Consider the following 71,929-nt stretch of genomic DNA (forward strand, 5'->3'; position numbering starts at 1 on the left):
AACTATAAGACACTGATGAAAGAAATTGAAGATGAAACAGACAGATGGAAAGATACACCATATTCATGGATTGGAATGATTAATATTGTTAAAACGTCCATACTACCCAAGGCAATCTACAGATTCAATGCAATCCCTATCAAAAAACCAGGGCAATTTTCACAAAACTAAAAAAAATAATTTAAAAATTTGTATGGAGGGGCTTCCCTGGTGGCACAGTGGTTGAGATTCCGCCTGCCGATGCAGGGGACATGGGTTCGTGTCCCAGTTCAGGAAGATCCCACATGCCATGGAGCGGCTAGGCCTGTGAGCCATGGCCACTGAGCCTGTGCCTCTGGAGCCTATGCTCCACAATGGGAGAGGCCACAACACTGAGAGTCCCGCGAACCACAAAAAAAAAAAAAAAAAAAAAAAAAAAATTGTATGGAAACACAAAAGACCCTGAATACTCCAAACAATCTTGGGAAAGAACAGAGCTGGAGGTATCATGCTCCCTGGCTTCAGACTATACTACAAAGCTACAGTGATCAAAACAGTATGATCAGGCACAAAAACAGACACATGCCAAATGGAACAGAATAGAGAGCTCAGAAAGAAACCCACACATGTATGGTCAATTAATCTATGACATAGGACCCAAGAATATACAATGGAGAAAAGACAATCTCTTCAATAAGTGATGCTGAGAAAACTGGACAGCTACATGTAAAAGAATGAAATTAGAACATTTTTCACACCATTTACAAAAATAAACTTAAAATGGATTAAAGACCTAAATGTAAGGCCTGAAATCATGAATCTCCTAGAAGAAAGCAAAGGTGGAACACACTTTGGCATAAATAGTAGTAATACTTTTTTGGCTTTGTCTCCTAAGGTGAAGTAAACAAAAGCAAAAATAAACAAATGGGACCTTATGAAATCTAAAAACTTTTGCACAGCAAAGTATATCATCAACAAAATGAAAAGGTAACATACTGAATGGGAGAAAATATTCCAAATAATATGACTAGTAAGGGGTTAATATCCATCATATATAAACAGCTCATACAATTCAACATCAAAAAACCCAGCCTTATTAGAAAAAGGGGAGAAGACCTGAAGAGATATTTTTCCAAAGAAGACATGTAGATGGCCAACAGGCACATGAAGAGATGCTCAATGTTGCTAATCATCAGAGAACTGCAAATGAAAACCACAATGAGAGTTCACCTCACATCTGTCAGAAGGACTGTCATCAAAAAGACCACAAATAACAAATGTTGGTGAGGATATGGAGAAAAGGGAACACTTGTACACTGTTGGTGAGAGTGTAATTGGTGCAGCCACTATGGAAAACAGTATGGAAGTTCTTTTAAAAGCTAAAAATAGGACTACCATATGATCCAGTAATTCCACTTCTGTGTATATATCCAAAGAAAACAAAAACACTAATTTGAAGGGATACATGCACTCCAATGTTCATAGCAGAATTATTTACAATAGCCAAGGTATGGAAGCAAACTAAGTGTCCATCAACAGATGAATGGATAAAGAAGATATGAGATATATATATATATATAGATAGATAGATAGATAGATAGATAGATAGATAGATAGATATACACACACATACACACAATGGAATACTATTCAACCATGAGAAGCAACAACTGTTATTGTTATTATTATTGTTGTTATTTGCAACAACATGGATGGAGCTGGGGGTTATTATGGTAAGTGCGATAAGTCAGACAGAGACACACAAATACTGTATGTCATCACTTATATGTGGAATCTACAACATAAAGTAAAATAATGAATACCTTTTTTTAACTTTAAAAAAAATCTTTTCAATAGAACCCCTTTTATTATTATTTTTAACATCTTTATTGAGTATAATTGCTTTACAATGGTGTGTTAGTTTCTGCTTTATAACTCAGTGAATCAGCTATACATATGCATATATCCCCATTACTACTCCCACTTGCATCTCCCTCTGGACCTCCCTATCCCACCCCTCCAGGTGGTCACAGAGCACAGAGCTGATCTCCCTGTGCTATGCGGCTGCTTCCCACTAGCTATCTACTTTACATTTGGTAGTATATATAAGTCCATGCCACTCTCTCACTTCGTCCTAACTTACACTTTCCCCTCCCTGTGTCCTCAAGTCCACTCTCTACGTCTGTGTCTTTATTTCTGTGCTGCCCCTAGGTACTTCATAACCACTTTTTTTTTTTTTTTTTTTAGTTTCCATATATATGTGTTAGCATATGTTATTTGTTTTTCTCTTTCTGACTTATTTCATTCTGTATGACAGATTCTAGGTCCATCCACCTGGCCACAAATAACTCAATTTCGTTTCTTTTTATGGCTGAGTAATATTCCATTGTATATATGTGCCACATCTTCTTTATCCATTCATCCGATGATGGACACTTAGGTTGCTTCCATGTCCTGGCTATTGTAAATAGAGCTGCAATGAACATTTTTGTACATGACTCTTTAAATTATGGTTTTCTCAGGATATGTGCCCAGTAGTGGGATTGTTGGGTTGTATGGTAGGTCTATTTTTAGTTTTTTAAGGAACCTCCATACTGTTCTCCATAGTGGCTGTATGAATTTACATTCCCACCAACAGTGCAAGAGGGTTCCTTTTTTCTCCACACCCTCTCCAGAATTTATTGTTTGTAGATTTTTTGATGATGGCAATTCTGACTGGTGTGAGGGGATACCTCACTGTAGTTTTGATTTTCATTTCTCTAATGATTAGTGATGTTGAGCATCCTTTCATGTGTCTGTTGGTAATCTGTATATCTTCTTTGGAAAAGAGTTGATTTAGGTCTTCAGCCCATTTTTAGATTGGATTGTTTTTTTGATATAGAGCTGCATGAGATGCTCATAAATTTTGGAGATTAATCCTTTGTCAGTTGCTTCATTTGCAAATATTTTCTCCCATTCTGAGGGTTGTCTTTTCATCTTGTTTATGTTTTCCTTTGCTGTGCAAAAGCTTTTAAGTTTCATTTGGTCCCATTTGTTTATTTTTGTTTTTATTTCCATTTCTCCAAGAGGTGGGTCAAAAAGGATCTTGCTGTGATTTATGTCATAGAGTGTTCTGCCTATGTTTTCTTCTAAGGTTTTGATAGTGTCTGGTCTTACACTTAGGTCTTTAATCCATTTTGAGTTTATTTTTGTGTAAGGTGTTAGGGAGTGTTCTAATTTCATCCTTTTACATGTAGCTGTCCAGTTTTCCCAGCACTACTTAATGAAGAGGCTGACTTTTCTCCATTATATATCCTTGCCTCCTTTATCAAAAATAAGGAGACCATATATACATGGGTTTATCTCTGGGATTTCTATCCTGTTCCATTCATCTATATTCCTGTTTTTGTGTCAGTACCATACTGTCTTGATTATTGTAGCTTTGTAGTATACTCTGAATTCCAGGAGCCTGATTCCTCCAGCTCCATTTTTCTTTCTCAAGATTGCTTTGGCTATTCAAGGTCTTTTGTGTTTCCATACAAATTGTGAATTTTTTTGTTCTAGCTCTGTGAAAAATGCCATTGGTAGTTTGATAGGGATTGCATTGCATCTGTAGATTGCTTTGGGGAGTATAGTAATTTTCACAATGTTGATTCTTCTAATCCAAGAACGTGGAATACCTCTCAATCTCTTTGTATCATCTTTAATTTCCTTCATCATTGTCATGGTTTTCTGCATACAAGTATTTTGTCTCCTTAGGTAGGTTTATTCCTAGGTATTTTATCCTTTTTGTTGCAATGGTAAATGGGAGTGTTTCCTTAATTTCTCTTTCAGATGTTTCATCATTAGTGTATAGGAATGCAAGAGACTTCTGTGCATTAATTTTGTATCCTGCTACTTTACCAAATTCATTGATTAGCACTAGCAGTTTTCTGGTACCATATTTAGGATTTTCTGTGTGTAGTGTCATGTCATCTGCAAACAGTGACAACTTTAATTCTTCATATCCGATTTGGATTCCTTTTATTTCTTTTTCTTCTCTGATTGCTGTGGTTAAAACTTCCAAAACCATGTTGAATAATAGTGGTGAGAATGGACAACATTTTCTTGTTCCTGATCTTATAGGAAAGGGTTTCAGTTTTTCACCATTGAGAACTATGTTGGCTGTGGGTTTTTCATATATGGCCTTTATTATGTTGAAGTAAGGTCCCTCTATACCTACTTTCTGGAATTTTTTTTTTTATCATAAATGGTGTTGAATTTTGTTGAAAGCTTTTTCTGCATCTATTGAGATGATCACATGGATTTTATCCTTAAGTTTGTTACTATGGTGTATCACATTGATTGATTTGTGTATATTAAAGAATCCTCACATCCCTGGGATAAATCCCACTTGGTCATGGCGTATGATCCTTTTAATGTGTTGTTGGATTCTGTTTGCTAGTATTTTGTTGAGGATTTTTGCATGTATATTCATTGGTGATATTGGTCTGTAATTTTCTTTTTTTGTAGTATCTTTTTCTGGTGTGGCTTTCAGGGTGATGGTGGCCTCATAGAATGTGTTTGGGAGTGTTCCTTCCTTTGCAATTTTTTGAAAGAGTTTGAGGAGGAGGGGTGTTAGCTCTTCTCTAAATGTTTGGTAGAATTCACCTGTGAAGCCATCTGGTCCTGGACTTTTGGTTGGAGCATTTAATCCATTCACATTTAAGGTTATTATTGATATGTATGTTCCTATGACTATTTTCTTAATTGTTTTGGGTTTGTTTTTGTAGGTCCTTTTCTTCTCTTCTGTTTCCCACTTAGAGAAGTTCCTTTAGCATTTGTTGTAGAGCTGGTTTGGTGGTGCTGAATTCTCTTAGCTTTTGCTTGTCTGTAAAGCTTTTGATTTCTCCATCAAATCTGAATGAGGTCCTTGCTGGGTAGAGTAATCTTGGTTGTAGGTTCTTCCCTTTCTTCACTTTAAATATGTCATGCCATTCCCTTCTGGCTTGTAGAGTTTGTGCTGAGAAATCAGCTGTTAACCTTATGGGAGTTCCCTTGTATGTCGTTTGTCGTTTTTCCCTTGCTGCTTTCAATAATTTTTCGCTGTCTTTAACTTTTGCCTGTTTGATTACTATGTGTCTCAGTGTGTTTCTCCTTGGGTTTATCCTGTATGGGACTCGCTGCACTTCCTGGACTTGTGTGGCTATTTCCTTTCCCATGTTAGGGAAGTTTTTGACTATAATCTCTTCAAATATTTTCTCTGGTCCTTTCTCTCTCTCTTCTCCTTCTGGGACCCCTATAATGTGAATGTTTTTGCATTTAATGTTGTCCCAGAGGTCTCTTAGGCTGTCTTCATTTCTTTTCATTGTTTTTTCTTTAATCTGTTCCATAGCAGTGAATTTCACCATTCTGTCTTCCAGGTCACTTATCCATTTTTCTACCTCAGTTATTCTGCTATTGATTCCTTCTAGTGTAGTTTTCATTTCAGTTATTGTATTGTTCATCTCTCTTTGTTTGTTCTTTAATCCTTCTAGGTCTTTGTTAAACATTTCTTGCAACTTCTCGATCTTTGCCTCCATTCTTTTTCCGAGGTCCTGGATCATCTTCACTATCATTATTCTGAATTCCTTTTCTGGAAGGTTGCCTATCTCCACTTCATTTAGTTGTTTTTCTGTAGTTTTATCTTGTTCCTTCATCTGGTATATAGCCCTCTGCCTTTTCATCTTGTCTATCTTTATGTGAATGTGGTTTTTTTCCACAGGCTTCAGGATTGTAGTTCTTCTTGCTTCTGCTCTATCCTGTATTCTTTTCATTCTTTTTTCTTTATTCTGCTCTGTGGTAGTTATTTCCACTATTTTATCTTCCAGGTGACTTATCTGTTCTTATACATCAGTTATTCTGCTTTTGATTCCTTCTAGAGAATTTTTTATTTCATTTATTGTGTTGTTCATCATTGTTTGTTTGCTCTTTAGTTCTTCTAGGTCCTTGTTATACGTTTCTTTTATTTTCTCCCTTCTTTTTCCAAGATTGTGGATCATCTTTACTATCACTACTCTGAATTATTTTTCAGGTTGACTGACTATTTCCTCTTCATTTGTTTGGTTTGATGGGATTTTACCTTGCTTCTTCATCTTCTGTGTGTTTCTCTGTCTCCTATTTTGCTTAACTTACTGTGTTTGGGGTTTCCTTTTCACAGGCTGCATGTTTGTAGTTCCCGTTGTTTTTGGTGTCTGCCTCCACTGGCTAAGGTTTGTTCAGTAGGTTGGGTAAGCTTCTGATGGAGTGGACTGGTGCCTGTGTTCTGGTGGATGAGGCTGGATCTTGTCTTTCTGATGGGCAGGACCATGTCCAGTGATGTGTTTTGGGGTGTCTGTGACCTTATTATGATTTTAGGCAGACTCTCTGCTAATGGGTGGTGTTGTGTTCCTGCCTTGCGAGTTGTTTGGCACTCTAGCTTGCTGGTCGTTGAGTGGAGCTGGGTCTTAGCATTGAGATGGAGATCTCTGGGATGTCTTTTGCCATTTGATATTACATGGAGTAGGAGGTCTCTGGTGGACCAATGTCCCGAACTTGGCTCTCCCACCGCAGAAGCAGAGGCCTGACACCTAGACAGAGCACCAAGAACCTGTGAGCCATATGGCTCAGAAGAAAAGGGAGAGAAAAAGAAAAGAAAGAAAGAAAGAAAGAAAGAAAGAAAGAAAGAAAGAAAGAAAGAAAGAAAGAAAGAAAGAAAGAAAGAAAGAAAGAAAGAAAAGAAAGAAAAAGAAAGAAAGAAAAAGAAAGAAGGAAAGAAAGAAGGAAAGAAAAGAAAGTTATAACATAAAGAAAAAAACTATTAAAAATAAAAATATTAAAAAGTCATTTAAAATAATAAAGAAAGAAGAGAGCAACAAAATAAAAAATAAAACAAATCCACCAATAACAAGTGCTAAAAAGTATACCAAAAAAACACAACAAATAAAAGGACAGGTAGAACCCTAAGACAAATGGTAAAAGGAAAGTTATATGGACAACATCACACAAAGAAGCATGCACATACACACTCCCAAAAAGAGAAAGAGGAAATATATATATATATATTTATATATTAAAAAAATAAAGGAAGAGAGCAACTAAATCAATAAACAATTCTACCGGTGATAATAACCTCTAAATAATAAACTAAGATAAATATCAAACCAGAAACAAACTAGATGCAAAAAGCAAACCCCAAGTCTACAGTTGCTGCCAAAGTCCACCACCTCGATATTGGGATGATTCATTTTCTATTCAGGTTTTCCACAGATGCAGGGTACATCAGGTTGACTCTGGAGATTTAATTTGCTGTTCCTGAGGCTGCTGGGAGAAATTTCCCTTTCTGTTCTTTGTTCGCACAGCTCCTGGGGTTCAGCTTTGAATTTGGCCCTGCCTATGTGTTTAGGTTGCCTGATGGCGTCTTTTTCCTGCCCAGACAGGACGGGGTTAAAGTAGTGGCTGATTAGGGGGCTCTGGCTCACTCAGGCAGAGGGAAGGGAGGGGTATGGAATGCGGGGCAAGCCTGCGGTGGCAGAAGCTAGCATGACATTGCAACAGTCTGAGGCATGCCATGTGTTCTCCCAGGGAAGTTGTTCCTGGACCACAGGACCCTGGCAGTGGCAGGCAGCACAGGCTCCCAGGAGGGGAGGTATGGATAGTGACCTGTGCTTGCACATAGGCTTCTTGGTGGCTGCAGCAGCAGCTTTAGTGTTTCAGGCCCTTCTCTGGTGTCTGCGCTGATAGCCGTGGCTCATGCCCATCTCTGCAGCTCATTTAGGCAGTGCTCTGAATCCCCTCTCCTCGTGCACCCGGAAACAATGTTCTCTTGCTTCTTAGGCAGGTCCTTACTTTTTCCCAGACTCCCTCCCAGCTAGCAGTGGTGCACTAGTCCCCTTCAGTCTGTGTTGACGCAGCCAACCTCAGTCGTCTCCCTGAGATCTGACCTCCGAAGCCTGAGCCTCAGCTCCCAGCCCCCACCCGCCCCGGCAGGTGAGCAGACAAGCCTCTCAGGCTGGTGAGTGCCGGTCGGCACCGATCCTCTGTGCGGGAATCTCTCCACTTTGCCCTCTGCACCCCTGTTGCTGCGCTCTCCTCCATGGCTCCAAAGCTTCCCACCCTCCCCCGCGCCCACCCACCCCCTGGCTCTGCCAGTGAAGGGGCTTCCTAGTGTGTGGAAACCTTTCCTCCTTCACAGCTCCCTCCCAGAGGTGCAGGTCCTGTCCCTATTCTTTTGTCTCTGGTTTTTCTTTTTTCTTTTCCCTACCCAGGTACGTAGGGAGTTTCTTGCCTTTTGGGAAGTCTGAGGTCTTCTGCTAGCGTTCAGTAGGTGTTCTGTAAGAGTTGTTCCACATGTTGATGTATTTCTGACGTATTCTGGGGGAGGAAGTTGATCTCTGTGTCTTACTCCTCCGCCATCTTGAAGGTCCCGTTTTAATGCTAATGGACATTCACTTGTTCCAGTTTGGGGACTATTATGGGTAACATTGCTTTCAATGTTCTTGTATCAATACATGTTTTTGGAACACAACTGTATTCATTGCTGCTAAGTAGATATCAAGGAGTAGAAATTATTAGGTCACAGAGATGTCTATGCCCAGCTTCAGTAAATACTATCAGTTCTCCAAAGTGAATGTATCAATTTACCCTTTTATTAAAAGTGCATTAAAGCTTTCCAGTTATTTCACATCATTAGCACTATTCTCCATCTTTATAGTTTTAGCCATCAGGTGGGTATGTCATTATGATTTTAATTTTCATTTCCTTTTGACTACTGACGTTGAGCACTTTTTATGTTTACTGGTCATTTGGATGTTCTTTTTTCTGTGGTGCGCATTCAAGTCTTTTACCAATTTTTAAAATTAGGTTGTTTTTCCTTATTGATCTGTAAGAGAGCTTTATATCTTCTAGATCAGCACTATCCAATGGAAATACGATTTGAACAAATGTGCTTAATTTTAAACTTTCCAATAGCTACATTAAAAAGAGTAAAAAGTGGCATATGAAGTTAATTTTACTGTATGTTTTATTTAACCAATTATATCTAAATATCATCGGTTCAACATGTAACCAATATAACATTATTAAAGACATAATTTGTACACTTTGTTTTCATTCTAAGTTTTTTAAATCTAGTGTGCATTTTTCACTTATATACATCCCAATTTGGACTAACCACATTTCAAGTGCTCAATAGCTACATATGGGTAGTGGATACTTTATTGCATATTGCAGGTTCAGATGCTTTTTTGCTTATATCTTCTCCCATATCTTGGCTTTGTTGTTCACTCTCATAATGATACCTGATACATATATTTTTTTAATTATTATTTTGAAAGTTTCAAATTTAAAGAAAAGCTACAAAAACAGTACAAAGAATCTCCTTATCCCCCTCACCCAAATTCCTCAACTGTTAAATGTTACTTCTCTCTCTCTCTCTCTTTCCATATATACATATTTTTTCTGAAATGATTCCCCCTTCTTCCTAAAAACTCTACTGTTACTCTCCCAGAGATTCTCTCATAAATTATGATCATACAACCGTACCAATCTGAAAATCAACACTGATAAACACTATCATTAAATCCACAGACCCTATTCAGATTTGCCAACTGTCCCAACTACATATTTTTCCTATCTCATTCAGGATCCTATCCAGGAATAAATGTTGCATTACATTATGTTCATCAGTATCCCTCAGTCTGAAGTAATTCCTCAACCTTTCTATGTCCCTCATACTCTTGGTACGCATACATTAACTTTGTTTCTGTTAGTTTTCATATGGGATATATATTCCATCCTTTTACTGTTATTTCTTTAGCACTTAAAAATACAATTCCATTGTCTCCTGGCTTCTCTTTTTTTCTATTGAAGAGTTACCCTCCAGGCTTCTTGTTTCTTCTTTAAAAGTAACCTGCCTTTTTTATCTGGCCAATTTCAAATCTTTCTTTTTAGGTTTTCATCAGTTTTACTATATGACCAAATGAAGTTTTCCTTATATTTGTCTTGCTTAAGATTGTAGCATTTGTTAATCTCTGGTTCAATGTTTTTCATCAGTTCAGAAATATTCTTAACCATTATCTCTTCAACTCTTGCATCTGCCACATTCTTTTTCTCTCCATTCCTTGTGGAACTCCAAATACATCTGTGTTAGAACTTTTCATTGTTTCTCATCTGCCTCTGTATATTCTGTCTTTGTCTCTCCAAGCTTCAGTCTGAGTACATTCTTTTGATTTATTTTCCATTTCATTAATTTTTTTCACCTTTTATAATCTTCTGTTCTTCATGCATTCAGTTATTACTTTTGGTGACAGCACTTTTAATTTCTACAGTTTTTATTTGCTTCTTTTTTTACTTCTAAAATTCTCCATCTTTTCATTTAGTCTCTTAAATACAATTATCAGCTTTTACTATTTGCTGTATATTGACATATTACCGTTAAATCCAATATATTTTTATTTTATTTTATTATTTTTTTAACATCTTTATTGGAGTATAATTGCTTTACAATGGTGTGTTAGTTTCTGCTTTATAACAAAGTGAATCAGTTATACATATACATATGTTCCCATATCTCTTCCCTCTTGCGGCTCCCTCCTTCCCACCCTCCCTATCCCACACCTCTAGATGGTCACAAAGCACCGAGTTGATCTCCCTGTGCTATGTGGCTTCTTCCCACTAGCTATCTATTTTACATTTGGTAGTGTACATATGTCCATGCCACTCTCTCACTTTGTCACAGCTTGCCCTTCCCCCTCCCCATATCCTCAAGTCCCTACTCTAGTAGGTCTGTGTCTTTATTCCTGTCTTACCCCTAGGTTCTTCATGACATTTTTTTTTCTTAGATTCCATATATATGTGTTAGCATACGGTATTTGTCTTTCTCTTTCTGACTTACTTCACTCTGTATGACAGACTCTATGTCCATCCACCTCACTACAAATAACTCAATTTCGTTTCTTTTTATGGCTGAGTAATATTCCATTGTATATATGTGAAATGAGACAAAAATCTATTTCAAACATTATACAAAATGTTGAGTCTACTTATCCCCATTCAATTAGACCACTAAAACAGAGGAAGTGGTTCCCTAGAATCATAATTCTTACAATGGCCTCATACATAGTCAAATGAGGAAAGCAGATAATTATCTCATAAATCTGTAACAGATAGTCTCCATAAATATCAGGCATCCTCTTTATGCTATCACTATGGTTAGAAATGTACATGACAAGAACTGCTGAATTCTTTAAGGTCTTCATCAAAAGTGGCTACATATAAAACTTTGTCTAACTATTCTTCTGTTCTAAGTGGTCATCTGCAAAGTTTCCTTTGCACATTATCATCATTCAAAATAATCCATCATTTAAAGATTCTATGATTCTTGACAATCCTTGGAGCTACCTGAAATTCTGCTTAGCTTCTGAATTTTACCATTCCACAAAGAGTAATACAGGAGACATAACATATAGACAGTCTATCTTTGACTGCACTATGTCTGGATTGGCTTTAATGAAAAGTTGATACATTTGCATCAGTCTGGATGAAGGTGGGCTCTGTTGTGTGTTATATGAGTAACATAAACATAAAGACTGATGGGGAAATTTTATCTTTCCCTGAGTACACTGGGATCTCTATTGGTTTTGTTTTTAGGGTCTAATCTATCTTTTTCTTTTAGCTTCTTACCTCAGAAACAAAGAATTTGCTTCATGATCACAAATTTCCTTGCTTTCTTTTGCTTCCTATGTTCATGTTGCAATCTTCAGCCTTCTTCTAAAATCTGAAGCCAAGTACGGGTATTTTAAAGTCCGCACTTGATTTTAATGTCCACACTAATCTCTGGATTTCCTTTGGGTTTATTTCTACTTTTTTCTTTTTTCTCTTTTTTCTTTTTTGTAGGAGTGGTTGTTTTATATTGAATGCCAAACATTTTGCATAAAAAAATTATAAAAATTATTTGAGGCTCGGATGATGTTATGCTAATAGATGAATTACTTTTGTTTCTGGTATGCAGTAAGGGTAGAAATAGATCATCTTAATGCAACTGGGGACTGAGTTGATACAAAGCTGAATTTCAGAATTTTTTGAGAGTTGCTCTAGTTCTTACTTACTTTTATTCCTGAGGTGTATTTCTTTAGAGCTCTAACTAAAAGTCCAAGGTGTTTTCCAGTCTCCTCTCCTCCATGGTCAGCCTAATTTTTGCTCCCCATCTTTCAGAGACCGTCTGCTCGAGTTTCTGCTCAAATCCTCTGCTTCTCCACCAGGTTTTTAAAAAATTATTATATTTTTATTTATTTTATTTATTTTTTTAATTTATATTTTTATACAACAGGTTCTTATTAATTATCTATTTTATACATATTAGTGTATATATGTCAATCCCAATCTCCCAATTCATCATACCACACCCCCCACCCCACTGCATTTCCCCCTTGGTGTCCATATATTTGTTCTCTGCATCTGTGTCTCTATTTCTGCCCTGAAAACTGGTTCATCTGTACCATTTTTCTAGATTCCACATATATGTGTTAATATACGATATTTGCTTTTCTCTTTCTGACTTACCTCACTCTGTATGACAGTCTCTAAACCCATCCACATCTCTACAAATGACCCAATTTCGTTCCTTTTTATGTCAGTCAACTTTTAATTAGTGAATGTTCAAAGGGAACAGGAGCATCAACTGTTGGGCTCACCACTTTGGGCTACCCCTTTCTCCGGGATCTTGGTCCTGCAGGTTCTTTCTTCTTCAGTATATCTCTGATGTCTTGAAATATATATGCTTTATTGAGTCTGTTTTTTCTATCTCTTCTCACCTGGAGGATTATCTTGAAGCAAACCAATCTACCAATGAGGGAATATGTTGCCATAATTTCAAAATACTTTGTGAGACATGTTTCATGTCACTAATAATGTAAACACTAATTTTCAAAAAACACTGTATTAAAAATGTTAATATTCCTTAAAATATTAAAGAAAGTGAAAATTATCAAATTAATACTACATCTCTTTACATTTTGTTTACCATAATTTTTACTGTAATTATATTTTGAGTGGAAAGGAGGCTTGAAGCAAATTGTGCAATAATGTTGAGACCATATTTTTATTCCAATTAAGCTTTGTTTCTCATAAGACCTTCTCCTATATTACTGGGCTTTCTGCATTATTTGGTTTAAAAAAAAAAAGACCTTCTTCAATGTTGCTATATATGTCAGATACAATCAGTTATTTTTGTAGAGGCCAGGAAGACATTTGAATGTTATATACGACTTGACACAATTCACTGTGTAACTGGGCAATGAGCTACAGGTATCCAGCCTCCCTGGCCCATTGACCAGGAGCATTACCTCAGTAATTTTTAACAAGCAAAACACTTCTACAAGTTTCCAAAATATCCTCTAGGACTCAGTATTACCTCTTTTGGAACCCCTATATTAGAGCTATAAAATCATCCCTGTAGACTGTGCTAGCCTTGGGTATGTGTGGATCCCAAGATCATCCTTAGAAGCCAAAGGTAGAATGTACCAATCACACTGCATCCTGTTGCCTCTCACACCTGACAACTCCTAAAGTTATCCTAAAATCAAGTGATAACAAGTTAGTGTTAATATCTAGGACAAAAGTAAAGAAGTCATCATACACTCTGATATTTCTTCTTGGGTTAGGATGGGAGTGCTCCTAAGCTAGCTAGATACTATTTCAGTAATAATAGCCTCTTGCATTGTCACCTACCAAGCATCAGGCAATGAACTGCTTTAATCCTGTTATCTTAATCTTCTCAACAACCCTATAAAGAGGAATTATTATTCCCAATTTAGAGATAAGGAAACTGTGACTTAAGTAACTACCCCCAAATTTAAACTATTAAGCACTTCTGTGATTCCACTGCACTCCTACTGTTCCCCTAAGGATTCCAGACCTTTTAAAGCCTCGAGCACCACTTAGGGGTAGAAGGGGGTAACCTGATGGGAATTGCTTGAAGAAAAGGGAAAATGTGTCTGAGAGGCCTAATATAGAACTTTCTGGGCTCCATTAGGTCCCCAACTCCTCTCTTCTGGGCATTTCCCAGGAATCCCACCCCCATAGGCCACCACTGCAGAGGCTGTGTTTTCCTACATCCCTGAACCTAGTAGCCTGGATTTCAGGGCATCCTGAACATGGGGGTCCCTCCTTCCTCAGCAGTGCATTTCTGGTGGCCCAGCTTCCAAAGCTTTTCAGCCTACAACCTCAGATCCAGCAAACCCCCTACCTCTTGCCCAGCTGCAGAGTTTTCACTCCCCTAGGCTCCTGGACTTGGAGGTGCAGTTCCTGCCCCAACGGTGGCTCTGCAGGATTCCCCACTTGCTGAGTAGGCTAGCTCAGAGCTGCTCCTCTCTGGGAGCTTGGCAGCTGGGGCTGCCCAGCCCCGCCTCTGTTTCCTAGGCAATGCAGTACACAAACTCTGGCCCTGGTGGCACTGCTGAGATGTGCTTCAATAAAGCAGGTAAGGAGGACTGTAATGGAGGAGTCAAGAGTAGAGGTAAGAGGAAGAGTAGGGAGGCTGTGAAAGAAGAAAGGCGAAGGGAAGGAAAATGCGCTTCACTCCCTTACATGGAGTTGATCTAGTTTTTGTTAAGAGCTGGGCCTGCTCTTAAGAGCTCTGCCCCGCCTCCCTACACCCCACCCACCCATGAGCTCTCACTTAGACCAGGAGTCTTCCCTCATGTGGAGTTTCTCCTCTTTCTTGATCTTCAGAGCCGCTGGTTAACTACTCCTTTGGAACATGTCAACAGAGGAAGGTCTTTCCTCACTCCTGTCCCCCAAGCTTGTTGAGGAACAAGTTTCTCCCTTTTAGGGGAGAGCCCAACAGAGGGCCTGGATGTTACATAGCAGAAGATGTGAGTATTCACCTTCCCTTAGGTGGGTCTCAAGGTATCCAAGGATACCCAAGTTTCCTGGAAGAAAAACTCTATGGGATTTGTGACCTTCAGGGTCCCAACATGAGAAAATGCCCTCTGAAACCAGCTGTCAGGGCCAATATCAGAAATCAAAGGACAGTTGCTCCCTTTTTGCCTCCCACCAAACGCAAGCCTTGGCCTCATGCGGTCCCCAGTACAGTCCTCACCAAAAGAGACTCCATTCCTACCTCCAAAGGCAAGTGACTCAATAGCTCCCCTTAGCCCAAATCTGGACTGTGGCTGTGCTGGTAGGTCAGTTTATGAAATCATATAATCAGACTGACAGTTGCATTACAGCAGATTCATCTCTGTGGGGCTCAGAGGAGTGGATTCACTGGAAGTAGAGAAATGTCATTCACTCTACCTATCCAGCCACATTCCTTTGTAGAGTTGCCTGGGTTACTTATGTAATTGCTTGTATGGTCTTGATGCAGAGGAATCAAGAAAGAGCAACTGTGGCAGAGAAGATTCAGGAATACTCTAAGTTCGCTCTGTTTTAATAACTATAATGTTCTCTATGTATGTTTTTTCTTTGTTTTCTATATACTACCGGAAGAGGTATGGCTTGGCATACAACCTCTCTAAGGTCCCGACCAGTATAAAAGGATATGCTTTGGGAGCCAGAACAGCCGTGAGGTTTAAGCCAATTAACAAGGTGAGAAATGACTGAATGTGCTTAGATTTTAGTGTGATTTATTGCTGTGTGTATTTGCACTGGGGAGCAAAGCTGGAGGTTATGTAAAGAATATGCCCTGAAATTCAAGAAAAAAAGTCATTTGGGCAAAAGCTACTAAGAAGCCTATCAGAAAAGCTTGGATGTTAGCATTTCAAATGTGTGTGTGAGTATCCTGGGAGAGTAGATAACAATTCTCAGAATGAATGGTACCCAAGGCAAGGCTTCAGTCTTGAGACACCTGATGTTAAAATACTGGAAGCTTGTTTATATGCATCATATTATCTTGTCAGTTAAAAATAAAATCGAACTTCTTCACCCTTTTGTGTGATTGGACTTCAAGTCTTCAGTATAGGCTCCTAATCTCTTGTTGGACATTTTCTTGACAATTAAGCTCAAGGAGAGGGATACTGGCTCTAAAAGAATCTCTGAGTGGGATGGTGGCATGGTGGGGGTAGTAGCTGCAATAAGTTACCTTGGCTGTCTACCCACCATAGGTTTATTTCTACACCCTAAGCCTAGGTACATTTAGGTAGCTGAACCATACCCTTATCTTAGTTTTCTACCTACTATAGGCTTGTTTCTAAACCATAGCTGATACATGAACAGGAAAAGGATGATTTTGTTTTCTCTACTTAGAAGGCTTTTCGTGTGTGTGTGTGTGTGTGTGTGTGTGTGTGTGTGTGTGTGTGTATATATATATCACCCTCTAACATATTGGTCTTTTTCTTGGAAACAGGATATGACACCTTACCCAGGCATGTACCAGACAGTCAATCCTCGAGAGCAAAAACACAAACACAATTTTGCTCCATTTAATTCTTTGCTGCCTCGATTTAGGACATACTTAAAGGACTCTTGTTATCCTGGGTATGTGTCCCTTTTTCTGGTGCACTTCAACAAATAGCAATAGGAAAGGAAGTACAAAAAGGGGTTTCAACCCAACCATGCCCTCTAAATAAGAAATCATCTATCTTTAAAGATTCAACCTCTTGCCTTCCAGGTCTCTAGAATTATAAAATTGTAGAGTATAGTGATTCATTCAATAAATATTTATAAATGGCCAGGCAGATTTGTAAGGTTCAGAGATTTTGCATTAAACCCATCACACAAGATTCCTAATGTCTTATATTCTAGATTCTTATATTCTTATTCTTATATTCTAGAGCTTATATTCTAGAGTCCAAACAATGAGAAGCAAATAAACAAGAAAATATCAATGGTATTAAGGAGAGTGACCATATTATTTGTTAGTCAGACAGTGACACTTCTCAGAATGAAAGGGTGTCAATTATACCAAGATGGTAGCCATAAACTAGGGCTGTCATGGGTGCATCAGGAAGTCTGGTGACCTGGTGATGTGCTGAATAAAATCAAACAGGATGATGATATCATACAGAGTGGTGCACTGGAATCTACTTTGGCAAGGATTGTCAAGATAGGTCTTTTTGGGGAAATGACACTATCTGAAATCACAATGACAAGACTGAGCTGGCCCTGTGAAGATCTGGGCCCAGAGCTTCTCAGAGAGGAGGAATAGCAAGTGCGAATGCTATAAGCTGGGACGGAATTTGGTGTGAGGAAAAAAGAAAGAAGATTAGTTTGGCTAGACTGCAGTGAGCAAGGAGGAAATGAAAACATAGGAGGAGGGGTGGGGCTAGAATATGTAGGCCTAGTAGACCAAGGGAGGCATTCTAAGTGCTTTAGGAAGGCTTTCAGAATGTGTGGAATTGTAGGGCAAAGGGTCAAGGACTTTCTTTCTTTTTTTTTTGTTAATTTAATTTTATTTATTTTTTTTTTAACATCTTTATTGGAGTATAATTGCTTTAAAATGGTGTGTTAGTTTCTGCTCTATAACAAAGTGAATCAGCTATACACATACACACGTTCCCATATCTCTTCCCTATTGCATCTCCCTCCCTCCCACCCTCCCTATCCCACACCTCTAGGTGGTCACAAACCACCGAGCTGATCTCCCTGTGCTATGCGGCTGCTTCCCACTAGCTATCTATTTTACGTTTGGTAGTGTATATATGTCCATGCCACTCTCTCACTTTGTCACAGCTTACCCTTCCCCCTCCCCATATCCTCAAGTCCATTCTCTAGTAGGTCTGTGTCTTTATTCCTGTCTTACCCCTAGGTTCTTCATGACCTTTTTTTTTTCTCTTAGATTCCATATATATGTGGTAGCATACGGTATTTGTTTTTTTCTTTCTGACTTACTTCACTCTGTATGACAGACTCTAGGTCCATCAACCTCACTACAAATATCTCAATTTTGTTTCTTTTTATGGCTGAGTAATATTCTATTGTATATATGTGTCACATCTTTTTTATCCATTCATTTGATGATGGACACTTAGGTTGCTTCCATGTCCTGGCTATTGTAAATAGAGCTGCAATGAACATTTTGGTACATGATTCTTTTTGAATTATGGTTTTCTCAGGGTATATGACCAGTAGTGAGATTGCTGGGTCGTATGGTAGTTCTATTTGTAGTTTTTAAAGGAACCTCCATACTGTTCTCCATAGTGGCTGTATAAATTTACATTCCACCAACCCTCAGAATGGGAGAAAATATTTGCAAATGAAGCAACAGACAAAGGATTAATCTCTAAGATTTACAGGCAGCTCAATAACAATAAAACAATCCAATCCAAAAATGGGCAGAAGACCTAAATAGACATTTCTCCAAAGAAGATATACAGATTGCCAACAAACACATGAAAGAATGCTCAACATCATTACATCATTAATCATTAGAGAAATGCAAATCAAAACTACAATGAGATATCATCTCACACAGGTCAGAATGGCCATCATCAAAAATTCTAGAAACAATAAATGCTGGAGAGGATGTGGAGAAAAGGGAACACTCTTGCACTGTTGGTGGGAATGTAAATTGATACAGCCACAAGGTCTTTCTTTTACTGGTGAGAAATCCAAGGATTACTGGTGAGAAATCCAAGGTCTTTCTTTTGCTGGTGAGAAATCTCAAGGTTGTAGTAAGGAAGTGGAGATGTTGAATCTTGATTCCCTCATCCATTCTATGTGTTATTTCCACAGCAAAGAGTCTACACCAAAAGACAAAGTGTTATGAACAAAGGCAATTATTAAATAATCCCATTATCAAGAAATTTCACCTGGTTCTGCTTTGCTGTCCCTAGATTACTGATAACTTTAAATTAGCACTGCACTTTTATCCTCAATTTTATATCATGAGCAGTACTTATGCATCACTGTGTTAGCTGTCTTTTATTACCCACCATTTCTGGGAACTTATGGTCTCTCAGCTAAGGATACTGAAGTTCCGGAAATATTTTAAAATAGAGTTGATTTTTACTTTGTCAAGACTAGGTATCTTGAACGCTAAAACTTAGTTAGAAATACATTAAAAGGTAAAGGAACGCTATGTTAATCAGTTGGCTGCCTTTCCCCAAAAAGTTAGGACTCTAGATCAGAGGTAGAAATTCATATATGACCACTAACTCATTACATATGATATTTTGTGTTTTTGTTTCTAGCCCCACCACATACAACCCAGAGATAAAGCCACCCAAAAAAGTCACCTGGCCAATGAAATTTGGATCTCCAGACTGGGCTCAGGTTCCATGTCTACAGAAAAGAACACTGAGAGCAGAGGTAATAGGATTGGACTTCTACGGAGCTCTTTACCTAACACTTCCATGTATATCAGTGATTCTTAACCAGGAGTCTGTGAATAAGCTTCAAGAAATCATTGTCCCCCTGAAATTACTTGCACAGTTTTGTGTGTATATGCATATGGGCATCTTTTTGGAGAGTTACACAATTTCACTTGATTTTTAAATGTGCGTGTGAGCAAACAAGTCACATTTTCTTATTTATTTCTCAAGTAATCTATAGTAGTCCGAGATACTTATCCCTCCATGACTGAGGAGAAAACTGAGGCTCAGATGAATTAAGTGGCTTGTAGAAGTTACTCAACTTGAATCTAGGTCTTGTGAGTCCTAAGCCAGTGTTCTTTCCATCACACCACTTGCTTATTAGATCATCAAGGGGCTGTGGATCATTCTGGCAAGAACATGAATTTCAGGAACAGACTGCCTGGATTCAAATACTAGTTCCATATTTGCTTGCTTTGTGATCCTGTCCAAGTCCTCTAACTACTCTAAGCCTCAGTTTGCTTATCTTTAAAATGGATATAATAATAGACTCAATCTGATAAAGTAGTAAAGATTGAGATATTGTAGAAAAGCATTTAGCACAGTACCTGTAACATAATAAATGCTCTCAATCCGTGTCAGCTATCATAATTCAGGAGGTGCCTTTTTTCCCCTAGTGGAACTTTGGATTAATTCTACAAATATTTATTAAACGCCAAACGTATTAACATCATTGTGCCTATGGGTAACATTCAAGTATTAAACACATAATCGTCATTTTCAAGAAGTTTACCAGCTATACTTGACAATTTACCAAGTAGAAAATAATTCCTAGAATGATATATTCCAGAGTAAGATGACAAAGAGTACATGTACAAAGCAATGTTGAGAGACTCACTAAGGCTAGGTTACTATGCAGTTGGGGTTCAGCTAGGCCACAACAGCTATAACGTACAGTTCTGTTTTGCACAGCCAGGAAGACTAGAGGCAGAGGGTTCTCATTCAAATATTGACCTAGAAAATATTCTTTCACTGCAGCTGCCCACAGACAAAGACTTTAGAAAGCATCGGAACCGTGTGGCCTACCTAAGCCTGTATTACAACTGAAAAGCTGTGACTACCTTCACGTGTTCCTCCTGACCACAGACTCTCCAGGATTGAGGACAGAGCTGCTCTTGTCCTTCTGCATTGCTCTGGCCCGCCTGTCTGCCAGCATGGGGCACAGGGAGGGGCAAGGGACTCATAACTACTATATGACAGCATAAAGACTAGTTCAGAGGGCTCTCTCTCCATGTGCTGGTTTGTTGTATATACATGTAGATGGGTCAAGGGGGTTTCTACTGAGTGTTCAGTGGGGTGGCTTCACTTTACTGAAATACTTGTGGGTCCCTGGCCTCTAGCTCTAATTCTCAGGCACGAGTTTTATGTTTTATACCACTAGCCCTTGTGATAGGTGACTGTTAGTCTATACATATCAAGGATTTGGATGGCTTGCTTGGCCTTGTATTTGGGCTTGCTAGAAGCAGAGGATACTTAAAGGCAGTGTTAATGTTTAGGTTTTAGGAGCTCTTCCAAGTGTCTGAGTTCCCCAGCATGGATTGGGGAGGTCCTGATTTGATTGCCTTTCCCAGATTTGTGTAAAACTCACAGAATCAAAATATCCCCCCTTTCCCATTACATCATCTATTTAGTCTTTCAGTCATCATCATATTGAGTTCCTACCATGCATCAGGCAGAGTGACAAACACTGGGAATACAGCAAGAATCAAAATAAACTCACTTACTGGCTTCTTGAGCCTGGACTGAAGTATGAGAAGGACTCCCCAGGGAGGCTAATGGATTGGATCTGTTCCCCACTCCCAGTTTGAATGATGTCCTGAAGCCTTACAAGTTACTCTAGGTGTGTTAAGGTCAGAACTCATAGCAGCCACATTCAATGTACTTATCTAGACACTGGCCTGGGAGACAGGCCTTTTCCTTCCAGCACAAACTGAAATAACTCAAGTATGGTTCCTTCAGAAAGGGCATTAAGTACAGTCTACCTTATCTTTTAATGGGAAGGTCCTTTTGTGCCTACTTAGCCTTCTTAGTAATTATCAGACCGATGGCAAGTCTTCATGTGTCTGGATACCAAAGAGTGAGATGCTGCTAGTGCCTCAAAAAGCTGTAGCCTGATGTACTCTTCAGGGTCAGCGTATGATAAGTGTTAGCTGGTGAAAGAAGCACTAGGAGTTGAAACCTATTGGAAGTATGATGCTGAGAGGCCTAATTCCTTAGGGGCCAAGATCTTCTGAAGAAAAATGGTGAAAGACAAGTCCACTGGAAATCAAATTAGAATATTGAGATAATGTTAAATATACCTCAGTCTAAAAACTTTTACTTCATTTAATCTGATTATTTAAAGATTTCTCTTATCTTGTCAAGAAGTATTTTTATGACTTGAGATAAATCAAGATTAACATTTCTCACCGCTTTTGCACACCTCCCTCCCTTTTCTCCTCTGGATCCACACACATGCTGCTTTTTCCAGAGGTGGTAATTTAGCATTCATTATTTTTTCTGACTTAGGGTCTTGGGCCCCTTCTTTGGAGGATATTGACAGGGATGAGAGAACATCTTTCACACTGTTTTTTGGTTCATACTCTCAAGGCTTTTGCCAGGGAAGGCAACTCCCCTTTCTAAAATAGTAATCTGATTTGACAAAAAGTAAAAATTTTACTATAGCTTCAGTTAACCTCCAGGGTCCCTTGAAATGCTTAATTGTATATACAAGTACTTAAGAAAAAATACAAATGAGTACAAAACATAAAGCATACAGTGTCATTTATTTTACATATGGATTTTGTTCAAGGGGTTTACAGTTTTTTTAGATCTTAATGGAGTAAAACCTAATTATAATTCTGTTTTAGTAAGGTAGGGCTTCCAAATTGACAGATAAATTGATATAATATGTAGACTACATGGAGTATTGGAAGATTAAGTTTGACACGCAGCACAAGAGAATTTGCGACAAAGTAGAATTTTTCCAACATTTTAAATTGAAGGCCAATTACGACACTTGCAGTTCTGGTGGAACACCAGACCCTGAGCACACTGGGAGTGGAAGGTCTTGCCTCCAACACACTGGTGGAACTTGGTGGTGTCTTTAGGATTGCTATAAATGCCATCTGCTTTACCAGTGCAGAAACCTTCATCTCCTCCACTGCCCCCATCACCGTCACCTCCACAACTTCCTCCATCACCACCACCTTCTCCACCACTGCCGCTGTCTCCACTGATATTGGCACAGAAACCTTCACTTCCGGGTGTCACTGGTGGGTTGTCTCCACCAATACTGGCACAGAAACCTTCACTTCCGGTGTCCCTGGTGGGTTGTCTCCACCGATACTGGCACAGGAAACTTCATTTCCGGGTGTCACTGGTGGGTTGTACCAGGTCTTGGTGGCTGGTGGAGTGCATTCTAAAAGAACAAAAAGGTCATTTCAGAACATCATCATAAGCTATTTTTGAACCTAGAAGCAAAAGCTATAGATCTCCTCTTATATCAGTTTTGTTCTCCAAGAACTTGAGCCCTGTGAGAGTTCCCAAGCTATGGTTGAGAAGAATGTTACAAGGGGACAGATGTCCAAAGCAAGGAGGAAGGGAGAACAAGGGCTACTGGAGTCCTAGCAGGATGTCAGCCCTGGGCTTATGCTACGTTTCTACTCAGGGAGAAGTGAACCCAACCCTACCGTGATTAGACCAAGGGTTTTATGTGGGGGACTAATTAATACTTGTGTCTTCGTAGAGGAGGCTTATCCATATTTCTGTCATAAGTAATACATCTGCATTTTGTCATCTTGTTAGCCATATTATACTTAGATTTTTCATCTTGTTTTGTTTCTTATACTTTATTTTTGCTTGTTTCCTTTCATCATTGCTTTTTATCCCCTTTTTCTCCCCCTGGCAATTCAGACATTTTATATTTCATTTTACTGTATTACTAGAACCCTCTCCACCACTAGAATTTGCTGCCTCTTACTCCCTCACTCTACAATTTGAGCCCATCTTTTTATAATCATCTCTTAACAGGTTTTACAATTTAAAAAAATCAATTATTCTGTCAATATCCTGAGAATAGAGACATACAGAACCCTTATATCTTCTACTTCTCTACCTCCATCTTTAGCCTTACCCCAGGGATGCTTAACCAAGGAACATACAAAGCATGTGAAGAGCAGGGGTTTCTCTCCTCACACTGCTGAGTCATGGACCAATCAGCAATGTGAGCCTTTGTGCCTGCTCTTCTTCAAGACCTACCTCCAACCCTCCCCACTAGCACCCAAAGACAAAAGCTGTAACTAAGGCAGGTGGGTAGTGGCTAAGCTGGCCTGCTTATGTCTAAGTTAGGATATGGTGCACTGCACTGACAGGGGAGCTGTCTAGTTTAGAGAAAATGTCAGCACATGCATCAGACTCACTTTCAAGATATCAGATTCTTCCTCCCAGACAAAATTTTCCTGAGAAGAAAGGCCCACCTCTAGGGTATAAGGTATATTCAAATCTTTGCCCACATAGCTACTGAACTTAGACTGGCCTCTTGGTTGAAAAAAGTCTTTCTAAAAAACCTCTTCCTGTAAATCTGTCCCTTTTTCACATGATGCTCTGTGGCCACCTCCATGCACTCTTGCCCCTCTGCAGTTGCCATTCTTGCAGCTTGACCTACATCATCTTTAGAACAATGTGGTGAACTTAGTAGTGATGCACCTGAGGACAAGCCCAGGAGTGACTTCAGCTTGATTGTGAGTGAATATTTGCCCTTATTGCAGAAGGAGCCTAAGAAGTCATCCAGATCAATGGCCCAAATCACGACCGCACCAAAATTGTTCTCCTTAAGAAAGTCAACCTGCAGACACAAAGAGCACTTGGTAGCCAGAATCGAATGGCATCTACACAACAAAGGATGGAGTACAGGGTGACAAGGGGATATTAGGGAGAAAAATGCAAGTGGGTTGAAACCCTATGAATTTTTCTTTTATGAAAGGATATGTGCTTTGTGAATTCAAGGTATGATTGTCTAACTCAGTTCTATTTTTGTTTTCTTGCTCCAGTTAATAAACTCTTGGGTATTAATATAAACAAAGCTAATATTTATTTAATACTAGTATTCCAAGTTAAGCTACATTTTAACATTCATTACTTGCTTAATCTTCACAGGAACTACTAGGTAGATCCTATTATTATTACTCTTTCACAGGTTTCTGGGAAGTCACCCAGTCTTAGATCAGGACTTGAGAGCCAGGTATATCTGACACCAAAGTCTAGACTGTTAACCACTGCACCATACAGCCCCTTTCTCCTGACCAGGATTCTGTAAAGATGAAATGACAGAGCAGTGCGATGGAAAGAGCTGGACGTGAGCCAATGTGGTAAGTCATTGAACAGAAGGCTGGCAGCAGGCCCAGGAGCAGAGTTCAGACAGCCCACCTGAGGGAGTCCAGGAGCTGCACAGAGAAGGCATCACTCAGGCTGGAGGGCTGGGCCAAGGCCCGGATATGACAGAGAGAAAGAGCCGCCATAGGGCTCTTGCTAGGCAGCTCTTTGTCCAACACCTGCAGGTGATGGCAGTAAACAACCTTCTGTTACCGCTGTCTTGCCCTTCTCCCCGGCCTTAGGCTTCCCCTGTGCCCTGAGCCCAGATATGATCAAAGTAGAATCATTTCTGGATTCGGGAGCTGCCAGGCTGGCCTTACTTCAAGTAAGAAGACAAAGGTCCAGCGGTCATGCCTGGGGCTGCCTCTGAGTCCAGGGTACAAGAAGAAGAGGTCCAGACCATCAAAGCCATGTGTCCTCAGGAGGGCTACCACTGAATTGACAAACTTCTGCCGGTTGGCGAATGTGGACAGCATCGTGGTGAACCTGCAGGGAGACCAGAGGTGAGGCCAGGAGTGTTTTCTGCACAACCTCAGCCTCCCTTACAAGACCCCTTGGTTCGCACCCCATGGAGGGGACAGTGGATGTGACTGAGGAAAGGAAGGCAGGTCTTTGAAACTCTCAGAGCCTCCCAGCACGGGGCTCCAATACCCAGGAATGGGGACTTCAGGCTCCAGGGAGGATTTGCAAACCACAACTTCCCCTGCCAGATGGAAACAAGCACACAGCCTGGGGTGGAGAGAGCAGGCTCAGGCCAGCTTGGCCTCTGAAAGCATGGTCCGCCCCTAGCCACGCACTGTCCCTCTGCTGTTTCCTCGTGGGTAACAGCTCAGTCCTGACACCCTGTCCTGGCACTGACTTTCTCTGCCTGAACAGATTAGCGGAGGGAACATGAGCTAAGGGCCAGCATTTCCAGAAAGATCTCTGAGCTAACGTGGCACAGGAGGGCCATGCTCAGACTAGGAGTTCTGTACTCTTTGCTCTTTTGTTCTTTGGCTGTTTGATTGTTTTATTTTTTTTTCTAGTGCTTTCTCTTCCACAGTGAAGACACTATTGGAAAACTTGTAATTTATCGGAGTTGAACTTTAAGCAATTTGGGACTAGTCCTGAGTACAATGATTAGAAAATTAACCAGATTCAGACTTAGGCAGGCCTAGTTCCATTATCTGGTTTCCACCCATAGCTGGGCCATCTCTCATGGTCACCTGTGTGAAATATGGTACGTTTCTTAAGCTCGCATTCCTGCTTTTCTCTGCAAATTTAGAATGTAAACAGCCACTTTGTAAGCCTCTCCCAAGTAACCATGAGATAATGCATGCAAAGCCTCTGGCCAGCGTTTGTACACAGCGAATGTTCAAGAAGTCGTGGCCCAGGGAGAGGCGAGGCCTGGGGTCAGGCAGAGCCAGTTCTCACCCAGCTCCCTGCATCCTCCCTGCATTGCTCCTGGGTTCTGTGCCAGGTGCTTCCTCACAGTCCCTCACTCTCAGGCCTCCAGGTGCCCCTCTCCTACAGCTCCTTCCTCTAAGGCAGGAAGGGAGGCAACTCTCTACCCTTGGCCTCAGCCATGAAATAGGGGAAAGTTTCTTCAGAGAACATGAAGGCAGCTTGTCACCTCCACACTGCCTAGTGGAGGGTAACGAAGAGTAGCCACCATGCACTGGACACAGATCATGTGCCCAGGTGCTCAGCTGAGCATCTGGTTTATATCACTTTCTTTCCTCCCATTCTTTCAGGTTGATACCACTGGCTCCATTTATAAAGCGAGGAAACCCAGGCCCTGGGAGGCTTGGGGTTTATCCATGTCCTAAACAAGACTCCTCCCCTCTCTGAGGCAAAAGCCCTGCCTCTTCTGAAGCATTGAGGGGACAACTGTGAGCACCCCATTTTCCCTCTCATTTCCCCCCCCAGCCCCTTTCCCACCACCTCCTGGACCTGCCTTGTCTCCCCTCACTCACCATGGAGGAGAGGTCAGGGGACCCTGGACTCCAGGGCCAGGTCAGGACTCGGGGGAGTACTAGCGTGTCTCCCCACAGCCCAGCTGGCTCCCCACTCTGTCCTCACCTCTGGCCTGCCTGCTCCTCCCCCATACACCGCCCCCACCCCAGAGAGAAGACCTGACAGCACAGTCTCACCTCGATGTGCCGAAGTTCCAACCCCCGATGGACAGCAGTGTTTTCACCTCCTTGTTCCTGTGATGCAGGACAGAGTCTGTGAGCTGTGTTCTCATTCATTCATTTGGTGAGTGGGAAGTTGGGGGGATGGGAGGACAGGAACAGAAAGGGGGAGACAGGTGGGGGAACCTAAGGAAGAAAAGAGCAGAGCCCAGTAGAACCCAAGAAGGGAAGAAGGAAAAGAGGGAGAACAACTAGCCCACACAAAAGTCATCACACCCAGGAACGCCAAGGCTGCCCAAAGGCCCCCAAACTCCCCACTCCCATGACAGTCCCATAAAAAGGAAAAGAAAAAGCCTCCTAAAATTTCTCTTCACTCACTTTCTTAGTCAACAAACGTTTATTGAACAATTATTATTTGCCACTGACTGCTTTAGGTGCTTGAGATACAACAGTGAACAGAGAATAAGCTCCCTGCTCTCCTCTCCAGAGCTTGTAATCTAGTGACATGGATTCTCCCCACCCTTCTATAACCATGCATGCAGTGACAGACCACCCCCTGGACAGGAGAGCCCAGGAGTCCTGGGGAGGGAGTACTGAGCACCAGCTCTCTGCTGGGCACTGACCCAGCCACTGGTGAACAAAGATATCACAGACACTGGCCCTTCCCTTGGGGGACTCATTTGTAGGTGATAGATCGTACCAGAAACACTAGCATTTGTGAAGCATTTGTGATGCACAGCCCTCCCTGAAGCGCTTGAACAGCATTAACACGTAGAATCCTCAACATGGGGCTTGAAGGGTGAGTTGGGGGATGCCAGGCAGAGAAGAGAGAGGAGGGCATTCCAAGCAGGGGCCACAGCAGCCACGAAGGCAAGGAGGCAAGGACGAGCTGAGAGTGCTGGTCAGTGGGGAGCTCCCAAGGCAGGGAAGCCCTGGAGCGCCCTGGACAGGAGGTTAGGACACAAGAATCAGAGGAAAGTGGACGACTCACAGCAGAAAAGGATTAACTCTCTTCCATTTGTAAGATACAACCCCACATCCAAAGGGAACACACCTCTCCTTGAGCTGGTTGAACTCTGGGTAGAGGATTTTCTCATCCTGGGAATCCTTGGGAACAATCTGATTGTTGTTCCTTGAGGCAAAGGCAAATACCAGGTGGGTGCAGAGAAAGGGGTCCAGGTCCCGCGGCAGGATCGAAGCAGGGCTGGGCCGACTAAATGCCCAGTTGGTGAAATAACACACCAGTTTGTGGGCAGCACCTGGCAGGGGAGAGCAGGCATTTGTTGGCAGAAACCAAGGTGGGGATGGAGCTCAGCTTCCACAGAGCAGCGTGGACACAGCTCAAGAGGCAAGGCCACAGTAACACCCCCCAACTCACACCCCAGAGCTACACTGAAGGCAGGTCCCTCCCCCAGTGCTGGGGTCCCCGGGGGCAGGGGGAATAATGCCTTGTGAAACCCTGGTCAGAATGGTTCCTCGAGTCTGGATCCTGGCACAGAGAGTGAGCCAAACAGCAGGTGACTGAAAATCCTCTGCTGAACTGCATTGGGTCAGCGATTCCTGACATGGAGCCAGGGCAGGGCGGGGCTGCAGGGGCACTTGGCCTGGAGCACTTCTCAGGTGGACACTCTCCCTGGCTCTGGAGAGGACCGCACAGGGTCCTTACCATTGTGGTGTTTCAGCACAAGAACCAGCGCTGCAGGACACAAAGGAGGAATCACACAGAGATTCACAGGCACACCCAGAGTGACAAATCCCAGCACACCCTCCAGTTCTGAGTACATCCACAAACTAACACAAAGGGAGACAGACACACCCTTCCCTCTTTCCTCTTCTCTACCCTGAGCAGACGAAGCCAGATCTACCTAAAAAAATAAACATCACTTCAGTAAACACCACATATATACACACATGCTTTGCACAGGGACAACCATGACATTTAGAAGTCCCAGCAAAAGTTCAAGGTCAGTGGTTCTCAACCCTGGATGCTAATTTAAAAGTAGTGTTATCCTATTATTCAACATAGTTTTGCAAGTTTTAACCACAGCAATCAGAGAAGAAAAAGAAATAAAAGGAATCCAAATTAGAAAAGAAGAAGTAAAACTGTCACTGTTTGCAGATGACATGATACTATACATAGAGAGTCCTAAAGATGCTACCAAGAAACTACTAGAGCTAATCAATGAATTTGGTAAAGTAGCAGGATACAAAATCAATGCACAGAAATCTCTGGCATTCCTATACACTAATGATGAAAAATCTGAAACTGAAATTAAGAAAACACTGGCATTTACCATTGCAACAAAAATAATAAAATATCTAGGAATAAATCTACCTAAGGAGAAAAAAGACCTGTATGCAGAAAATTGTAAGACACTGATGAAAGAAGTTGAAGATGATACAGATAGTTGGAGAGATATACCATGTTCTTGGACTGGAAGAATCAACATTGTGAAAATGACTATACTACCCAAAGCAATCTACAGATTCAATGCAATCCCTATCAAACTACCAATAGCAATTTGCACAGAACTAGAACAAAAAATCCCACAATTTGTATGGAAACACAAAAGACCCCGAATAGCGAAAGCAATCTTGAGAAAGAAAAATGGAGCTGGAGAAATCAGGCTCCCAGACATCAGACTATACTACAAAGCTACAATAGTCAGACAGTATGGTACTGGCACAAAAACAGAAATATAGATCAATGGAGCAAGATAGAAAGTCCAGAGATAAACCCATGCACGTATGGTCACCTTATCTTCGATAAAGGAGGCAAGAATGTACAGTGGAGAAAAGACAGCCTCTTCAATAAGTGGTGCTGGGAAAACTGGACAGCTACATGTAAAAGAATGAAATCAGAACACTCCCTAACACCATACACAAAAATAAACTCAAAATGGATTAAACACCTAAATGTAAGGCCAGACACTATAAAATTCTTAGAGGAAAACATAGCAGAACACTCTATGACATAAATCACAGCAAGATCCTTTTTGACCCACCTCCTAGAGAAATGGAAACAAAAATAAACAAATGGGACCTAATGAAATTTAAAAGCTTTTGCACAGCAAAGGAAACCATAAACAAGACGAAAAGACAACCCTCAGAATGGGAGAAAATATTTGCAAATGAAGCAACTGACAAAAGATTAATCTCCAAAATTTAAAAGGAGCTCATGCAGCTCAATAATACAAAAACAAAAACAAAAAAAAACCAACCCGATCCAAAGATGGGCAAAGAAAGAAAGGCTTCCCAGGTGGCACAGTGGTTGAGAGTCCGCCTGCCAATGCAGGAGCCACGGGTTCGTGCCCCGGTCCAGGAAGATCCCACATGCCACGGAGCAGCTGGGCCCGTGAGCCATGGCCGCTGAACCTGCGCATCCGGAGCCTGCGCATCCGGAGCCTGTGCTCCGCAACGGGAGAGGCCACAACAGTGAGAGGCCCTCATACTGCAAAAAAAGAAAAAAGAAACTAAAAATAGAACTACCATACGACCCAGCAATCCCACTACTGGCCATATACCCTGAGAAAACCATCATTCAAAAAGAGTCATGTACCACAATGTTCATTGCAGCACTATTTACAATAGCCAGGACATGGAATCAACCTAAGTGTCCATGGACAGATGAATGGATAAAGAAGATGTGGCACATATATACAATGGAATATTACTCAGCCATAAAAAGAAACGATATTGAGTTATTTGTCGTGAGGTGGATGGACCTAGAGCCTGTCATACAGAGTGAAGTAGGTCAGAAAGAGAAAAACAAATACCATATACTAACACATATATATGGAATCAAAAATAAAAAGGTCATGAAGAACCTAGGGGCAAGATGGAAATAAAGACACAGACCTACTAGAGTAGGGACTTGAGGATACAGGGAGGGGGAAGGGTAAGCTGGGACAAAGTGAGAGAGTGGCATGGACATATATACACTACCAAACGTAAAATAGATAGCTAAAGGGAAGCAGCCACATAGCACAGGGAGATCAGCTCGGTGCTTTGTGACCGCCTGGAGGGGTGGGATAGGGAGGGTGGGAGGGAGGGAGACGCAAGCGGGAAGAGATATGGGGACATATGTGTATGTATAGCTGATTCACTTTGTTATAAAGCAGAAACTAACACATCATTGTAAAGGAATTATACTCCAATAAAGATGTTTCAATAAATAAATAAATAAGTAAAATAAAAGTCGTGTTATCTTGGGTCCTCCCCCAGAGATTCTGATTGAATAGGTCTGAGGTGGATGCCAGGCATAAAAATGTTTAACGTGTAGCCAGAGCACCACCACTGCTCTGATCTCTCCTCCCTCGGCCCCTCTGGCCCTTCACTGTGTCCTGTCCTACCTCCACCTAATCCAGGCCCCTGAGTCCCAGGATGCTTCTCAGGCACCAGAGAGACAACAAGTTTATGAAGCCTGGCACCCCTGGACTGAGAGACATTGACATTGGAACCCACCACAGTCACCACCCCATAGCAACAGCTTCCCCATCTCCATGTTGTGAGAGCTGTAGACTTAGACATGGAACCCCTTTATATGCGCTTCCCCAGGTATGACCCTGGGACAACACTGGGATAGCCCAGCTAAATACACACAAAACCAGGGACAATGATTAATGGGCAGCTGCCCCAGAGTCACAGTGACCCCAGCATCTCCTGTCTTCCCACCCAGCAGAGCTATAGCTCTCAGATCCAACAAAGCAACAACTCCCTCTGACACTGGCACAGAGTGGGTATCCACCATGGGCCCTGGCGAGGGCAGGGCAGTGCTCAGCCCTCTTCCTGGAATTCAGCCCCATGTGGACTGAGTATGAGGAAGAAACACTGAAGGGCAGCAGTAATTCTATTGTTTTAAGATTAGTGGTTTAGGAAAGCTGTGTAATGTAAAGTTAAAAAGCACCAGACATGGACTCAGGCAGGCCAAAGTCTGAATTCTAGTGTCAAAAATTAGAAGTTTTAGGGCTTCCCTAGTGGCACAGTGGTTGAGAATCTGCCTGCCAATGCAGGGGACTCAGGTTCAAGCCCTGGTCCGGGAAGATCCCACATGCCGCGGAGCAACTAAGCCCGTGCGCCACAACTACTGAGCCTGCGCTCTAGAGCCCATAAGCCACAACTACTAAGCCAGCGTGCCACAACTACTGAAACCCACGCACCTAGAGCCCGTGCTCCGCAACAAAAGAAGCCACTGCAATGAGAAGCCTGCGCACTGCAACAAAGAGCAGCCCCTGCTCGCCACAGCTAAAGAAAGCCCGTGCGCAGCAACGAAGACCCAATGCAGCCAAAAATAAAAATTAAATAAATAAATAAATTTATATACAAAGAAAAGTAGAAGTTTTATCATCTTGGACAGTTACTTGGCTCTTTGAGCTCCAGCTTCCACACTTGTAAAACGGAGATAACACTTGAACTTACCTCATAGGGTTTTATACATATTAAAGAGATAATGTGTCACTTCGTCCCAACATTGACATATACACACTACCAAATGTAAAATAGATAGCTAGTGGGAAGCAGCAGCATCACAAGGGTAGATCAGCTCGGTGCTTTGTGACCACCTAGAGGGGTGGGATGGGGAGGGTGGGAGGGAGATGCAAGAGGGAGGGGATATGGGGATATATGCATACATATAGCTGATTCACTTTGTTATACAGCAGAAACTAACACAACATTGTAAAGCAATCATACTCCAATAAAGATGTTTTAAAAAAAGAGAGATAATGTGTGAAAAACTGTTAGTTCAGTGTTTTGCATATAGTAAGGGCTCAGTCAATGGTAGCAGGTATTAGTGATACCATAAGAGTTTCCCCGAGAGCAGCGTTCTCAAACTCAAATGCTGACAGGCAGGTAATGTAAATCAGTGTAGTGGACACAATAGAATAGTTCACTTTCCACTTAATTGGAAGAATAACAGTTCAAGCTCAGTGATACACTTCAACTAACATGAGGAGGCAGCAGAGATTGGTATGAACAGGGACAGCACTGAGTAGCCACTAATTTCTGCCTTGCAGTGAAATAGAACCAATCTTTTGGAGGATTCTTCAATTTCTCAAGAGAAAACAAAAATCTGAATTTTTGTTTGAGTCAACAATGTTTGAGCCAGTATATGAGCCAATGGTGACACTGTCATGAGAGGTGTCATGAACCTAAGGAATATAATGAACCCAATTCTGGACACCTGGATTTTTAAAATATACAACAATAATACAGCAATAATATGAAGGGTACAACAATTTATGAAGGATAAATAACATAAGTCTATACTCCAATGATCCATCAGCTTTTTTGTCTGGTACAGAGGCTCTCAGACCATGAGAATTCCCATATTTCAGGCTCTGAACCTCAATCATGGGGGACCAGAAACTGGATGTTCTCAGTGTATCCACTATGCCCATCCTCTTGGAGACTCACACAGCTCACCTAATCCACACGCCATTGAGGTGCTAACCAGATATCAATATAATAAATGACACTGGCAAATAACAATGGCTAGTGGTTGAATTCACTTCATTTCCAATATGAGGAAACTAGGAGAGTTTCATTTGTATCAGCAGGTTGCTTGCATATCGTGGAATAAAAACAATAAGTATAAACAATGGTATAGAATGTTTAGGGCAAGGATATTTCACTGAAACTTGGGAAAGCTTGAGGGAATACCCCATCCAACAGAGGCTGTGTCTCCATTCGTTCAGCCCTCTTCGCCTTCCTTCATGTATTCAATGAATATTCACTGAGCACAGGCCAGGCCCTGATAGCCACCCTATGTTTGTGGTGATGAAGGCATAGTTTCTGCTCAAGGAGCTTCTAGTCTAGTGAGCACATGGATTACACTCCTCAGAGCCAGTGTGTGTCCCTCTCTTGTATCTCTCAGATGAGTGTAGAGTAAAGCACATGAGTTTTGTTTCCAAACAACCTTGAGATCCAGTTCCCGCTCTGTACTACCATTAGGTCTCACCTGCATGTTCAATGCCACCCTCCATACCTTGAGCTAATATTAACCAGAATCAGGAGATACTTAAGCCTCATAAATGCAGTGCTGGATTAGATCTGGCAACATCTCGCACCATTAGTAGATTACCCCTGGTGCGGTTTCTAACTCTAGTGACCAAGCTCTTACTTGTTTCCCAATTCCCAGCCCATGTGCCTTAAGTCTTGTTTCTGGGTCTCTGCTTTGATTTCTCTTCCTGGTTTATAACTGTAGGCACCACAATTGGTTCCTAGGGCCTGTGTCCTGACTCATTCTTGCCAGGCTCCAGGGGCCTTACTGCCTGTCTTTTAAGACCACCCTGATGTGAATGCCTGCTTCTCTCTGCTTCTAAGCCTCCCTTCACCCCACCTCCTGCTCCCCAGATACCACATCACTGAGATTTCCCACGAGGTTTGTGCCCTTCCACCCAGACTCCTGCCAGGAGCACTAGCTGTTCATGCTGTACCCATCACAGGGCCAGATCTGCCTGCCAAATGAACCTCCTTCACTTGAACCTGGCTCAGTGTTCTGGGCTCCTAGTCTGCTGCAGTGGGCAAGGCTGGATCCCAGATCTCCCTCTTCCATACTTTCAAAAGTGACTAATGATGCTGAGAAGAACGGCAAGATATAACAATGGATGCCCAGGAGTGACGTCTGCTTCATTCAGGGATGACTGTGCCAAAGAATTGGCAACTAAGCCTCTGTGTGTAGGAGATGATGAACAGTGAAATGCTGAGTGAGGGTCAGGTTGAAAGTCACTGTGCCATGTTGCACTGCTCGCTCCCAATCCTCCTCCTTGGGTTCCTGCTGTCAAAAGTATGACCGTTGCTTTGTATTTTCACACACCCACCCAGATGCTTAGGAAACACTCCTTCCCAATGCTCAGCCTGTTCTCACGAAATGAGAAAAGGCACGTACAATACCTTTTAGTTGGCTTGCTGAAGAAATCCCCACTGCAGCACAACCTCTTCCACATTCTACACACTCAACTAGATGAAGGCAAGATCACAGACGTGAAGGGCTGTGGGTTTAACAAAGCATTTGACCAAACTTTTCATGATTCTCATGCGGAAGAACTGGAGAAGTATGACTCAAACAAAAGCAACTGGTTGAATAACACAAGAACACAAAGAGCGTTGACTCCAGATCAGTGTAAACTTGAAATAGCTTTACCACATCTCTAAAATGAAGGAGATAGACTAGAGCATTGTTTCCCAATATTTAATATAAAAGATGATTTTTGGCTGTACATTAGGATTTTTTAATTTTAATATTTATGTGCTTATTTTTAATGTGTTAGAAAATGTAATTATCCAAAAACCCCATGATTTCTTAGATATTATTTAAGTGTAAAACTTGAGGCAATTCAAAAAAGAATATTTTAATAAAGTCGTAAAGGTAACACTATTCATTCAATCTCCTTAGAAGACATTTTGAGAACACCACAATCCTAAACGCATTTTATAACCCAGCAAGTTCACTTTTAGAAATTTACCATGCAGACATATCTGCCCAAGTACACAAAGAGAGTATGTTCACTGCAGGTTTATTTGTAACAACAACAAAAAAGAGAATTCCCATCTAACTAAATGACCATTACTTGGAGACAGATAAATATGTTATTGCACATACACGCAATGACCTCTTTCTTTACCTTTTAAGCCAGTGGTTTTCTACTGGGCAATAAATCACCCCCATGGGACACTTGGCAATGTCTGGAGACGTTTTTGCTTGTCACGATGGGGACGGGGTGCTACTAGTACCTAGTGGGTAGAAGACAGGGATGGTGCTAAACACCCTACAAGGCACAAGACAGCCTCCAACAGCAAAGAATTATCCATTATTGATAATTAATAATCTCAAGGGTGAAAAAAAACCCAGTTAAAGCAGAGTTGCTTTCATTATTGTTCTTGTTCTTTTAATGCCATCACAAACCTGAGATCACGTATATACTTACCCCTTATTACCCTAGATTTAAAATTAAACAACTGTTTCAACTATTGCAAAGTGAACTTTTTTAGTGAGGATAAGTGATTGATTTATCTTTGTAGCCCCAGAACCAATAATTAAATAGTCTGCCTTTGGAATGAATGAGCTAAGGAAAAGCACAGCCAAGGAGCACACTCTGGCTTAGAAAGAGGCAACTGGCACTGGGTCCAGTTATAGAAGCAGGGATTGTAACAGCTATATTTTATATTACTTGTTTTTATCTTCCCATTTCCCTCCTGTTACTTTATATGAGGGCACTGTTGATGGCTAATTGTTTAGGTTTAAAGTGAAATTATGAACAAATGAACATCATCCCATGATGATAAATAGCTGATGGAACTTTGGGCATCTCTTGTGTTGAGGTCATGACATTTGACCTGCATTTCAGACAAGAGAGGACAGTAGGGGGCAAACAGGCTGGACCACAACAGATATTTTCCAATTGTCCCTCTACCTCCCTATCTTTCTCCACCTTGCTCTCTGCCCTTGCAAGTTAGTCTGTTTGGACTACATCCAATAGCTCAGTGGGCTCTGCCTGACAGAAGAGTAGATGAAGGAAGGAGAGTGAGGTCAGGGTAAGGATCACTCCCTGTGAGGTCACATCAAGATGATCATAACCCTCCTTCGAGGTTCACTGCTCCGCTCAAGGAAGACTGCTCAACCTGACTATCTCTTCTTCCAGTTTCAGGTAACCTCTCCCTGTAACAGTTCCACTCTTCTAGCCCTGGCTTCCTACACTAGCTCTATGATTCCCCTACACCACTCCCCAAACTCTGTAGTTACTCTCTTTGTAAATGAACCCTCCTCACATTATCTTAATTTGAGTATACCACCTGTTTTCCTTAGGACCCTGACTGACAGACCATATAATCTTGGATCATGTTGCTTAATCTTTATGAGTCTGTTTTCCCGCCTATAATGTTAAAATATTAATAATTATCTTTCTGAGTGTTCAGATTATTAAAAGTCTTACTTTAAATAGAGCGTTTAAAGGGTAAGTACTCAAAAATATAATGCCTATTAACTATTTGCATTTTTTAGGTGCAACAGAACACTCAACTAGAAGCAATTTAACCAAAATGAAAACTTATTTACACTCATTAACAGAAGTCCAGAAGAGACGGCTTAATCAGCACTGCTTAATTCAGGTGTTTAGCAGAATCATCCAGGACCCAAGTTCTTGATGTGTTTCTTCTCTAAAGGACATGGCCACCCATACCTGAACAAAATCAAAGTCCTGTTGGTAAATATGGAGGAAGGAGGGAGAATAGTTATTAGACAGCCAACTATGCAGGCTACACAGTTATTAAAGTGTATGTTAATGAGCAGCTGCCCAACCTTTGGTGGCACACCAGAGTGCATGGGGCCCAGAAAGACTCTTGGGGGGTTGCAGTCAGAAGAGCAGGGTCAGAACAAGAAAGACAATACCCTTCACAGAAACCAATGAAGAGGGACTGTTACTCCTGATGACAGTGACGACTTCACAGAAAGATTCCCATAACTCTGACAACAGCTTCTATTCACTTCCAGCCTCACAGAACATGCAGCATTTTCCCCACTGACCAAGTAATTGTTGGAGTTGTGGGGTTGCAAACAACAGACACCAGCTCTGGCTAAATCAATCAAAACAGGAATTCAAAGGAAAGCCTGTAAGGCAACTTACAATCAGTGAGCATGTTGTAGAATAGTCTTGAAACACAGGCAGTGTATATATGTCCATTCTCTAACAGGTCTGTGTCTTTATTCCCATCTTACCCCTAGGTTCTTCATGACCACTTTTATTTATTTATTTTTTAGATTCCATATATATGTGGTAGCATACGGTATTTGTTTTTTTCTTTCTGACTTACTTCACTCTGTATGACAGACTCTAGGTCCATCCACCTCATTACAAATATCTCAATTTTGTTTCTTTTTATGGCTGAGTAATATTCCGTTGTATATATGTGCCACATCTTTTTTATCCATTCATTTGATGATGGACACTTAGGTTGCTTCCATGTCCTGGCTATTGTAAATAGAGCTGCAATGAACATTTTGGTACATGATTCTTTTTGAATTATGGTTCTCTCAGGGTATATGACCAGTAGTGAGATTGCTGGGTTGTATGGTAGTTCTATTTGTAGTTTTTTAAGGAACCTCTGTACTGTTCTCCATAGTGGCTGTATCAATTTACATTCCCACCAACAGTGTGAGAGGGTTCCCTTTTCTCCACACCCTCTCAAGCATTTATTGTTTGTTGATTTTTTGATGATGGCCATTCTGACCGGTGTGAGATGATATCTCATTGTAGTTTTGATTTGCATTTCTCTAATGATTAATAATGTAATGATGTTGAGCATTCTTTCATGTGTTTGTTGGCAATCTGTATATCTTCTTTAGAGAAATGTCTGTTTAGGTCTTCTGCCCATTTTTGGATTGAGTTGTTTGTTTTTTTGATATTGAGCTGCATGAGCTGCTTGTAAATTTTGGAGATTAACCTTTTGTCAGTTGCTTCATTTGCAAGTATTTTCTCCCATTCTGAGGGTTGCCTTTTCATCTTGTTTATGGTTTCCTTTGCTGTGCAAAAGCTTTTAAGTTTCATTAGGTTCCATTTGTTTATTTTTGTTTTTGTTTCCATTTCTCTAGGAGGTGGGTCAAAAAGGATCTTGCTGTGATTTATGTCATAGAGTGTTCTGCCTATGTTTTCCTCTAAGACTTTTATAGTGTCTGGCCTTATATTTAGGTCTTTAGTCCATTTTGAGTTTATTTTTGTGTATGGTGTTAGGGAGTGTTCTGATTTCATTCTTTTACATGGAGCTGTCCTGTTTATGTTTTGGTTTTTGATAATAGTCATTCTGATAGGTGTGTGGTGTTATTTCATTGTAGTTTTGATTTGCATTTTCCTGATGATTAGTGATGTTGAGCATTTTTTCAGGTGTCTGGTGGCCATATTTATTTATTTATTTACATTTGGAAAAATGTATTTCAGGTCTTCTGTTCATTTTTAATCCAGTTGTTTGGGTTTTTTGATATTAAGTTATATGAATGCTTTATTTTTCTCGATATTAACCCCTTATTGAATATATGATTTGCAAGTGTCTTCTCCCATTCCATAAGTTGCCTTTCTGTTTTGTTGCTGGTTTCTTTCTCCTTGCAAAAGCTTTTTAATTTGCTATAGCTCCATTTTTCTTTTTTTCTCTCTTTTGTTTCTTTCTCTCTTTTCTTTCTTTCTTTCTTTCTTTCTTTCTTTCTTTCTTTCTTTCTTTCTTTCTTTCTTTCTTTCTTTCTTTCTTTCTTTCTTTGTTTCTTTCTTTCTTTCTTTCTTCCTTTCTTTCTTCCTCCCCCCCATTTTGTTGTCCTTGCCTGAGGAGGCAGATCCAAAACAATATTGCTAAGATCTAAGTCAAAGATCTGACTGCCTATGCTTTCTTCTAGGAGTTTTATGGTTTCAGGTCTTACATTCTTACATTCAAGTGTTTGAAACCAATTTGAACTCAGCTTTGTATATGCTGTAAGATAGTGTGGCCCAATTCATTCTTTCACATATAGCTGTGCAATATTCCCAACACTATTTATTGAGGAGACTCTCTTTTCTCCCCCGTTCTGTATTCTTGCCTCCTTTGTCATAGCTTAACTGATCATATGAGCATGGATTTATTTCTCAGCTCTCTATTCTGGTCCATTGATCTATGTGTCTGTTTTTGTGGGAGAATCATAGTTTTGGTGTCATATTTTACATATTTTTATTTTGCATACCCTTAACTAATCATTTTAGATGTAGATTATTTTACTACTTTTGTCCTTTAGCCTTCATACTAGCTATAGGTGCTTGATCCACTGCCTTTTACTTTATGTTTCCATTTACCAGTGAGAGTTTTCTTTCATAATTTTTTTGTATCTAGTTGTGGCCTTTTCTTTTCCATTTGAAGAAATCCCTTAACATTCCTTACAGGGCCAATTTACTGGTAATGAACTTCTTTTACAGTTGCTTATCTGGGAAACTCTTTTCTCTCCCTCAGTTATGAATGATAACTTTGCTAGGTAGAGTAGTCTTGCTTTTTTTTTTTTCTTTCAGCACCTTTAGTATATCATGCCACTCCCTTCTGGCCTGTAAATTTTCTGCTGAAAAATCAGCTGATAGTCTTATGGGGTTCTCTTGCCTGTAACTAGTTGATTTTCTCTTGCTTCTTTTAAGATTTATTTTATCTTTAACTTTTAGACATTTTAATTATGTCTTGGTGTGGGTCTCTTCTAGTTCATCTTGCTTGGGACTCTTTGTGCTTCCTGGTCTTGGATGTCTGTTTTCTTCACCAGGTTAGGGAAGTTTTCTGCTATTATTTCTTCAAATAAGCTTTCTGTCCCTTTCCCTCACTCTTCCTTCTCAGACTCCTATAATATGAATGTTACTACAATGTAATGTTGTTCCCAAAGTTTGTTAAACTCTCCTCATTTTAAAAATTATTTTTTCTTTTTGCTGTTCCAATTGTATGGTTTCCATTGCTATGTCTTTCAGATTACTGATCTCTTCTTCTCTGTCATCTAATCTGATGTTGATTCCATCTAGTGTATTTTTTACTTCAGTTATTGTATTCTTCCCGATTTGTTCTTTTATATATTTTCTATCTCTTTGTTGAAATTCTCACTGTGTTCACCCTTTCATACTCTATGATCATTACTCTATGACCATTACTTTGAACTCCTTATCAGTAGATTACATATCTCCATTTTGTTCAATTATTCTTTTGCGGTTTAGTCATGTTCTTTCGTTGGAACATATTCCTGTGTCTCCTCATTTTTTCTAACTCTCTGTTTGTTTCTATATATTAGATAGATCACCTACATCTCCCAGTCTTGAAGGGGTGGCTTTATGTAGAAGAATTCCTATGGGGACCAGAGAGCAATCACTTCTGGTCACCAAAGCCAGGCACTCTAGAGGTGTACCCTGCATGGGCCTTCCTGTTGTGGTGGTTCTATGACAGTTGTGGGTGTGCTGGTAGGTGGGACTAGCCTCCAATCTGGCTGAAAGTGAAGCTTAGCAACAGCTGCTGTAGGTGTACTGGTGGGTAGAGCTGGCTCTGGGGTGCTGACTCAGGGTGCAGCTGCAACATTGAAAGCACACTTCTGGACAGCACTGACCCCTGGAATATCAGACTTAGAATTCACACCCACCACCACATTCCTCCTCTACCAGGGACAGAGCTGGTTTTGAGTCAGCCCCCCAGAACAGGGAGACAGTCAACAATTTGCTTGCTTCAATCACCCAGTCCCCTTGAAAGAGACAATATTTTTCAGAAGAGAAAAAGGACCCAGCGATTTGCTGCTCCCCTCCCTAATTCCTGATCACAGGGTTCTACATCACACTTACAGCTCAGAAAAGCCTGAGTCAAGCACAGCAAGTGAGCAGTCTTCACTAACAGAGACCAGGAGGGGAGCATTAAGAGAGAAGAAGGTTGAGAAAGGTAAAGCCCATGGGTCTCAAGAAAAAACCTGACTGGGCAATCCCCAAAGCCCATTCTAAAATGATCAGAGAAGGTGGCTTGATCCCCACTGTGGGTTAAAGTCTGGCTACCACTCAAGTCTACAGTACAAGTTCCAAGGAAAGATAAAGGAAATGGAGGGAAGCCAGGGTTGAATGCCATCCTGGCAACTAACCATCCCATCTGGTCCCTCCCTGTAGCTTTGGCAAAAAGCCAGAAACACAGGCTTTCCAACCACACAGCCCTACAAGCCCACAGTATTAATCATTTTGGGTGTCAAGCAGGAACAAGACCATATTTTAGCCATTTGCAGTCAGAGACCATACAAACCCAAAAATGGACTATAGTCTTAAGAGATCTTTCACATTCCAAAACCTCAGCTACAACAGTGCCTGCTTTAAGGAGGTACCCAATCAGCTAATGCTATGTCAACACAAGGATCCCCCCTCATTCTTCCTATTCATACCCACCAGGCCCTTGATGACAAAGAACAGAACCTGTGCGGGGAGAACACCAGCCCAGTGACACACTGGGAGTGCACAGCTGAGCTGAGGGCACAGCTTGCACTCTTGGTGTCCACAAGGGAGACAGTCCCATTCTCATCACCTGAAGGAAAGAGAGAGTACATCACAGAGGTTACAAGCAAGAGCTTTGGACTCAGCCAGATCTGGATTTGAATGCCCTCCATCATGAACAAGTTAACCACTCTGAGCATCAGTTTCCACTTTGGTAAAGTAGGAATAACTGGTCATTTGGGGGTTGTGGAAATTAAATTAATGGATGACATAATTGTTATCACAAACTATGTCACCATATATCCAGCCATATCACCATGTTAACACAACTGTCCCTACTATACAACCATATTCCCTATGTAACAATCCACTTGCTTTCTGGCCCACTGACTTCTAGCCATGAATACAAAAGCCACAGCAAACAGTCAGGAATCAAATCTACTAGGACAAAAATCATCATGTTCTCCAAAGCTAAACTAAAACCACTTTTGGATCATCCTACACCCCCATTAATATAATTCACCTTGCGCCCAGGTGTGCTGATGAGACTGAGCAGCCAGAGTCTCGAATTATGGGGTCAGCTCTCTGGCTCATCCTCCCCTTCCCAGAGTCAACACACAGTTTGACATGCTGCCTTACCAAAGACAAAGACTTCACTCTGCTGAGGATGCCAAGCCAGGGAGGCGGGAAGGTAGCCAGAGGCACTGCAGCCTGCAAAGGGGAGAAGAGGGGTCTGGAACAAGACTCCGAGCCCAGCTCTGAGCCGAAGCTTCCCAGGTGAAGTCAGTTGAAATCCCAGGAGCACCTTTATTCAGTTTCCCAAGCCCTGCTAAGGCAGTCCTGTCCTCCTCCTTGACCCTCACAACCTACATCTACCCATCAGCCTCTTGCCCTTTCCAGACGTGAGTCACGGGCAAGTTTCAAAACAAAGCGTGAAGATAACAGCTCTGACCCCTTTGTTCGCCCATCCAGGAAATGTAAGTGACCCACCCAGTAACTAGCTCTTCCTCTTGGGACCCACTGCATGAAATGGGGTCAGCAGAACTTTAGTGAGAAGAAAACAATTTTGTCACTTGTGTCAAAGTGACTGGGCATCTGGCACCTTCACCTTTGACTCTAGCCAAGGAAAGCCTCTTCCAGGTGGATTCCTAGTACCATCTAAAAACAAAACAGCCAAGGCTAGGACTGATAAAGAAAGAGCATGCACTCACCTCGGTATGAATTCAGAACCATTTGCTGAGCAAGGTCCCAAACCTTGATGCTAAGAAGCAAAAGGAAGCAGAAACTTAATGTTGACCTACACTGTCTACATAAAAACATGTGTTCAAACAAGAAATTCCTTTAACAGACACATCTTATGTCTTTGTCTACTGGACAGCTGATATAGCCTGTTTTTACAGTAGATTGCAAAATCTCTAAGGAAACCTTATAGACATGTCATAATTAGTCACTGGGTTCTTATAATAAGTCCAAAACATTACTTAATGAGGCCAGTATGACACTAAAGACACACAAAGGAGGCCTAGAGACTCAGTGGGAGCAGGGACTCACCAGAAGTCTTTCCTACCACTGACAGCTTGTGTGCCAGAGCTCAGCACACTGACTGTAGACATGATGTCATAATGCTTATACTTGCAGAACTTGCTGACAATGAGTGTCTCATTCTCATCCAGCTCCCACAATTCAACAGCACCTGTTGGGAGTGGGGAAGAGGGTGAGGAAAACAAACTTGGATTATGCCAAGACAGCAATTCACTTCTAGGATTCAAGTAGTCCATTGTCAATAAACTAACAAATTAAGTTATTCCTATAAAAGCAAAGTCTGCATCTTTAGAAGGTTTAACTAACTCTCAAGCCATTTGACTTTGTTCTGGCATTACTGATGTCCTACTAACAGTCCAGAAAATTAGGTGGGGAAAGCTTCTAGAAAAAGACAGAGAAAGATGGAATGGCTAGTAAAATCCATTATCCTGCTTCCAGTAAGAAAACATTGCAAAATAAGTTCTTAGGAGACAAAGATGAATCTCCACAATGATCTGCATAGCATACAGTCCAGTATGGTTAAATCTTCTCTGTTATTTGGACACTAATAAATATTGGTTGAACAATTTGAATAAATGTCTTACAGAGTCGTAAAAAATATGTTGAATAATTCAGTGTCTTCTCAGTGACTGGCTAAGTTCAAAAACCCTCCACATAGCTGTCCTGAATAAGTAGTGTTCAAGCTCAACTGCCAGAGAGGCTCAACCTTTAATGTCCCACTCTTACCTTCCATGCAATGTCTGCCAACACCCAAATGATGTTTTTTTTTTTTTTAAATTCCAGAGTCTCCATTGCTGAGCCTGACATTCAAAACAAAGAAAGCAAAATGGGAAGAAACGGAAAGATACAGGTAGTACAGATTGGACATTCTTTTCTCTGAGGTGCCCATTCAAATTTTTACCCATTTTTAAAATTAGGTTCTATTTCTTACTGTTAAATGTTACTTCCCTCTCCCTCCCCCCGCCCCCACCCCCGCCCCACGTATAGATAATTTTTCTGTTATGATTCCCCAACCATCCTAAAAACTCTACTGTTAATCTCCCAGAGATTCTCTCAAACATTATGACCATACACCCCTACCAACGTGAAAATCAACAGTGATAAACACTATCATTAAATCCACAGACCCTATTCAAATTTGGCAGTTGTCACAACAACACATCTTTCTTATCTCATTCATTCAGGAATACGTGTTGCATTAGATTTTCATGTTTCATCAATATCCCTCAGTCGGAAGTAATTCCTCAGCCTTTTTATGTCCCTCATATCCTTGGTACACATACAGTCACTTTGTTTTTGCTAGTTCACACTCTCCTGGGCTCCTGGCCCTGGAGGTGCATGTTCCCACCCAACGTGGCTCCGGGACAGCTCCGGGGCAGCTCCGCGGCAGCTCCGCTTGCCGCGCATGTGTACTAGGAGCCACTCCCCTCAAGGAGCAACAGAGCTGGAGCTGCCGGCCAGCTTCTGTTTCCTAGGCAACGCAATACACAAACGCTGGTCTTAGTGGTACTGGCACAATGTGCTTCAACAAAGCAGGTGAGGAGGGATGAGTCAAGAGTAGAGGCAGGAGGAAGAGTGGGGAGACTGGGAAAGAGGGGGAAAGGAGGGAAATTTGTTCACCCCCCTCCTTGGATTGGTCACGGTTTTGTTCAGAGTACTGTCTGCCCAGGTCTCTGCTCCCCCTCCCCACACCCCACCTGCCTCCAGGCTCTCACTTAGACCATGGGGCCTTCCCTCATGTGGAGTTTCTCCTCTTTCTTGCTCTCCAGAGACGCTGGTTAACTGCTCCTTTGGAACATGTCAATGGAGGAAGCTCTTTCCTCACTTCCACCCCCCAAACTTGTTGGGGAACAAGTTTCTCCCTCTTAGGGGAGTGCCCCACAGAGGGCCTGGATGTTACATAGCAGAAGATGTGAGTATTCACTTTCCTTTAAGTAGGTCTCAGTTCCCAGACTATCTAAGGGTGCTTGAGTTTCCTGGAAGAAAAGCCCTGTGAGGTTTGTGACCTTCAGGGTCCCAACATGAGAAAGTGACCTGGTCCTCTGCAACCAGCTGTCAGGGCCAATATCAGAAATTGCATTGCTTGCATTGCTCCCCTTTGAATTCCCACCAAATGCAAGCCTTGGCCTTATGCGGCCCCCAGTATAGTTCCCACACCATTCCCACCTACAAAGGAATCAATAGCTCCCCTTAATCCAAACCTGGACTGTGGCTGTGCTGGTAGGTCAGTTTATGAAATCATATAATCAGACTGACAATTGCATGAGAGCAGATTCAGCTCTGTGGGCCTTAGAAAACTGGATTCACTGGAATGCATAGAAATGTCATTCACTCTACCTATCCAGCCACATTCCTTTGTAGAGTTGCCTGGGTTACTTATGTAATTGCTTGTATGGTCTTGATGCAGAGGAATCAAGAAAGAAAGAGCAACTGTGGCAGAGAAGATTCAGGAATACTCTAAGTTCATTCTGTTTTAATAACTATAATGTTCTCTATGTATGTTTTTTCTTTGTTTTCTATATACTACCGGAAGAGGTATGGCTTGGCATACAACCTCTCTAAGATCCCGACCAGTACAAAAGGATATGCTTTGGGAGCCAGAACAGCCGTGAGGTTTAAGCCAATCAGCAAGGTTAGAAATGGCTGAATGTACTTAGAGTTTAGTGTGATCCATGATGCTGCATGTATTTGCATTGGGGAGCAAAGCTAGAGGTTACCTAAAGGACATGCCCTGAAATTCAAGAAAAAATGTCATTTAGAAGAAAGCTACTAAGAAGCCTATATGAAAAGCTTAGATATTAACATTGCAAATGTGTATGTGTGAGTGTCCTGGGACAGTGGAAAATAATTCTCAGAAGGAATGGTACCAAGGCAGGGCTTCAGTCCTGAGATACCTGATGTTAAAATACCAGAAGCTTTGTTTATGTGCATCATATTATCTTGCCAGTTAAAAAACAAATTCCAGCTTCTTCACCCTTTTGTGTGATTGGACTTCAAGTCTTCAATATAGGCTCCTAACCTCTTGTTGGACATTTTCTTGATGCTTAAGCTCCAGAGGGATACTGGCTATAAAAGAATCTCTGAGTGGGATGGTGGGATGGTGGGGGTAGTAGCTGCAATAGTTACCTTGGCTCTCTACCCACCATAGGTTTATTTCTACAACCTAAGCATTAGGTACCTTTAGGTAGCTGAACCATACCATTATCTTGGTTTTCTACTTATTGTAGGTCTATTTCTATAGCTTGAGGTGGTTCAATCATAGCTGATAACATGAACAGGGAGAGGATGATGTTGTTTTTTCTACTTAGAAGGCTTTACATGTATATATATTACCCTCTAAACTATTGATCTTTTTCTTGGAAATAGGATATGACACCTTACCCAGGCATGTACCAAACAGTCGGTCCTCAGGAGCAAACACACAAACAAAATTTTGCTCCATTTAATGCCTTGTTGCCTCGATTTAGGACATACTCTAAGGACACTTGTTATCCTGGGTAAGTGCCCCTCTTTCTGGTGCACTTCAACAAAGAGCAATAGGAAAGGAAGTACAAAAAGGGGTTACATCCCAACTATGCCCTCTAAATAAGAAATCATCTATCTTTAAAGATTCAACCTCTTGCCTTCCAGATCTCTAGAATTATAAAATTATTATAGAGGATAGTGATTCATTCAATAAATATTTATAAATGGCCAAGCAGTTTTGTAGGCTCTGAAGATTTTGCACTAAACCCACCATGCAAGGTTCCTGATTTCTTGGAGCTTACACTCTAGAGTCCAGACAGGTGAGAAGCAAATAAACAAGAAAATATCAGTGGTAATGAGGAGAGTGACCATATAATTTATTAGCTAGTGTGTCACTTCCGAGAGTGAAAGAGGATCTTATTAATAATTATACCAAGACTGTAGCCATAAGCTAGGGCTGTCATGAGCACACCAGGAAGTATAGTGACCTAGTGATGTGCTTAATAAAACGAAACAAGATGATATGATATGGAGTGATGGCTGGAATCTATTTTGGCAAGGACTGTCAAGATAGGTCTTTCTATGGAAATGACACCTGATCTGAAATCACAGTGATAAGACTAAAATGGCCCTGTGAAGACCTAGGCCTAGAGCTTCCCAGGCAGGAAGAACTGCAAGTACAAAGGCTGTAAATTGGGAAGAATTTGGTGTGAGGAAAAAAGAAAAAAGGCTAGTATGGCTACAGTGTAGTGGGCAAGGAGGAAATGAGAACAGAGGAGGAGGAGGGGCTAGAGTATATAGGCCTAGTAGACCAAGGAATGCGTTCTAAGTGCTTTAGGAAGCCATTCAGAGTATGCGGAATTGTAGGGCACAGGGTCAAGGCCTTTCTTTTACTGGTGAGCATTCCAAGGATCAGAGAGTGAGTGTAACTCTCTCAAGGTTTCAGTAAAGGAGTAGAAGTGTTAAATCTTGATTCCCATGACCACTCTATGTGTTATTTCCACAGCAAAGAGTCTACACCGAAAGACAAAGTGTTATGAACAAAGGCAATACAAAATATCCCATTGTCAGGAAATTTCACATCATGGGCAGAACTTAAGCATCACTGTGGAAGATCTCTTTTATCATCCACCATTTCTGGGATCTTTTGGTCTCTCAGCTAAGAATACTGAGGTTCAGAAATATTTTAAACTAGAGTCGATTTTTACCCTCACTGCATGTCAAGACTAGAAATCTTTAACACTAACACCTATTTAGAAATACATTAACAGGCAAAGGAACACTATGCTTGCCTGACATTAAGATCTAATCAGTCTGTTGCCTTTTCCAAAGGAGTGAGGACTAGCTCAGGTGCACATGTGGTACTGATGAGGTTTGTATATGGTCACTAACTCATTCAACATAATATTTTATATTTTTATTTCTAGCCCTGCCACATATAACCCAGAGATAAAGGCACCCAAAAAAGTCACCTGGCCAATGAAATTTGGATCTCCAGACTGGGCCCAGGTTCCATGTCTACAGAAAAGAACCCTGAAAGCTGAGGTAATAAGATTGGACTTCTGTGGAGCCCTGTATTTAATACTTCCACATGTATCAGTGATTCTTAACCAGGAGTCCGTGAATAAGCTTCAAGAAGTCCTTGCACTGTTTTGTGTGTATATGGATATGGGGATCTTTTTGGAGAGTTACACAATTTCACTTGACTTTTAAAGGTGTGTGTGCTGAACAAAAGTCACATTTTCTTACTTAAACATCAAACAATCTTTTATGGTAGTCCAAGATAATTCTCCTCTATGATTGAGGAGTAAACGGAAGCTCAGATGGATTAAGCAGCTTGTAGCTGTGACTCCTAAGCCACTGCTCTTTCCATTACAATACTTGATCTACGAACGGCTGTAGATCATTCTGGCAAGAACATGGATACCAGGGACAGACTGAGTGGGTTCAAATACGAATTCCATATTTGCTTGCTGTGTGTCTTCTAACTTTTATATTTGCTTGCTGTGTGTCCTCTAACTTTTCTAAGTCTCTGTTTGCTTGTCTTTAAAATGGATGTAATAATAGACTCAATCTGATAAAGTTGTGAAGATTGAGAGGTCGTAGAAAAGTGTTTAGCACCGTACCTGTAACATAATAAATACTCAATCCGTGTCAGCTATCATAATTCCAGAAGTGCCCTTTTTTCCCCTAGTGGAACTTTGGATTAATTCTACAAGTATTTATTAAATGCCAAATGAATTAACATAATTGTGATAGGGCCGATGGGTAACATTCAAGAACATCTTTGTTTTCAAGAAATTTACCAGCTATACTTGGGTATTTATCAAGAGAAAATAATTCCTATGATGTATCCTAGAGTAAGATGACAAAGGGTAGATGTACATAGCAATGTTGAGAGACTCACTAAGGCTAGGCTTCTATGGGTTGGGATTCAGCTAGGCCACAACAGCTCTAACATACAGTTCTATTTTGCACAGCCAAGAAGACCAGAGGCAGAGGGTTCTCATTCTAATATTAACCTAGACAGCATTCTTCCATTGCAGCTGCCCACAGACAAAGACTTTAGAAAGCATCGGAACCTTGTGGCCTACCTAAGCCTGTATTACAACTGAAAAGCTGTGACTACCTTCACGTGTTCCTCCTGACCACAGACTCTCCAGGATTGAGGACAGAGCTGCTTTTGTCCTTCTGCATTGCTCTGGCCTGCCTGTCTGCCAGCATGGGGCACAGGGAGGGGCAAGGGGCTCATAACTACTATATAACAGCATAAAGATTAGTTCAGAGATCTCTCTCTCCATGTGCTGGTTTGTTGTATATACATGTAGATGGGTCAGGGGGGTTTCTACTGAGTGCTCAGGGGGGTGGCTTTACTTTACTGAAATACTTGTGGGTCCCTGGCCTCTAGCTCTAATTCTCAGGCACGAGTTTTATGTTTTCTACCACTAGTCCTGGTGATAGGAGACTGTTGGTCTACACATATCACGGATTTGGATGGCTTGCTTGGCCTTGTATTTGGGCTTGCTGTATGTAGAGGATTCTTAAGGCAGAATAAATAATGTTTTAGGAGCTCTTCCAATTCCTGGACAAGATGGCAGAGTAGAAGGACCTTGAGCTCACGTCTTCTCATAAGCACACCAAAACCACGACTAACTGCTGAACAACCATCGATAAAAAAAGACTGGAAACTACCAAAAAATATTCTACATCCAAAGACATAAAGAAGTAACCACAACAAGACAGTAGGAGGGGCACACTCATGATATAATCAAATCCCATACACCCTGGGTGGGTGACCCACAAACTGAAGAATAATATCACAGAAGTTCTTCCACAGGTGTAAGAGTTCTGAACCACACATCAGGCTCCCAGCCTGCAGGTCCGGCATCAAGAAGAGCCCCCAGAGCATCTGGCTTTGAAGGCCAGTGGGGCTTAATTGCAGGAGCTCCACAGGACTGGGGGAAACAGAGACCTCACTTAAAGGGTGCACACAAAATCTCACACACACCAGGTCTCAGAGCAAAGGCAGTAACTTCATAGGAGCCTGGGCATGACCTACCTGCTGGTATTTGAGGTTCTCCTGGGGGGGCGAGGGCAGCTCATCCTGGGGACAGAGACCGTGCTGGTGAAAGTATTGGGGAGTGTTCATCTGCATGAACTCTTGCTGGAGGCTGACATCTTGCTTGGGTCATTAGCACCAAGACCTGGCCCCATCCAACAGCCTCTAGGCTCCAGTGCTGGGACGCCTCAGGCCAAACAACAAACTGGATGGGGATACAGCCCCACCCATCAGCAGACAGGCTGTCAAAAGACTTCCTGAGCCCACAGCGACCTCTAGACATGCCCCTTGACATGGCCTTACCCACCGGAGGGCCAAGACTCCCAGCTCCACCCACCAGTGGGCAGGTACTGACCCCTCCCACCAGGAAGCCTGCACAACCCTCTAGACCAGCCTCACCCACCAGGGGGCAGACACCAGAAACAAGGAAACTACAGTCCTGCAGCCTGTGGAACTGAGTCTTCAAACACAGTTCAGAACCCACCCTGGGACCAGCTGGTCCCTGGTCCTTGGGAGATGAGAGGGGAGTGTACTCCTGGCATACATAAGACATCCCCTACAGAGGGCCACTTCTCCAAGGCTGAGAAATATAACTAACCTTCCACATACATAAAAATACAAATAGAAGTTTAGACAAAATGAGATGGCAGAGGAATATTTTCAGATGAAAGAACAAGATAAAACGCCAGAAGAACAGCAAAGTGAAGTGGAGAGAGCCAATCTACCTGAGAAAGAGTTCAAAGTAATGATTGTAAAGATGATCCAAGAACTTGAGAAAAGAATGGATGCACAGAGTGAGAAGTTACAAGAAGTTTCTAACAAAGAGTTAGAAAATATAAAGAACAACCAAACAGAGTTGAAGAATACAATAACTGAAAAGGAGCTCTTCCAAGTGTCTGAGTTCCCTGGCATGGAGTGGGAATGTCCTGATTTGATTGCCTTTCCCATATTCATGTAAAACTCACAGAGTCAAAAATCGCCCCTTTCAGGGACTTCCCTGGTGGCACAGTGGATAGGACTCTGCACTCCCAACGCAGGGGGCCTGGGTTCGATCCCTGGTCAGGGAACTAGATCCCACATACATGCCGCAACTAAGAGTTTGCCTGCCACAACTGAGGAGCCCACGTGCTGCAACTAGGGAGCCGGCGAGCTGCAACTAAGGAGCCCACGTGCTCCAACTAAGGAGCCGGTGAGCTTCAACTAAGGAGCCCTGGAGCTGCAACTAAGGAGCCTGCCTGCCACCACTAAGACCACATGCAGCCAAATAAATAAATAAATATATAAATTAAAAATCCTCCTTTACCATTACATCATCTATTTAGTCTGTCAGTCATCAACATATTGAGTTCCTACCATGGATCAGGTAGTGGCAAGCACTGGGGATACAGCAGGAATCAAAATAAACTCATCTACTGGCTCCTTGGGCCTGGCTGAAGTATGAGAAGGACTCCCCAGGGAGGCTAGTGGATTGTATCTGTCCTCCACTCCCAGTTGTAATGATGCTCTGAAGTCTCACAAGTTACTGTAGGTGTGTCAAGGTCAGACCTCATAGGAGCCACATTCGAAGTACTTATCTAGACATTGCCTGGTGTCTACTCCACTTTGTGCATATTTAAAACTTTGAAACCATAGATCTTAGTGAAATGGGCTCCTGATGAGCTTAAGATTCAAAGCTAGAATTGTAATTTTTTTACACTGTTCATGTGTTATATCCATAGCTCTCAATATTGTCATAACCAAACCATTCAGTGTTTTTATAAGCATATAGGACTTTTTGGTCTTCAGTCCAGGCATTTGTGGCTTTATTTAGGAATATGCAGATCTATGCGGGGAATGAAGAAGGCAACATTGAACACGTCACAGATTATGTCATATATTGGAAGAAAAAGGACTTAAATGGGAGAAAAATAGTAAGAAATGGGAGGGGGATAGAAAAGGGGACGTTATGAAATATCACCATTAATTTCACATATTTCTCTCAAAAGTGATTTTGTTTCATAAAATGAACACAAATTTCTATGAAAACAGGCTATGAACAAGTGAAATTCTAATTCTGTACCCAGAGGTTGAGAAATGGTAAGCATGACCATATGTGCTGAGATCATTCTTCCACAAACACTCTAGTCTTTGGCAAACACTGCTAATCATTCCCTGGATTTTCAGCATAGAATTTGAGTAAAATCAATCAATTCAGATTGGCAGGGAGATCAAAATATTTGCCATCCCCGGGCTAGTCTGTTGAAATCCTTCTCCACCTATTTACGCGGGCGTACTAAAATTCAGTATTGCTTTGGGCTGTGGCAAAGATGGTGTTATACACTTCAAAACCCAAAAAGGAAATTCAGATTGATTTTTTTAAGTGAAAAGTATTACAGCCATCAACCTGCCTTTCCACAGGCTGCTATGCTCAGAGCTGTCAGATCTGTGAAAGCTGGGATGGATATAGGATCTCAAGAGCAGAAGGGTAGCAAGATGACTTGGAGAGTGGAAGAATTTTCCCCAGGGCATTTTAGCCTGAATTAGCTGTGTTAGTTACCTCATAGTAAGCCCAGAAGCCAGCCTCACCTGTGTAAGGACCAGATGACCCTGCTCCAGAGACTGGGCACAGACTGAGGTGTCAGAAATGCTGAGCCGGAAAGTCCTCCCATAGGTGGGGAAACCCATGATGAGCTTCTCCGAAGGGACCCCACTGTCTCTCCAGGGCTTCATGGCATATTCCTGCAGAAGGCGACACAGACATTATTCCTCACCAGTGTTTGTTCCATATGATCAACAAAGTCTAGCTAATTGTCCCCCAAAGAGAAACCCTGTTTTCCAACAACCAAGACTCCCAATCCCTTCCCCATCTCCCTTCTGCATATGATTTGAGTCTTTTCTTTCTTACACAGTTGCAATAACACATGTCACCTCCATCCTTGCTTCCTACATGCAGGAAAATGTTGTGTCCTGTATATGTGCCCCAGACAACATGGAAGTCATAGGTCATCACACTGATGGGATCAAGGAGCCTGGAACAAGAGATTTTGAGCCATCAAGATCCTGGGAGCATTTTCTTATAGACAATTTAAGAGCAAGAAATGGTAGCTGTGGAAATTCATGATGTCAAGTAGATGTCCATATGGCCCCACTAATGTGGCTTCCTTGGTGTCTCCAGGGAGCAGATTATCTTCTGTGACTCCCATAGGACTAGACAGAAAGTCTCCTTTACTTCCTTGAAAGATTAAGGGCAAACCCAGAGAAGAGGGAAAGATATGTTGTTAGAAGAGTGTGTTTTAGAAATACACATCTCCAGGGCCATGGTAAGCACAAATGAGTAGCTTTGTCAATAATAGTTCTCCTGATTTTACAACCTTTTCCAAAAGGAACTGCTAATGGTAATTTCTATTACACATAAGGATTTGCCAAGGTCTTGAATCTTGTTCCTCTTTTCCCCAACACCCATCATAGTGGCAATTTAAAGGAGTCAGCTCTTTATCCCGAAGCCATTAATTCCCCAAACTTCTTTGGCAATTGAAGGTACCAGCTTTCTCAACATTATGTTTACATAACTACTTGGGATGCTCTCCACCAAAAAGTTTACAAATCTCTGCTCTAGGATTTGGGGGCCCTGGGAAGTTCATCACACTCACTTCCCAACCTCTGCAATTTCATATCCTGTGTCAATGGTCCCTTTGCCAGCAGATACAGCTGCTGTGATCAGTAGTCTTGGGTATCCTGTTTCCTTAGCTGCTTCTTCAAAAGCCCGTAGCATTTCCTGGAGAGAACAAAGGGTGAATTTTTGCGGTTGTCTTCATTATCTCTGTCCAATAGTATGTACATTTGGGGCTGCTTTCCAGCTTGTAGCTATTCCCTTATTTCTGGAAATAACCCCTGAAATATAGGGATAGGTTCTGGCAAGGTGTAACTTGGACCAAAGAGGTACAAGGACACTAACAGTCCTTGAATCCAAGTCACACTTTATGACAATTCTAAAGAAAAAGCCCAGGAACTCCTGGCAGAGAGTCTAGGAGCTATCTTGCCTGCTGTGACTTCACTCTCCCTTTTAAAGCTCTAGTCTCTCAATTTTTAATAGCCATGCCTCTTTCCTGCCTTCAGTGCTTTGCTAATGCTGTTACCACTTCCTTAGAAAATTCTTCTTCCTATCTTTTGTATGCCTGGCTCCTTTTAACTCTTCATATTGCAGCTTAAATATCACTTCCTCTGGGAAGGCCCCCTGTCCCGACCATCCTATTTGCTGCTATCACTGCTATTATCACCATTTGCAATTATTTGATTTTTTCTTTTTTCATTTTATTTTTCTTTCTTTTCTTTTTTTTTTCCCCCTCCGTATCCTCCACTATGCTGTAACCCCACAAGAGCAGGGATCATGCTTGTCTTGTTCACTGCTCTATCTCTAGTGAAAAGCACAATGTCTGGATCACAGTAGATGCTTAATAAATACTTACTGAACAAATGATATAACAAATGGTTCCACCTCCTCAACTCAAGAATGTCCTCCTTGGGTTCCTTCAGATACCAGTATCCTTTCAATAAATCCTCTTTTGGCTTGAGTTAGCTAGTCTGTTTCTGTTGCCTGCAAACCACAAACACCTTCACTAGTGTACTTCCGAGGGCAGCATCCTTTGCTATCCCCAGGAAATGCAACTCTTACAGAAAATCTACTAAGGTACCAGCCTCCCTACAAGAGGACACAGAGCTAGTGCTTCATTCCCACCTTAATCAAGATGGTAATCAAGATGGACACTGTTTGTCCTCAGGTGGGAGGGATATTCCCTGGGATATTCTATATCCCTGGATATTCTATATCCAAGTCAATGTCATCAAATCCATGTTGACAAAGGAAGTCAATGACAGGACAGATGAAGATTTTGCTTTTGACAGCTGTGGAGACCATGGTGGTGAATCTAGGCAGAGAGTTTATCTGTATTAACATCACAGATCCAGGAATCCTCCCCACACCATTCTAATATTAATTTTTAATTTGCATTTTATAATAACCCCTGTTGTATTTTTACAGTTAAGATGAACTCAAAAATGTTAATGTTAATTAATGGATTTTTAATTTAAACTTTTTTTTCTTTGGTATACCCATTGAATAGTATTTTTCTACTTATTCATAAGATCAAAGGTACATGTACATTTTCTTTTGTAGTGAGATCTTTCAAGGGCAGTGGTTTAGATAACTATATTTCTTTGATTCTATGATGTTTGTTTTTTATATTTACTGCTCCCAAATTAAGATGTGATTTACAATCTGTGAATACATTTAATGAGGCACTTCTGACACCACAAAGAATATGCTATTAAATATTTTCTGAATCCTGTATTTGAAGGTGTCTTAATATCTAGAAAATTTAGATCCTCTGCCATAGTCAGCAGTTTTATAGTCTATAAACACATGTTTATACACCCTCAGAGGGGAGATCAATATGACGGAGTGAGAGGACGTGGAGCTCACCTCCCACCATGAACATATCAAAAACACAACTACATGTGGAGCAATTCTCACTGAAAACAAACTGGAGACTGGCAGAATGACTTTTATACAACCAAAGCTGTAAGAAAGATCCACATGTAATCGGGTAGGAAGGGAAGAGAAGTGATCAGGTCAGGACCTGCACCCCTGGGAGGGGACACAGAAGAGGAGGAGGATTATGTGGGCTCAGAGATCCTCCCTGGCGGGCTACATATTGGACGTCCCAGCCCTGGGGTCCAACACCAGGAGGATAAGTCCCCTTAGGTGCTTTGAAAACTAGTGGGACTGGCAAGGAGCTATAAGAAGCCTAGACTCCACTCTTGAAGAGTGTACACACACTTGCTAATCCTCAAAACAAGGTGGAGGAAGCAGATTGAAACTGCCTGGGACTCAGACCGGTTTCCCACCACTGCCCCAGTGCGTGCCCCAGCCTCAGTAGAGCACCCGCTCTGGCTACTCTTTCTCTGCAGTGCAGCTCCGCAGTAGGGCCAGGGCTGCTATGGCCCAGCGGACTGTGTAGTTGTGAGGGATGTAGCTGGCTTGGACCCAGAAGGCATCTCAACAGGGCAAGGGCAGCCATTGTTGGAGCCTAAGGAGGCAGTGGATCAGGATCAGTCTGGGATGCTGACCGCCGCTGGGACCACAGCAGCCTGCGCCCCAACCCACACTGGGGTTCTAGTCCTGACGTCACGAAAGGAGAAGGAAATGCAGAGTTGGAAGGAAGGACGGAAAAAGGAGTAATGATCAGGAAAACTGGAGTGTGGACAGGAAGCTGTGTTACTCCTTACCTAGCTGTACCTGCAGCAGAAGAGCCAAGCCTGAAACAAACAAAGAAACAAAATACAAAAACAAGGAGTCCTCAAATGGGTTTCCCAGTTAGGACCTGCTGCTACCCAGGAGACTTCCAGGATGTCAAGGGCCCAAAGGCCTTTGGATTTATCAGTGGCCTTTCAGAGCCCAAGGCATTGGGGTGGGGGAGGGGGAGGGCGGCATGTAGAAGCCTCACTGAATCAGAAGCCTGCCCTCCTCCCCATTCCCAGGGACACCCCATGACCTGTGGGAAGGAAGAAGGGCAAAAAGAGTAGGAGACTCACAAGCCCAGAGCAGCATCCTCCCCACCATGCCTACACACTGGCCACCTTGGGCAGCCTCTTGGTGCAGTCCTTATGTAAAGAGGAGACCCCTTTTATCATTCTGATAACAGCACAGCTGCCACGTTATGATCACAGATGCCCGAGGCTGTCACATTCATATCTCCACCCATCCCATTTCATCCCAGATTCATGAGAATCTAAGGGGAGGAGAATCCCAGAAGAGTTCCCTCACTAGCCCAGGCCTGGCTACTTTGAAAGAACTGCTTACAAATGGAAGCCTTAGCTTAGTACTGAGGCCAAGTCTCCCTGGGGATGTGGAAGCCCAGGGAAGGAATGAAGGGCACAATGCTGGAGTGAGGGTCCCAAGGTAAGGGCCCAGAACCAGGAAAACACATTGCAGGGGGCGGTTATTTGCGATATTGAGTATTCATTTAAGGCATGTAATTTTCCTTCTATAGGACCATTTAAGGCCAGTGGCAAGGGTCCTGGAAGGAACCTGGTTCAGGGAAGGGTTAGCCCTGCTCATCTTCTCCCCCTTGTCCCCTAGTGATTTTACTGTCATAGTTCTGGAGGGAAAGGACAGGGGCAGACATAGGATGCTGCAGCTGCCAGCTCTCCCCTCTTATTCCAGCCCAGGGGAGAGATGGAAAGAAAGCAGCTGCTGCCAGAGAAACATCGACCTTGTATCTCCGCCTCCTCCTCCTCATTCTTGGAGGGATGGGGGTATTAGGGTACAAGGAACATTGTGTCTTATTTTTGCTAGAGCTTGACTCCTTAGGAAAAACAGATGAGGTTTAGAGGTGTGGGGGAAGGAAGGAGAGGTGTTCCTGGGAGAGTAGTCAGTGCTACAAGGCGGGCAGGAGTTACAGAGGTCAGGGCTTGTTTTATCTCACCTGATGCCCCAAGGCCATAGATTTGCCACTGCCAGCAGCCATATCTCTCAAACCTGGCCCTAAGCCAACTGGGCAGTTAAGAGTTGGCACAGGTGGAGGGGCAGCTGCCAGCCTTGGCCTTAAAGCAGGTCCTCAGGTTGAGCCAAGAATTTCTTCAGTGTATCTAGCCTCCTTTAAGTCTTCTCGAGTTCATCTTTGGATCCCTGGAAGTTGACACAGACTAGGCACTTGATACAAGTTGGTTGAATAAATGGATGTCTCTTCTTCAACAGTTTTGGTGTTGGGCAATCTCATGGACAAATGTCAACAACCAAGCTATTCCTGACTCTATTCGTTATCTATTGCTGTATAACAAATTATCTCCAAACTTAGCCACTTAAAACAATAAGAAATATGTATTATTTCATATAGAGTCTATAATTCAGGAGCAGCTTTGGCTGAGTGGTTCTGGATTGGGTTCTCTGATGAGGACTGCAGGTTGCAGTCAAGATGTTGACTGGAGCAGTTACTGAAGGCTTGACTGAGTCTGAAGGATCCATTCCTAAAATGACTCACTCACATGACTGGTAAGCTGGTGCTGGCTGTTGGCAGGAGGTCTCAGTACCTCCCTGTGGGCCTGGGGGAATATCAGCTGATACTCCCAGGGTAAATGAGCCAAGAAAGAGCATGACGGAAGTCCCACTCCAACGTATCCACAGTGTCCTTATTGGTTACACAGGCCAGTCTTATCAGTGTGGGAGGGGATGATACAAGGGCATGAAGACAAGGAGGCAAGAATCACTGAAAGGCAATTTGGAAGCCTTATTCCAAATTTTTAAAGAAATATTTCCTTGACCACTTTCACTAGTGTATTTTTCTTGATTAACCTGATAATCAGTTTATCCAATTAAAACACACACACACACACACACACAGCTCTGGGATTTTTACATTGTGATACATTTAGAAATTACTATGTGAAAAATGACAAATTTATAATGTTGAGTTTTCCCATATAGGTATATGATTTATTCTGATGGATTAGAAAAGCCATGAAGAAAAGAAATTTATATATTTTATTTGCTTCTGATCCCCAGGGCCTAGCAAATCCTGGGAAATAATAGATGCTCAATACATATATGCTTATTCTTTATCTCTATCAGGTTTAGTTGAAATGTAAATAAATTGAAAAGATTTTTTTAGGCTCTGGAAGTTCTTAATTCTTTCTTAAATGTTTGAGGACTGTCTGGGCCTGGTAGCTTTGGGGGTAATTTTTAATAGCACTTTCAACATCTTCCAAGGTTATTGGTCTGTTTAAGTTTTCTACCTCTTTTTATGTCAATTTGATTAGTTCATGTTTCCCTACAACTTGTTCATCTAGATCTTTTAGTTTATTATAATTTGAATCATCTTTTTATCAATGGTAATCTCTGGAAAGAAAACAACATACTGATTCCACATTCAGATAAGTCTAAAGTGAGCTCTTCACTAGAATAGTAGAGGGGTCAATACCCTAAACATACAAAATTAGAAAAGTCTTCTCTTCTTAAATCCAAATCAATCCAGATCAGAGGTAGGAGGACGCTTTTCACCAAAGATTAGAGCAGAGTTGCAGATTACCACAGGATTCTTTGCTCAAAGTGAAAAGAATGCTAGTTTTATTCCTTTCACTAGATAGACTGGAGAAAATATATAGTCTTGAAATATTTGGTATTTCGTTTCTTTGCTGGGTTACACAGCAATAGCTGTTTCTTGATAGGCAAAATGAATTAGTCTCAAGTTCACCATAGCAAGGCAGTAATTTTGTATATAACATACTGACAGATGGAAAAGTGCATATTTTCTAGGGTTTTGTTCAATAATTTACCTCAAAAGCCCATCTCAAACTCTCAGATGAGAAATTATTGAATGTTAGAAACCATAAGTTGTCTTGATGTTCAAGGTACTGACGTTCATGGTACATCATTTAAATTGTAATGTCCTATGCCTAGGTGAAATGGTTCATGGGCTCTGGCCTACTCTAAATAGGATGACCATCCATCCCACGTTTCTGTGGACTCTATAGGGTTGTACTATTATTCACTCAAAAATGTCCCAGTACTGATACATTTACAACATGAATACTACAATTCCATGCATATGAGTATCCTGAAGAAACAAATTTGTAGACACAGAAAGCAGATTAGTGTTGCCTGGGGCTGAGCAGGAATGGGGAGTGACTGCAAATGGGTTGTTTGAGGGATTTTTTTTTTTTTTTTTTTTTGCCACACTGCGCAGGATGTGGGATCTCAGTTCCCCGACCAGGGATCAAACCCACACCCGCTGCAGTGGAAGCGTGGAGTCTTACCCACTGGATCATCAGGAAAGTTCCCTGAGAGATCTTTCTAGGATGATGAAAATGTTCTAAAATTGATTTGTGGTGACAGGTCTGTAAATTTTACAAAAATCTTTGAATCGCAATATGAGTGAAATTGTAAAATTGTATTGTTAAAATGAGTAAAGTTCATGGTATGTAAACTATACCTCAATAAAGTTGTTTTTAGAGAAGGGGAAAAAAAGTATCCCAGGTTGGGAAGTAAAGCATATGGTCATCCTTGCTAGAAATTTTAATTTTTCTCTGCAAAAATAAATTTAAATCCCCACAGCAGGAATCATGCCTTGTGCCTCTGTTTCCTAGAGAATCAGTAAGTGAACCAATGTGTATGGAAGTATAGTTTTTTTGGTTCAAGGTGTTTCTCTAATTACCTGGTGTCTAAAGCCCCAGCAGAGACTTGAGCTTGGAGATCAGAAGGTACAAACCCTCACTGCAGAAGTTTCCCAAGAAGTCATCTAAGCCAAGACCCCAAACCATGGCACCATCCGTCAAATCCATTGGCTTTCAGAAACTTCACTTGTGATATGAGTGTCATCTAACAACCCAGCACAAAGTCTCTTAAAACACTATAAAATTATTGAAAGCATTATGCAATACCTTTGTACAAAGATAATATAAAGAAAAACATCATCATACCACTGTAAAGTAACTCATCACTTTTGCATGTTAATCACAGTCTTCATGCACCCACCATCATTATTTACAAGGTCACCATCACAGCATAAAAATCCTGTTTTTTATCTTTGTTTTCACTTTGGATGACAAATAAACATTTCTCATGTTTCTGCTTAATCTTTATACTTATTTTTAATGATTTAAAATACTTCTTCATGTTTATGAAATATAATTTAATACACCATTATTCATTCTTGTGATATTTTACAATCATAAGCAAGACTCTGAGAAATACCTTAATACATAAATGCTTTGATCATATTGTCTTTCCAAAAATACCCAAAAATTGAAATTGGAGGCTAAAGAGTATACATATTTACACAATTCCTGTTATATACAGCCATATTGTTTTCCAAAAGAGGAAGCCAACCAAACCCTATACAAGAGGCTCTTGGAATGACAAATGTTCTTACAAACTGGGAGTCTGTTAAGGTGTGGTGAATAGAGGATAAGTTTGGAATTATTCAGACCTGTAAACCAAATACTAGTACACCATTTACTATATGTCCTCCAAAAGTAAATTAACCTCTCTTAGCATCAATTTCCTTATTAGAAAATGAAAATTATAATACATATTTCATAATAATAACACTTCCATTTGTTGAGCATACATTCATCATGCATTCTTCATGTAATCCAGCCTCTAGGCTTATTATAAGAATTAAATGGAATAACATATGTTAAAAAGCTAGCACATTGTAAATAACCAGTAACATGTACATTTCCTTCTCTTTCAATGGAATAAAAAAAAATTTGTCATAATCTCAAAAAGGAACTCTCTAAGCAGAGGGAGCTTTGTCTTCAGTTACGCTTATGGAGTGCCAGCAGCCTCCAACAAGCATGCAGACATGGTCCTGAGGCCAGGATTTTATTGGCAAATGCACCTACAGGAACCATCAAGTCCCCTTTTGGTCACCAATGAATCATCAAGGTCTGAGAGACTGAGGCTACCCACTTCTCACACACTTGCATTAGTGGTAATAGGGTTGATTATGGTTAGCTTTACCATCTCCTTCTTAAAAGTTATGCCAGCAAAATTATTGGGCCCTCTGTGACCCCCCCATGGCATCATTACCCTGCTCATCAATATAAGGGGTAATGTTCCTCCTCTTGGCAGCTTTAATTCTATCTCCTCTCTTATGAACAAAGGGGTATGAACACTCAGAACCTCCCTCCTGCTGCCCCAGGACAGTCTCATCTTCCTTTATCTTACCTTTGCTTACTCTTCTCTAAACTTATCGAAGGAGGGAGAACAGAGATAGAAAGGCAAGGCAGAACATGCAGTTAGAGATAAAAGAGTTGGTCGGGGTTGGTGAAGAAAAAACAAATATTCTAGTTTCAATTTCTTCTCTACCACAACCCCTGGATTTGGTTACAAAGAACAAGAAGTGAGCGTGTTTATTTGTAAAGGTCTTTTGGGTATTAGTGTATATGTGTGTCTGTGTACATGTCTAAGAAGGTAAATGTCAGTGATTCATGTTCATGTATTATATATATATATTATATATGTGTTATATAAATTATATATAATACATAAACATGAATCCTGACATATATGTAAATCATTGATTTCTTTTTTTTATTTTTAAATTTAATTTTATTTATTTTTTTATACAGCAGGTTATATTAGTCATCAATTTTATACACATCAGTGCATACATGTCAATCTCAATCGTCCAATACATCACACCACCATCCCCACCCCCCTCCGCAGCTTACCCCGTTTGGTGTCCATACGTTTGTTCTCTACATCTGTGTCTCAACTTCTGCCCTGCAAACCGGTTCATCTGTACCATTTTTCTATGTTCCACATACATGCGTTAATATCTGATATTTGTTTTTCTCTTTCTGACTTACTTCACTCTGTATGAAAGTCTCTAGATCCATCCACGTCTCAACAAATGACCCAATTTCGTTCCTTTTTATGGCTGAGTAATATTCCATTGTATATATATACCACATCTTCTTTATCCATTCATCTGTCAATGAGCATTTAGGTTGCTTCCATGACCTGGCTATTGTAAATAGTGCTGCAATTAACATTGGGGTACATGTGTCTTTTTGAATTATGGATTTCTCTGGGTATATGCCCAGTAGTGGGATAGCTGAATTATATGTTAATTCTATTTGTAGTTGTTTAAGGAACCTCCATACTGTTCTCCATAGTGGCTGTATCAATTTACATTCCCACCAACAGTACAAGAGCGTTCCCTTTTCTCCACACCATCTCCAGCATTTTTTGTTTGTAGATTTTCTGATGATGCCAATTCTAACTGGTGTGAGGTGATACCTCATTGAAGTTTTGATTTGAATATCTCTAATAATTAGTGATGTTGAGCAGCTTTTCATGTGCTTCTTGGCCATCTGTACGTCTTCTTTGGAGAAATGTCTATTTAGCTCTTCTGCCCATTTATGCATTGCATTGTTTGTTTCATTAATATTGAGCTGCATGAACTGTTTATATATTTTGGAGATTAATCCTTTGTCTGTTGATTCGTTCACAAATATTTTCTCCCATTCTGAGGGTTGTCTTTTTTCTTCTTTATGGTTTCCTTTGCTGTGCAAAAGGTTTGAAGTTTCATTAGGTCCCATTTGTTTATTTTGTTTTTATTTCCATTACTCTAGGAGGTGGATCAAAAAAGATATTGCTGAGATTTATGTCAAAGAATGTTTTTCCTATGTTTTCCTCTAAGAGTTTTATAGTGTCTGGTCTTACATTTAGGTCTTGAATCCATTTTGAGTTCATTTTTCTGTATGGTGTTAGGGAGTATTCTAATTTCATTCTTTTACATGTAGCTGGTCAGTTTTCCCAGCACCACTTATTGAAGAGACTGTCTTTTCTCCATTGTATATCCTTGCCTCCTTTGTCATAGACTAGTTGACCATAGGTGCATGGGTTTATCTCTAAGCTTTCTATCTTGTTCCATTGATCTATGTTTCTGTTTTTGTGCCAGTACCATATTGTCTTGATTACTGTAGCTTTGTAGTATAGTTTGAAGTCAAGGAGTCTGATTCCTCCCACTCCATTTTATTCCCTCAAGACTGCTTTGGCTATTCAGGGTCTTTTGTGTCTCCATACAAATTTAAAGATTTTTGTTCTAGTTCCATAAAAAATGCCATTGGTAATTTGATACAGATTGTATTGAATCTGTAGATTGCTTTGGGTAATATAGTCATTTTCACAATATTGATTCTTCCAATCCAAGAACATGGTATATCTCTCCATCTGTTGGTATCATCTTTAATTTCTTTCATCAGTGTGTTATAGTTTTCTAGATACAGGTCTTTTGTCTCCCTAGATAGGTTTATTCCTAGGTATTTTATCCTTTTTGTTGCAATGGTAAATGTGAGTGTTTCCTTAATTTCTCTTTCAGATTTTTCATCATTAGTGTATAGGAATGCAAGTGATTTCTGTGCATTAATTTTGTATCCTGCAACTTTACCAAATTCATTGATTAGCTCTAGTAGTTTTCTGGTAGCATCTTTAGGATTCTCTATGTATAGTATCATGTCATCTGCAAACAGTGACAGTTTTACTTCTTCATTTCCAATTTGGATTCCTTTTATTTCTTTTTCTTCTTTGATTGCTGTGGCTAGGACTTCCAAAACTATGTTGAATAATAGTGGTGAGAGTGGACATCCTTGTCTTTTTCCTGATCTTAGAGGAAATGCTTTCAGTTTTTCACCTTTGAGAATGATGTTTGCTGTGGGTTTGTTGTATATGGCCTTTATTATGTTGAGGTAGGTTCCCTCTATGCCCACTTTCTGGAGAGTTTTTATCATAAATGGGTGTTGAATTTTGTCTAAAGTTTTTCTGCATCTATTGAGATGATCAAATGGTTTTTATTCATCAATTTGTTAAAATGGTGTATCACATTGATTGACTTGCGTATATTGAAGAATCCTTGCATCCCTGAGATAAATCTCACTTGATCATGGTGTATGATCCTTTTAATATGTTGTTGGATTCTGTTTGCTAGTATTTTGTTGAGGATTTTTGCATCTATATTCATCAGTGATATTGGTCTGTAATTTTCTTTTTTTGTAGTATCTTTGTCTGGTGTGGTTATCAGGGTGATGGTGGCCTCATAGAATGTGTTTGGGAGTGTTCCTTCCTCCACAATTTTTTGGAAGAGTTTGAGAAGGATGGGTGTTAGCTCTTCTCTAAATGTTTGATAGAATTCACCGGTGAAGCCATCCGGTCCTGGACTTTTGTTTGTTGGAAGATGTTTAATCACAGTTTCATTTTCATTATTTGTGGTTGGTCTGTTCATATTTTCTGTTTCTTCCAGGTTCAGTCTTGGAAGGTTATACGGTTCTAAGAATTTGTCCGTTTCTTCCAGGTTGCCCATTTTATTGGCGTAGTGTTGCTTGTAGTAGTCTCTTAGAATGCTTTGTATTTTTGTGGTGTCTCTTCTAACTTCTCCTTTTTCATTTTTAATTTTATGGGTTTGAGTCCTCTCCCTCTTTTTCTTGATGAGTCTGGCTAATGGTTCATCAATTTTGTTTATCTTCTCAAAGAACCAGCTTTTATTTTTATTTTTTTAATTTTTTTATTTTTTATTTTTTAACATCTTTATTGGAGTATAATTGCTTTACAATGGTATGTTAGTTTCAGCTTCACAACAAAATGAATCAGTTATATATATACATATATTCCCATATCTCTTCCCGCTTGCGTCTCCCTCCCTCCCACCCTCCCTATCCCACCCCTCCAGGCGGTCACAAAGCACGGAGCTGATCTCCCTGTGCTATGCGGCTGCTTCCCACTAGCTATCTACCTTACGTTTGGTAGTGTATATATGTCCATGCCTCTTTATCGCTTTGTCACCGTTTACCCTTCCCCCTCCCCATAGCCTCAAGTCCATTCTCTAGTAAGTCTGTGTCTTTATTCCTGTTTCAGCCCCCAGCAATCCCACTACTGGGCATATACCCTGAGAAAACCATAATTCAAAAAGAGTCATGTACCAAAATGTTCATTGCAGCTCTATTTACAATAGCCCAGAGATGGAAACAACCTAAGTGTCCATCATTGGATGAATGGATAAAGAAGATGTGGCACATATATACAATGGAATATTACTCAGCCATAAAAAGAGACGAAATTGAGCTATTTGTAATGCGGTGGATAGACCTAGAGTCTGTCATACAGAGTGAAGTAAGTCAGAAAGAGAGAGACAAATACCGTATGCTAACACATATATATGGAATTTAAGAAAAAAAAATGTCATGAAAAACCTAGGGGTGAAACAGGAATAAAGCTTTTAGTTTTATTGATCTTTGCTATTGTTTTCTTTGTTTCTACTTCATTTCTTTCTACTCTGATTTTTATGATTTCTTTCCTTCTGCTAACTTTGGGTTTTGTTTGTTCTTCTTTCTCTAGTTCCCTTAGGTGTAAGGTTACATGGTTTATTTGAGATTTTTCTTGTTTCTTGAGGTAGGCTTTTATAGCTATAAACTTCCCTCTTAGAACTACTCCTGCTGCATCCCATAGGTTTTAGATCATCATGTTTTCATTGTCTTTTGTCTCCAGGTATTTTTTGATTTCCTCTTTGATTTCTTCAGTGATCTCTTGGTTATTTAGTAACATATTCTTTAGCCTTCATGTGTTTGTGTTTTTTACGTTTTTTTTCCCTGTAATTCATTTCTAATCTCATAGTGTTGTGGTCAGAAAAGATGCTTGATATGATTTCAATTTTCTTAAATTTACCGAGGCTTGATTTCTGACCCAAGATGTGATCTATCCTCTTCCGTGTGCACTTGAGAAAAAAGAGTAATCTGTTGTTTTTGGATGGATTGTCCTATAAATATCTAAATATATTTAGGTCTTGAATCCATTTTGAGTTCATTTTTCTGTATGGTATTAGGGAGTATTCTAATTTCATTCTTTTACATGTAGCTGGTCAGTTTTCCCAGCACCACTTATTGAAGAGACTGTCTATCTGATATGTTGTGTCATTTAAAGCTTCTGTTTCCTTATTTATTTCCATTTTGGATAATCTGTCCATTGGTGTAAGTGAGGTGTTAAAGTCTCCCACTATTATTGTGTTACTGTCGATTTCCTCTTTTATAGCTGTTAGCAGTTGCCTTATGTATTGAGGTGCTCCAAGTTGGGTGTATATATAATTATTGTTACATCTTCTTCTTGGATTTATCCCTTGATCATTATGTAGTGTCCTTCCTTGTCTGTTGTAACATTCTTTATTTTAAAGTCTATTTTATCTGATATGAGTATTGCTACTCCAGCTTTCTTTTAATTTCCATTTGCATGGAATATCTTTTTCCATCCCCTCACTTTCAGTTTGTATGTGTCCCTAGGTCTGAAGTGGGTCTCTTGTAGACAGCATATATATGGGTCTTGTTTTTGTATCTATTCAGCAAGCCTGTGTCTTTTGGTTGGAGCATTTAATCCATTCACGTTTAAGGTAATTATCCATATGTATGTTCCTATGACCATTTTCTTAATTGTTATGAGTTTGTTTTTGCAGGTCCTTTTCTTCTCTTGTGTTTCCCACTTACAGAAGTTCCCTTAGCGTATGTTTAGAGCTGTTTTGGTGATGCTGAATTCTCTTAGCTTTTGCTTGTCTGTAAAGCTTTTGATTTCTCCATAGAATCTGAATGATATCCTTGCTGTATAGAGTAATCTTGGTTGTAGGTTCTTCCCTTTCATCACTTTTAAGTATATCATGCCACCCCCTTCTGGCTTGTAGAGTTTCTGCTAAGAAATCAGCTGTTAACCTTATGGATGTTCCCTTGTATGTTATTTTTCGTTTTTCCCTTGCTGCTTTCAATAATTTCTCATTGTCTTTAATTTTTGCCAATTTGATTACTATGTGTCTTGGCATATTTCTCCCTGGGTTTATCTTATATGGGGCTCTCTGTGCTTCCTTGACTTGGGTGGCTATTTCCTTTCCCATGCTAGAGAAATTTTTGACTATAATCTCTTCAAGTATTTTCTCTAGTCCTTTCTCTATTTCTTCTCCTTCTGGGACCCTTATAATGTGAATGTTGTTGCATTTAATGTTGTCCCAGAGGTCTCTTAGGCTGTCTTCATTTCTTTTCATTCTGTTTTCTTCATTCTGTTTCACAGCAGTGAATTCCATCATTCTGTCTTCCAGGTCACTTATCCATTCTTCTGCCTCAGTTATTCTGCTATTGATTCCTTCTAGTGTAGTTTTCATTTCAGTTATTTTATTGTTCATCTCTGTTTGTTTGTTCTTTAAATCTTCTAGGTGTTTGTTCTTTAATTCTTCTAGGTCTTTGTTAAACATTTCTTACATCTTCTCGATCTTTGCCTCCATTCTCTTTCCCAGGTCCTGGATCATCTTCACTATCATTATTCTGAATTCTTTTTCTGGAATGTTGCCTATCTTCACTTCATTTAGTTGTTTTTTCTGGGGGTTTATCTTGTTCCTTCATCTGGTACATAGCCTTCTGCCTTTTCATCTTGTCTATCTTTCTGTGAATGTGGTTTTTGTTCCACAGGCTGCAGGACTATAGTTTTTCTTGTTTCTGCTGTCTGCCCTCTGGTGTATAAGGCTATCTCAATCATTGGTTTCTGAGCTGCCTTTCCTATGTTCCAAGAACATAGGAAAGGCAGCTCAGAAATTATCCATTCCAGTGGCCTTGTTTTAAAAATTAGGAAACAGGCTTAATAATGGGAATTATTGGCTTAACATCACAGTGAGACCATAACAAAGCTGTAACTGTAATTGTTATTTCCTGTCACCTTAACTAGGGCTCTTCCCACTTAATGAATTTTTCAAGGGCAGAGATAATGTTAATAGTCTTAAGGTCCATGGGCTGAAACTTACCTTATGCTCATAGCTTTCAGTATTGTCAAACCAAATCCATGCATTCCTTTGTAGTCTTAAGGGGGCTTCTGGTCTTTAATCCATGAGATGGTGGCTTGAGGTAAAAAGAAATGTGCATATCTAATCAGAGGTACCCAAGTGAGCAAAATCATGGTGATGGGGTTGTCAATAGGAAAGGTGAATATTTTTCTTAGATGTTCACATGCGAACAATTCTACTGTTGCACAAATCACACTTTATTGTAATTATTCCTTTGTGTTTTTGCTTCCTATACTTGGGCTATGAACTCCATGAGAGCAGAAACTATGTCTTAACTATATTCCCAATGTCCAGCACACTGCCTGACATATATAAGTGCCCAATAAGTTATCTTAGACATACTTATTAAACAGAAGTAGCTTGAGTATTACTTTGAGCTCACAAAAGAGTTATTTCCCTGAAAGCTTTTGCATTCTAAAAATTAAAAAGCAGAGATTTTAAAATTTTGCATTTTTACTTGGGTTTAAACTCTTACTATTAAAATGAGCTTACCACTCCTATAAGTCAAACTAAGGTTATCTTATACATAGGAAGACCACTTCAATTTCCAAGGTGATTCATCTCTTCCTGGGGAATGTTTTTCATCTCCAATAGGGGTATATGGAGAGACATAAGCAATTATGCAACAAGAGTTATTTTATTAGCAAAAGGATCCCAAATTTATCTAATCTCACTCCCTAACTGACCAGAGTTTCCACTGCAGTCTCTCCTGGGAGGAGTTACCTCATGGTAGATCGGAAGCCAGCCTCCTGGGTGTGGGTCCCAATAGACCCTGTCCTGAGGTGGGTGCTGCCCACCATTTGAAGAAGTAAGGTGTTTGGTCTGTCCGTACGTGGGGAACCCCATAATGAGATTCTCATCAGGAACTCCATCATCTCACCAATATTCTTGTGGCAAGTTCCTGGGGGAATATTCAGCTTAAGGCTCAAATCCAGTTCCTGTCTACCCTCCTCCCCATTTCTGCTTCCCAGTCCTAACCAATGGCTCCTACTTTACAGTGTTGAAATAGACAAAATTTCCATGGTCAGTGGAATCCTTGTGCAGGGGGCTGTTTTGTCCTGTGCCAGTGTCCCAACCTCCATGAACATCATAGGTCATCACATGATGAAGCCCAGGAGCCTAGGAGGGAAATGGCACAGGAGGGTTGTTCGCTGAAGCTGTCATTGTCATGATGGCTGAGACGGAGGCCATGGCCATGGCTATACCTGCAGCTGAGACGTTTCTCAGGGACCCAGTGGATTATCTGGTGGTGTGGGTTTTTGTTTTGTTTTCCAGTGGTGATCCACAGAATCCTAGAAACCTGGACAAGGATGCATGAACCATGTCAACCAGAATCCCTTCAATTTTATATCTTTTCTGATTAGAGATGTGACAAATATTTCATTTGAGAAGGAGTTACAATGCTTTTTCAAAAGTTTTAAAGCCACTGGTTTGATGTAAGTTCCCACCAGAGCATTAAAAAGGTTCATTTAGCCTTTGCTGGACACTTTTGAGCTAACCACCTAATCAGGCATTTGATATAATTATGATGTGGCTCTCAATCTAACAACTGGCCCTAGAAAGTTAATTGTTTTATTGATCTGCAAAATGATTCCCTGTAATTTCTTCCTGTTGGCACTAGCTTTTCATTCAGGACCAACAAAACAAGTCTGTGCTCTCAGATGTAATTGTACGTGATTCCCCTACCCCACTTTATTTTTGTTTTGTTGGGGGTTTTTTTTGCTGGATCATATGGTAGTTTCATTAATTTAAAAAAATACTTAACAGGGCTTTCCTGGTAGCGCAGTGGTTGAGAGTCCGCCTGCTGATGCAGGGGACACAGGTTCGTGTCCCGGTCCGGGAAGATCCCACATGCCGCACAACAGCTGGGCCCGTGAGCCATGGCCGCTGAGCTTGCGCGTCCGGAGACTGTGCTCCGCAACGGGAGAGGCCACAACAGGGAGAGGTCCGCATACAACAACAACAACAACAAAATACTCAGCAGTTTATTTTAAAAAATAATTGACATGGAATGTTATATTTGTTTCAGGTATACAACATGATTCAATATTTGCATTCACTATGAAATGATTTCCAAAGTAAGTTTCATTAATATCCATCACCTTACATCATTACAATTTTTTTCCTTGTGTTGAGAACTTTAATTTTTTTAGATTAACTTTATTACACATCATTACCAAACTGTTATTATTATTTTTTAAAATTTATTATTTATTTACTTTTGGCTGTATTGGGTCTTCCTTGCTGCACGCAGTCTTTCTCTCTAGTTGCAGTGAGTGGGGGCTACTCTTTGTTGTGGAGTATGGGCTCTAGGCTCACGGGCTTCAGTAGTTGTGGCTCACAGGCTCTGGAGTGCTGGCTCAGTAGCTGTGGCACACGGGTTTACTTGCTCTGTGGCATGTGAGATCTCCCCGGACCAGAGCTTGAACCCATGTACCCTGCATTGGCAGCAGATTCTTAACCACTGCTCCACCAGGGAAGTCCCATAAGAACTTTTAAGATCTACTCTCTTAGCAACTTTTAAAAATATGCAACACTGTATTAACTACAGTCACTCTGCAAAGCACTTTGATTATCTGTCAACTTGGATCTCAGAATTTCTTCCAGGAAAAAAACTTCTCTATTCCTTTAAATCTCCAATGAACTAGTGTGCCATTCAGTTCCATTCCAAGTAGGCTTCCTTCAGCTCTAGATAATGATGCTCCATGACCTCAGAGACCCCTCTGGTTTCTCATGCAGTGGATAGATCAGGGGGCTGATGAACTAGCTATTGCTGGAGTCTTGGGAAGAATACCCTGGAGCCAGACCCCTTTCACCTCTTCATGCCTAGTGTCAGGCTATAATGTAAAAAAATTTTCCCAGAACGGTCCTAGGGAAAATACAAGCAGAGGAATTATCAACACACCTAGCTTGCCCCATCACTGTTCAGGCGGGCATTGACAGTAAGCTTGATTGCACTCAGAATAAAGAACTTTCTCTAACTCTCCTCTTCTGCTCTCACTAGTGGCATGCCTTCAGTGGATGCAACAAGCCTTCCTCTCCCTGGATCAGTACAGTAGCTGGGCCACATGCATTCATGCAAGCCCATGGAGAGCCTCAAGTCATGTAGGACACATGGAACACTCTCTAGGCCCTAAGCAGGAGACGAGAGTCATTAGCATACAGCAGCTGTCAGGCAAGAGACTTGAGGAAGAGAAAGGGGAGGGGAACCCCACAAACATCAGGCAAAGATGTACAGACTATGTTAAGTTTAGTCTGACTGCAGCTCCATGGGTCCCTCAGGTTTAAATTTCACACTGGAATGAGACTTGCTGTTCAGGTCTTTGGGTATTGCTACCTGACTCATGCTCTGATC

General features: G+C 41.0%; 3 protein-coding genes across 4 annotated transcripts; 2 read left to right on the forward strand and 1 right to left on the reverse strand.

Annotated features, from left to right (window-relative positions):
- Window positions 1-14,415: 14,415 nt before the first annotated feature.
- On the forward strand, window positions 14,416-20,312 carry LOC137211150 (ciliary microtubule-associated protein 3-like). Of its 2 annotated transcripts, XM_067713337.1 has the most exons (6): window positions 14,416-14,434; window positions 14,686-14,828; window positions 15,445-15,543; window positions 16,301-16,431; window positions 19,086-19,203; window positions 20,244-20,312. In XM_067713337.1, the coding sequence occupies exons 1-6, from the start codon at window positions 14,416-14,418 to the stop codon at window positions 20,310-20,312; spliced, it is 579 nt and encodes a 192-aa protein (XP_067569438.1). The 2 variants fall into 2 exon arrangements, with proteins under 2 accessions (XP_067569438.1, XP_067569445.1); XM_067713344.1 differs by lacking the exon at window positions 15,445-15,543.
- A 4,309-nt stretch (window positions 20,313-24,621) lies between these two features.
- On the reverse strand, window positions 24,622-37,366 carry LOC137209056 (oviduct-specific glycoprotein-like). Its single transcript, XM_067710168.1, has 6 exons — window positions 37,354-37,366; window positions 34,625-34,690; window positions 28,398-28,427; window positions 27,786-27,990; window positions 26,750-26,806; window positions 24,622-25,103 (listed from the first exon to the last, which is right to left on the reverse strand). The coding sequence occupies exons 1-6, from the start codon at window positions 37,364-37,366 to the stop codon at window positions 24,890-24,892; spliced, it is 585 nt and encodes a 194-aa protein (XP_067566269.1). The 3' UTR covers window positions 24,622-24,889.
- Window positions 37,367-44,723: 7,357 nt separating this feature from the next.
- LOC137219133 (ciliary microtubule-associated protein 3-like) lies at window positions 44,724-49,430 on the forward strand. The gene is made up of 6 exons (XM_067727246.1): window positions 44,724-44,742; window positions 44,976-45,118; window positions 45,740-45,838; window positions 46,573-46,703; window positions 48,099-48,216; window positions 49,218-49,430. The coding sequence occupies exons 1-6, from the start codon at window positions 44,724-44,726 to the stop codon at window positions 49,284-49,286; spliced, it is 579 nt and encodes a 192-aa protein (XP_067583347.1). The 3' UTR covers window positions 49,287-49,430.
- Window positions 49,431-71,929: the final 22,499 nt, after the last annotated feature.

Source organism: Pseudorca crassidens, chromosome 2 (assembly GCF_039906515.1).
Source record: "Pseudorca crassidens isolate mPseCra1 chromosome 2, mPseCra1.hap1, whole genome shotgun sequence".
Classification (NCBI taxonomy): Eukaryota; Metazoa; Chordata; class Mammalia; order Artiodactyla; family Delphinidae; genus Pseudorca; species Pseudorca crassidens.

Excerpts from the sequence above, each read along its gene's own strand:
- LOC137211150 (XM_067713337.1), top strand. Across the intron at positions 14,829-15,444 it reads GATGTTACATAGCAGAAGAT|AGGTATGGCTTGGCATACAA; the intron begins GTGAGTATTCAC and ends TACTACCGGAAG. Across the intron at positions 16,432-19,085 it reads AAGGACTCTTGTTATCCTGG|CCCCACCACATACAACCCAG; the intron begins GTATGTGTCCCT and ends TTTTGTTTCTAG.
- LOC137219133 (XM_067727246.1), top strand. Across the intron at positions 46,704-48,098 it reads AAGGACACTTGTTATCCTGG|CCCTGCCACATATAACCCAG; the intron begins GTAAGTGCCCCT and ends TTTTATTTCTAG. Across the intron at positions 48,217-49,217 it reads AAAGAACCCTGAAAGCTGAG|CTGCCCACAGACAAAGACTT; the intron begins GTAATAAGATTG and ends CTTCCATTGCAG.
- LOC137209056 (XM_067710168.1), bottom strand. Across the intron at positions 27,991-28,397 it reads TGTGCTGAAACACCACAATG|GTGCTGCCCACAAACTGGTG; the intron begins GTAAGGACCCTG and ends CTCCCCTGCCAG. Across the intron at positions 26,807-27,785 it reads TTCAACCAGCTCAAGGAGAG|GAACAAGGAGGTGAAAACAC; the intron begins GTGTGTTCCCTT and ends CCTGCATCACAG.